We start from the raw sequence: 72,089 nt of genomic DNA, 5'->3' as shown, positions 1-72,089 counted from the left end.
TAAAACAGAGAATGCAAGAAAACAATTTTAAAGAGATGTGTGATCAACTTGTATAAATTATGCTCAGAATCACTAAAATGTAAAAAAAATAACTTCTTGGACTAAGACTCCGTTAGCCTCTCTCATCTGCAACGAAAATAACTCTGGCCAAGTCATGGTGAGATCATCATCTTCTTGTTCCTCATGTACAAACTCAGTTCTATTGAAAATCTCCACCTCCTTCATCCTCTTGTCTCCACAATCAACTTGGTTTCTTGGTTCGTGATGAATGTTTTCCAATGCACTAGTATTCCTATCGACCTAAAACAGAGAATGCAAGAAAACAGATGTGTGATCAACTTGTATAAATTATGTTCAGAATCACTAAAATGTAAAAAAAAATCACTTCTTATACTAAGACTCCGTTAGCCTCTCTCATCTGCAACGAAAATAACTCTGGCCAAGTCATGGTGAGATCATCATCTTCTTGTTCCTCGTGTACGAACTCAGTTCTATTGGAAATCTCCACCTTCTTCATCCTCTTGTCTCCACAATCAACTTGGTTTCTTGGTTCGTGATCAATGTCTTCCACTGAACTAGCATTCCTGTCGACCTAAAACGGAGAATGCTAGAAAACAATTTTAAAGAGATGTGTGATCAACTTGTATAAATTATGCTCAAAATCACTAAAATGTAAAAAAAAATCACTTCTTGGACTAAGACTCTGTTAGCCTCTCTCATCTGCAACGAAAATATCTCTAGCCAAGTCATGGTGAGATCATCATCTTCTTGTTCCTCATGTACGAACTCAGTTCTATTGGAAATCTCCACCTCCTTCATCCTCTTGTCTCCACAATCAACTTGGTTTCTTGTTTCGTCATGAATGTCTTCCACTGAACTAACATTCCTATCGACCTAAAACAGAGAATGCAAGAAAACAATTTTAAAGAGATGTGTGATCAACTTGTATAAATTATGCTCAAAATAACTAAAATGTAAAAAAAATACTTCTTGGACTAAGACTCTGTTAGCCTCTCTCATCTGCAACGAAAATAACTCTAGCCAAGTCATTGTGAGATCATCATCTTCTTGTTCCTCATGTACGAACTCAGTTCTATTGGAAATCCACAACTCCTTCATCCTCTTGTCACCACAATCAACTTGGTTTCTTGGTTCGTGATGAATGTCTTCCACTGAACTAGAATTCCTATCGACCTAAAACAAAGAATGCAAGAAAACAATTATAAAGAGATGTGTGATCAACTTGTATAAATTATGCTCAAAATCACTAAAACGTAAAAAAAATCACTTTTTGGACTAAGACTCTGTTAGCCTCTCTCATCTGCAACGAAAATAACTCTAGCCAAGTCATGGTGAGATCATCATCTTGTTCCTCATGTACGAACTCAGTTGTATTGAAAATCTCCACCTCCTTCATCCTCTTGTCTCCACAATCAACTTGATTTCTTGGTTCGTCATGAATGTCTTCCACTGAACTAACATTCCTATCGACCTAAAACAGAGAATGCAAGAAAACAATTTTAAAGAGATGTGTGATCAACTTGTATAAATTATGCTCAAAATCAGTAAAATGTAAAAAAAAAATCACTTCTTGGACTAAGACTCTGTTAGCCTCTATCATCTGCAACGAAAATAACTTTGGCCAAGTCATGGTGAGATCATCATCTTCTTGTTCCTCATGTACGAACTCAGTTCTAATGGAAATCTCCACCTCCTTCATCCTCTTGTCTCCACAATCAACTTGGTTTCTTGGTTCGTGATGAATGTCTTCCAATGAACTAGTATTCCTATCGACCTAAAACATAGAATGCAAGAAAACAATTTTAAAGAGATGTGTGATCAACTTGTATAAATTATGCTCAGAATCACTAAAATGTAAAAAAAATCACTTCTTGGACTAAGACTCCGTTAGCCTCTCTCATCTGCAACGAAAATAACTCTGGCCAAGTCATGGTGAGATCATCATCTTCTTGTTCCTCATGTACAAACTCAGTTCTATTGGAAATCTCCACCTCCTTCATCCTCTTGTCTCCACAATCAACTTGGTTTCTTTGTTCGTGATGAATGTCTTCCAATGCACTAGTATTCCTATCGACCTAAAACAGAGAATGCAAGAAAACAATTTTAAAGAGATGTGTGATCAACTTGTATAAATTATGTTCAGAATCACTAATATGTCAAAAGAATCACTTCTTAAACTAAGACTCCGTTAGCCTCTCTCATCTGCAACGAAAATAACTCTGGCCAAGTCATGGTGAGATCATCATCTTCTTGTTCCTCATGTACGAACTCAGTTCTATTGGAAATCTCCACCTTCTTCATCCTCTTGTCTCCACAATCAACTTGGTTTCTTGGTTCGTGATGAATGTCTTCCACTGAACTAGCATTCCTGTCGACCTAAAACGGAGAATGCAAGAAAACAATTTTAAAGAGATGTGTGATCAACTTGTATAAATTATGCTCAAAATCACTAAAATGTAAAAAAAATCACTTCTTGGACTAAGACTCTGTTAGCCTCTCTCATCTGCAACGAAAATAACTCTAACCAAGTCATGGTGAGATCATCATCTTCTTGTTCCTCATGTACGAACTCAGTTCTATTGGAAATCTCCACCTCCTTCATCCTCTTGTCTCCACAATCAACTTGGTTTCTTGGTTCGTGATGAATTTCTTCCACTGAACTAACATTCCTATCGACCAAAAACAGAGAATGCAAGAAAACAATTTTAAAGAGATGTGTGATCAACTTGTATAAATTATGCTCAGAATCACTAAAATGTAAAAAAAATCACTTTTTGGACGAAGACTCCGTTAGCCTCTCTCATCTGCAATGAAAATAACTGTGGCCAAGTCATGGGGAGATCATCATCTTCTTGTTCCTTATATACGAACCCAGTTCTATTGAAAATCTCCACCTCTAGCTTCATCCTCTTGTCTCCACAATCAACTTGGTTTCTTGGTTTGTGATGAATGTCTTCCACTGAACTAACATTCCTATCTTCCTAAAACAGAGAATGCAAGAAAACAAGTTTAAAGAGATGTGTGATCAACTTGTATAAATTATGATCAGAATCACTAAATTGTAAAAAAAAAAAAAAAAATCTAAATCCTGAAAAAGAATAACTCACCATTCTTAACTTTCTTTATAATTCTAAAATTTTCTCTTTTAATATATATTTTAAAATTTTATCTAAATTAAATATATAACACCCCTTAAACTTTCAAATATGTTTTTATCTAAATATTTTAAATTTTATTAAAATTTTCGTTTAATTTAACACAAATATAGCAAAATACTTACATATACGGTGGAAAGCTTCGAGTTCAAGAACAACTCTCTTCCTCGGTTGGGTTACAACGATGTCTTCTTGTCTAGTTCTTATCTAACCTTGTTTTTTGTGAAGATCATGTCTTAGATTTTTTCTAAATCTGCATAAAACATAATTGTCGTCCTACATACAAGATAGATATGATATTCAATTAACATTTATAAAACCGAAAAAGATCAAGATTCTTAAAAGAGAACAAGAAAAATTTTAATACAAAAAGATACAAATAACAACAATGGATGGAGTACGCAGAGCGCGCTTACTGATGGATTTTCTAACAAGGATGAATCAATTCTATATTCATGCAAGATCCAAGCACCATCATGGTTGGTGCCACTCTTTTCAAATCATAAACGTCTCATTGTTCCAATACATTGCATCGTGCCACTGGCCATAATATTTTTTCCACGGTCTTCAGCTTCCCATGAACCACATCCAATGGTGCGAACCAAGCGTGAGCCAGTGGAAAACTTTTTCTTTAAAGTGGTTAAGAAGTAAAGATCAGTTCCACCGTAAGAGTTGGAACTTCCAAAGGCTTCCCAAATCTCTCAAGGGTTCTTTTCACCATACAAGTCATATTCAAGAATTGAAACATCCGTTGGCAAAGGTTTCCCATTGACCTTATTGTAAAGAAACAATTCGATGAGTTCCTCATCGATGGGTTTGAACTCTTTCCTTGAACACGAAATAAGAGCCATCGAATCTTTGATAATTTGCATATAAAATTAGAAAGAATGTAAGAGAAACAGTGTAGATGAACAGAGGAAGAGAACCATAAGGAAGCTTTGTATATATAGTGAGTTTGATATAATTACGCGATCATAAATATTCTGAATCTTGTGGTTATTTTAGTTGACTAGTTTCCTTTTTTTGATTCGTCTCAAGGTATCCTTAACCACAGCCGAAGACTAGTTTCCTTTTTTATTTTATAATGATATCAATTTGGTAATTACATTTCAGTTACAGTTGATATCAATTTGATAGTTACCGTTGATATCATAGTTTCCGTTTTTTGATTGTAATGGACAATCAATTAATATCCTAGTTTCCAATTAGTTAATATTGTTGCAAGAGTTATTTGTTATATTTTTACCTAAGTTTGTTAAAAGGTAATATTATTAAATAAGTTGAAAAAATAAATAATTAAATAAATAAGTTATGAATGATTGAATTATGATTAAAAAAATTAAAAATGATCAAAAAATTTATTTCTTTACAATTTCAAATAGATTTGATGTATATCTGAATATGAATATATAATAAATAAATAAGACAAGAAGAATAAAATTTGAATTTAAAAATTAGTAATGAAGTAAATCTAAATGTGTTAAAATTTGATTTATTTTCTGGTCAATATTAAATATATTTATATGTATCTATATATCAATATCAGTATATAATATATAAAATTAATTTTATTTTATAGTCAATCCAATTGATTTGATACTTTATATTCTAATATAGTGTAATTTATGTAGTGTGATTTATATATTGTGAGAATCTTTATTTGATTGTACAATCTTTTATTTCAATTATGAATATTAAAACAAATATATTTCATTCCCTCACAAAAAATCCTAATTTTGTCATTGCTCTAAGCAGATACGTAGATTAACTATCAGCGCTCAACTGGTTCTACATTTGTTTTCTGTCTCACCCCTTTTTCTAAGTCGTTTTTGTAGACCCTGACCCTAACCCTTTCCAACAAAAGAAAACAAAGTTATAATCTGCCTACAATGATTATTAAATAATATTATCTGCATATTATAGTGGACACGAGTGTTATACTTGAAAATCTACTGTGGCTGTATCAGTCAAATATAAGTACATAAGCCTTTAATTTCTTACTTCCTTATATAAGCAACTCCATACCAAATTCAACTCCTTGGCCTCCATCTTCTCACATAATTTCTTTAAGACAGATTTTATAATTTTCAAAATGATCCTTGACTCTGAAATAAAGGCAGATAGAGATAAGAAACAAGGTAATCCAATACAATACAAATCCATCACAAAATTAATTATATTTTACAAACAGCCACATCAGGCAACAGACGACAGGCAAGGAAACATCATAAGCCCAAGTGAGAAAATATTAGAAACTGATATAAATAACAAAACTTAGTATTTATCTGTGCATAGGATAATGACCAACATTAAAATTATCACGTATTTTAGGATACTAAGACAAGAAATATCAGAAGCCAAAGTAGAATAATATGCTCCTCAAGCATACCTATGGATATATTCCTTTTTATTTTATTTTTTTAGGATTCCTTTTTATTTTATTTTTTTGGGAGAAGGGCAGAGGAGAAATATTGATGTCACACACACACATATTGATGTCACACACATACACACACAAACTGGTTGGGGTTTGACCATAAAAGAGAGTTAATTTTCCTTTAAATGAATCCTAGAATTAAAAACTATTTAGTCCATGTCAAATTGATCAAGTAAGAAAGGAGTATTAAAATTTGATGCAGTTTTTTGAGCTTCCCTTTTTTGTCATAGGTTGGACTTTGTAACTAGTTAATGTTAATTGGCAGCGGTAAAATGACTCACAAATCCAGGCTAGCTCCACTTCCAATTAAACCCTAACCAGGGAGGGTGAAATGAGAGCAATTCTTGTATGCAGCATTATTTTTCATTAAATATTTCATTGAACAAACAGATCATGGTTCTCATTAATTTAGTGAGTGGGCTTTTTGCCATTTGCACTACTAATAAAACTAAACTAGTTTTTATCATTCACATCGTGTGCTGGCTTTTCGTGAAGTTAGTTACTTGTTGGATTCTCTTTTATCAATGTGATATGTGTTACATAAAAGTATATGGAATGTATGTTTTTTTGTCCTTTTTTTATTATATGATCTCATATGGTTTTTATATATGTGATTTTTGGACTCAACTGAGTCCACCTTTTAAGATGGGCCTAGATCCTGAATTGGTTTATCATGCAGCCTAATCTCAAGACAGAGTCCAATTTCAGGTTTTTTATTATATTTTAAAAAGACATAAGTTTGTCATTTTAAATAAAACAATCAAAAATAGTATAATAATCATTTTAAATGGTTGACATGAGAAAATTATCTTTTAAGTTTTCACATATAGCTCTTGAATGGAAAATTGAGTTAAAATTTACAAAAAATAAAATTTACATAAACCTAGACTCTAACTTCACAGACACAATGCATTTAAAAAACAATTTTTAAAAAAAAATAAAAAAATCATCAACGTGAATTACAAAAGAAAGAAAATTAAAAAAACGTAACAACACTCACCGTTTTCGCCGGTTGGGGTTTATCAGGGGAAGACTTCGCTTGATTAGAAGGCTTGGAGCCACCAGCATTTTTTTCCTTGTCATGTGATTTCATGAACCATTTCCTTATATCACTCTGTAATTCGAACATTAAATTTAAAAAAATAATAATAATTAAAAAAGAAACAAAAAAATTAGATAAGGAATTTCAAAGTGTCAAAGAAGACAATCAATCCAAAACTGGAATAGTTGTTGTTGAAAAGCGACGAGGAGAAAAAGAAAGAGAAAGAGAATAAGCAAGAACCCTAACTTACCATTTTTCGCAGAGGCGGGAGAAAGAGAAATTTAAAAAATAAATTATTAACCTCTCTCTCTGGGGTTTCTCCATTAAAGAAGGACAAAGCAGCTCCTGTCAATGCAACGGCAAGCAGGGCACCAACAAGTCCAGCTCCTGCCCACAAAAGCCAACCCTTTTGAAGATTGAAAGGTTCCCTCAAATCTGAAACAATGTTTTTACCATTGAATGGGGAAAGCATCAGTGCATAGATATAAGCCAATTGGAAATTAAACATCTGACTAAAATCAGATTTAAACCAACTAGTTGCAACAACAGTTACACAGAGAAGATACATGTTCATCAAGGCACAAATGATAAAACAAACGAAAATAGTGAATTCTTCTTAGTTAAAAGAAAAATACTAAAATTATAAAAATGATAAAAATAAAAAATACATAAAAGTAGAAATTTATAAAAAAGAATCAAGAAAACATAAAAATGATGATATAATGATTTAAATTATTGATTTTTATGTGCTTTACCTTTTGAAGTAAACCGCGTATCTGACAGGATCCAAAGCTTGCACATTAATACCTGAAATGACTATGCTATAAAATAATCAAGCGTATAAGGGTCAAAATCATATATCTAATCAGGTATTAATTGCACATTAATACCTGAAATGATTATGCTATAAAATAATCAAGCGTACAAGAGTCAAAATCATATAGCTAATCAGGTATTAATTGCACATTAATACCTGAAATGATTATGCTTTACCTTTTCAAAATGACGTGAAAATACCGACTTTAATCACTGGTTTTGGTGTATGGTTCTCAAATATTTAAATATTTAGCAAGGAAGCCAGTCCACTTTTGAAAATTTGAAAAGGAAAGGGTTTCAGCATAAAAAATCCTGACATTCATTAACATGTACCCAATTTTGTTCTTTTAACAATCAAATATATCAATGTGTCCCTTATTTGAGATTTTCCCTCTAGCATGAATAATTATACACAATCATATGTTCAACTAAATCTAAATGGCCGAATTGGTAAGTTAATTTGACGATGATAGGAAAAGCATTTATTATTTTTAAAGTCAAGCGGCAAAACGACAATATTTCACTTTAAAAATCCTGGCCCCTTTCTTTCTCTTTAAAAATTCAAAGAAAGTTTACTATACTGTATAGAAAAATCCAATTGTATAGAAAAATTTAGCTATGAAAAATCCAAAGGTATCAAGGGGAGATGATGGATCAAACCTCTGAACAAGGTCTTCCTCCCCAGGTTGTAACCACTCCCTGTATAGAAAAAATAAATAAGATGATGTCGTGGTACCAGAAATTGGCACTGAAATCAATTTTATTTTATTTTTCGATTAAGAAAAATACCAGCAGCACATTGTTTGACACTTCTCAATATTGTCTCTTTTACGGAAGAAATCTCATACTGGCCCCACTAATAAAGAGTAGGCCCAGGTTATTTAGTGGGACTAGCATCAAATTTTACCTAATAATAGAGAGATTGTAGAAAAGAGTGTCAGAGTATGTTATATGAAAGCTATATCCTCAGAAACAACTACAAATATTTTGTAAGTTAAATCTCAAACAACGCAGCGTCACAGATGAGTTAGAGAAATAGATGCACAATCACGGACAAATGGATGAAAATACTTACTCTACATATCCATCAGGAAATTCACAGCTACCAACCAGACCAGGTCCTCCAATTCTTGGGTGCTGGAAATAATCAAGTAGCAAATCTGAGAACTACTAATTTATGTGAACTACTAATTCATAACAGGCAAGCTAAACATCAAAAACTTGTTTATACTCAATACTTTTCTATCTTATAAGAACGTTTAAGAATCAACATTCGCTTAATTACATATATCAATCCAATTTGAAAATAATAATAATTCAGCCTTAGGATTATTGAAGCCTAATCAATTGAAAGAATAAAATAGGAGACTGAGAAGGCAAAGAATTAGCATCAAACCTGAGGCGCCAATGACAGGTATTTGTATTTATCCAAAGCATATCGAACTAATACTTCATTCTCACCAGGATTAATCGTACAACTAGTAAAAGACAATAGCATCAACAGAGCAGTTTTACAAAAACATGAAAAATAAAATAGGTTAAAAAGAACTTCTGAAGACTCAATTCATATATAACATAATGGTTTGAACGCAACATATGGACACAACAAACTTCAAGATAATTCAAAAATAAATCTTTCTAAATCTTGTACGATGTTGAAATGTTGTACCTACGGTTTTGGCTGGAACAGAGTCCAAACAAGAAGCTTAGAGACTAAACAATAAAAGTATAAAACACACTTCAGACCATTACAAAATATTACACCAAGCAGCATTAGATATACACAGCAAATCAAAATTACCGACATTTGCTTGTGTAAGCTATTATGCTTAAGACAGATTCTTTATAATCACAACTTCTTAAGCAAAAGCCAAACATAAAAATGTTTACACCTATAAAGAAGAAACTCCATTCAACCAGGAATAAATTCAATTGCAGATTCTGAGAGTATAAAATGAAGAGGGCAAGAGAAGTCGATATTGTATGATTTTTTTCCTACATATTACACCTACTAAGAAACTAGAATTTATAAACCAAAACAAGGTACGGGACAGAAAACAAATTTTTCGTTTTTTCTTTATCCAAAACAAATTTTTGCTTAACAGGATCTGCTTACATTGTTGTCATAATACATACCCAAAACAAATTTGTTAATTTAAAAAATTGATAACAAATTTTTCTCGCAATCAAGATATACATAAGAGACCTTACGAATCTTCCAACAAAATCCTCGAGCTTACTTCAAGTAGCTCCTTGATTTACCAACATTATAATACCCATGCCATGCATTGTGCTGCAAAAATTTAATGAAAATGGAAAAAAAATTAAAAAAAAAAACTCACAACTCCAGTGGGTGAGTAGGTGGTGATGGTGAACTTCTGGTCACTGTGGTAGTCCTTGAACAGAAGATCTACAGCAAAAAAAAAAAAAACCATAAAAATTTATGTCAAGTTAAATAAAAGCACACAAAAAAAAATTAAATTAAAAAATCCAACACCACAAGCATACAGAGAGAGAGAGAGAGTACCCTTGGCTTTCTTGCCGATGTCAGAGTAGAGACCAGGACCCTTAGCCATTTGCTTGCTTCGGAGAAAATGGGGATCTCGAAAAAATAAAACAAACAAGCCAAATTTATTAAAGTATGATAGAACTATCCACAGATCCAAACCCTAGCAGGAAAGAAAGGTGAAGAAATGAAGAACTTAGAATGAAACATTAATTAGAATCCTAGGAGGAAAAAAAATGAAGAAATCAGAATTAAAAAAGGCTAATGCGTGCTATGAGAATTTGAGAATGAAGAAAGAAGAAAGAGGGCTGAGAATTTGAGAGAGGAAAGAGCGAGAGAATAATTGTTGTGTCGTTTAGCTATGCTATTCATTTTTAATTGCATAATAAAATTTATTATTTTTCAATTTTTTAAAACATATAAATTGACCGCTTTTTCTTGTAGTGTAATTAACCCACGTTGTCATCCTTTTATAAACTTAATCAGTGGCGTTATCTATAATCGACCTAGATCAACCGCCGTTAAATCACAAATTTCGCGTAGTGCGTCGTCTACACCTGAGAAAACAATCCCTTGTAAAATATCTTGGAAATCAAGGACATATCTTCCTCTTATATTAAAAATCAAGGTTTTGTTTTTTTTTTGCGATTACTGTAGATAAGTTATCTGCAGTAAATTTAATATGACATTGTTTTTGGACGGAAATCATGGTATTTTTGTAATTTTAATTTATTTCAGAATTATTATAATCTTTATAATTATAATTTTTCAATTCTAAAACGATGTCATTTTGAGAATAAATGCAGTAACTGCAGAAATATTTTTATGAAAAATCAATCAACATTTCGCAACTCCAATCAATTGGTCCCGATTTAATAGCCAAATAAGTATGACAATTTGAATCAAATTCTCTGACCAATCAATTGCTTATATCCATTATTATATTCTATTGAAATTCCTTCTTTAGCAAAATTCCAGCATACCGAAAGATAAAGTATGATAGTATAAGACTTAATAGTATAAGGTCTGATTGGTACATAATATAGGATAAGGCCTGATAGTATAAGACCTGATAGTATAAGGCCTGATTGAATTTTAATACTATCCAGCATTTGGCACGGTATTGTATAAAATAATATATTGTATAAGATAATATCATCTAGTACTTGGTAATGCACTGTATAATACTATATATGATAAAAATAAATATTTTTAATAAAAATATCCTTTAATAAAGAACTTATATAATTATTCAAAAAAATATCATATGATATTAATTTTTATAAAAATTTATTGATCAGTGTGTTCAAAATATAAATTAATTTTTATAAAAAAAAAATATTCAATATTTTAAAAATTAATATATTGAAAGATTAATTTTTATTTTAATAGATTAATATTAAAGTAATATATTAATTTTTGAGAATTACATTGGTCAACGATGTTAATACATCAATCTCTTATCAGGCCTTATCCCTCACCCTTAGGCCGGATTAAGTTATACATCGTTTTGATGTATTAAGGGATTATGCTGTATAAGCTTATACTATACGATAGTCACGCCAAACAACTGAAAATGTCATAACGTATAGTATAAACTTATATTATCATGCCTTATACGTCATACCAAGGGTAGTTGGCATGGTCAATAATAGTAATTAATAATACCTACAGTCCATAGAGTTGATAATAAATATTATGATTCTCGTATTATTATAGCATTTCTTTTAGTTGTAATCAATATTAATTTAATAATTAACTTTGATATCTTATTTTATTGCAGTTTCTTATTTTTTTCGTTATAATTAATATCAATATCAGAATCATATAAAATAAAAAGCTTAATTATTTTTTTATCAATTAATCAAATTCATAATTTGTTATATGACTAATTTAAAAACTAACTGGTGGGATTTTTAAAAGTATAATTGACATTGATCTTTTTCATTAGAATTTGAAAATAACTTATAACTTTGAATTGTGTAAACAATAAAATAAAATTGAAATACAAACTTTTTTTTTTGGTAAAAAATTGAAATACAAACTTTATAATAAAATAACAACTTTTGCTAAAAGAGACAATTACAATAATGATTCAATAAATAAAGAGTTAAGCCTCTCATATATACATATGAACTTCTAACTCTTTAACTTGTTATTGTGTACACATCACACGTTTTCTGTTATATATCAATATAATTATACAGAGTGATTCGTTATCCTTACAATATCTTTTCCATAGACTAAGGCGGGCGTACTAATCCACAATATAAAATACCAACGGTTGAACATTCTCGATTCTTGGATCAAACATAAACAAAGTTCATTACGAATCTTAGGACAAATTTAGATCTATAAAATTGTCGCCTTCGATTTTCAATAAAAATAAATGAAAAGCAAATTAGCAAATGTATTGGATTCAAATTAGTCTCAGAGAAGTAACAATATGTAAAAAGGTATTGAGGTCCAAGTCAAGAAAGTTACAACAATTAATGAGTGTAAAATGAAAAAGGAAAAAAAGGTAAGGGTTAATGGTTGCAAGATCGTGCAAATCAAAAGCAATAGCTGCAAGACATTTTAGAACTAAAACTGGTGGGTGTGAAACGCTTAACAATGAAAAGTAGTGTGGTACAACAAGACCTCAAAAAAGTTAAATTAAAGTAGCACGTGTCAAGCCCCGTAAAAACAAAAAGCAATTCGTATAAGACCTTTAAAAATATAATATATAACGGGCACAAGACCCTTGAATAATCATATGTAGAATGGCGGTAACCTCTCCAACAACAACTCATAGTAAAATGTATTGGGAAGCATTTGGATCTCTTTCTCTTGGACTAAGCCTCCATTAGCCTTTCTCAACTGCAACGAAAATAACTCTGGCCAAATCATGGTGAGATCATCATCTTCGTCTTCCTTATATACCAACTCAGTTCTTGCGGAAATCATAACCTCTTTGGTTCTCTTGTCTCCACATTCAACTTGTTTTCTTGGTTCTTGATGAATGTCTTCCCCCGAACAAACATTCCTATCGACCTACCAAAGAGAAAGCAAGAAAACAATATTAAAGAGTTGTGTGATCAAAGTATATAAATTATGTTCTGAATCACTAAACTGTGAAATCAAAACCCTTAAAAGAATAACGCACACCATTATTTACTTTATGATTTTAAAATTTTCTCTCTTTTTTTGTATTAAAATGTTCTCTTTTTATATATATTTTTAAATTTTATAAATTAACTAATGATGCCCCATTAACTTTCATATACTTTTACATCTAAATATTTAAATTTAATTCAAATTTCCTTCAATTTAACAAATATAGCGCAATTAATACTTACATATGCGGTGGGAGCTCGAAGTCCAAGAACAACTCTCTTCCTTTGTTGGGTCACCTTGATCTCTTCTTGCCTAGTTCTATTTAAATTCTTTTTGTTATAATCATCATGTCGTATATTCTTTCTTAACCTGCATAGAACATAATTGTTGGCCTACATGCAAGATATATACAATAATCAATTTAAACTTTATAGTTTATAATATCGAACAAGATCAAGATTCTTGAAAGAAAAATGTTAATATAGAATACAATGATACAAATAACAACAATGGAGTAAGTAGAGTGCTTACAGATGAATTGTTTAACAATGATGAATCAATGCTATATTCATGCAAGATCCAAGCACCATCATTGTCGGTGCCACTCTTTTCAAAACGTAAACGTCTCTTTACCCCAACACATTGCTTCGTGCCATTAGCCACAACAATTTTTCCACTGTCTTCACCTTCCCATGAACCACACTCAATGGTGCGAACCGAGCGTGACCAAGTGGAGAACTTTTTCTTTGGGGTGGTGAAGAAATAAAGGTCAGTTCCATGATAAGAATGTGAACCTGCAAAGTCTTCCCAAATCTCCCAAGGGTTCTTTATACCAAATAAGTCATATTCAAGAATAGTAACATCTTTAGGCAATGGGTTCCCATTGATCTTATTGTAAAGAAACAATTGAATGAGTTCATCATCGGTGGGGTTGAACTCATTCCTTGAGCAAGAAGTAGGAGCCATCGAATCTTTGATAATTTGCATATACAATAAGAAAGAACGAAAGAGAACCGAAGAACAATGTGGAAGAAAGCCACAAGAAAGCTAGCTACGTATATATATATTAGGTTTGATATAATCACGTGATGATAAATACTTTGATGGATATTTTCCTTTTTATAGTTATGATGGATATCAAATTGAGAATTACTTTTTTTTTTTGGATAAACCACGTGTATCTTCCACGGGAGACAGACAATCCTGTTCGGGGCGGGTCTAGGATTAAGGCTTTAAATATCCCTCAAATATAGTACTGGGAAGGATCAAACACTTACATGCTCAGCTCTCATGTGTCAACTGAGATACTATTATTTGGTAAATTGATGTGTCAACTGAGATACTATCATTTGGTAAATTGATAATTACTTTTTCCGTTATAATTGATATCAATTTGATAATTACGGGTAATATTCTAGTTTCCTGTTTTTGAGTTATAAATAATAACAATTTTATATTTGGTTAATTAATATCCTAGTTTCCAAATTTTGAGCTATAATTAATATATGTACCAACAAAATTGTATAAAATGGAATTTTTTTGAAGTATAATTAATATCAAATTATCAGCTCAGATAATTACACTCAATCTCCCGCGTGAATATAAACCACCTATGATGCACCGACACTGATACTTACATGGGACAGGCGATACAACATGACACGACTCGTCGACACGTAAATTCTAAAAAATGTCATATTTCGACACGTTGGGACACGTTTTGATATTAAATAATATTTTTAATATATATAATATAATTTATATTTGATACATATAACAGCTCATAATAAGTCATATAACCAATCAAATTTTCAAATTTTATAACATAAATATAAATATAAATAATTTTTTATACCTTGTTAATTTTTTATGTCAAATTTCATAACAGAAAAAAATTGATTTAGAAATTATTTTTTTATGTTTAGTTAATAAAATAAAATTTATCTCTAAAAAAACGTGTCGGATGCGTGTCGAAGCGTTGACCACGTGTCGAAAAAAGTTAACTCTGTGTCGAAAAAACGTGTCGAAACATTGACTGCGGGTCCTAAAATATTAACCGTGTGTCGGACGCGTGTCGGAACCTGTCGGAGCGTGTCCGACACGTATTTTTTTCAAAATACTGTGTGTCCGTGCATCGCAGTAAACCACTGCCGAAAAAACCGTGACATATAGTATGGGCCTTTTTAAGGTTTTTTTTACTTTTTTAATATAAGTAATTTTAATACGACGTCGTTTTGGGGTGAAAATATGATGCTTTTGTAATTTTAATTTATTTCAGGGTTATTATAGTCTTTATAATTATAATTTTCTAATCTTTCAATCCCAAAACGATGTCGTTTTAGAAGTAAATTCAGATAATTTATCTGCATTAAGTGCAGAAATATTTTTCTGTATAAATAAAGTCGAAAGTTCCTTATTTGCGAGAGTACAGGTAAGATTTAGACGATAACAAAGAGACTGTTTTCGAATTCGAATCCATAATTTTTCTTTCAAATAATTTTTTTTTCCTGAAAGTTTTCGGCTAAGATTTAATTTAAGATTTATTGGTCAAATTTTCTTGGAAGTTAGAGCGTTCATATCATTACAAGAAAAGGAAGTATTCCAATAGAAGATTACGACCAAATATCCTTGCCACATATAATAAGAGTCTAACAGAGCAATGTTGTTAAAATCGAGATCTTAAGTAAAATCGGAAGGGGATTAAAAATTCATAAAACATAAAATCGTAATGTAAAATAATCGTAAAAACGTAAAAGCGTTTAGAATATTAGTAAAATTGTTTGGATAAAAAAAATCGTAAAAACGTAAAATCGTAATGATAAATCGAGATTTTAACAATAATGTACCAGATGTTTCCGTTTCAAATCTTCAGAATGGAGAAAAAGATTTGAGGAACTGCCCCCTTTAATAAGGTCTGACAAATTCTCAAATCAAATATAGTCCGAAAAATGAATAAGTTAGAAAACTAAAAAAAAAAAAACATTAGAAGATTACAAAATAAAATTTATGTCGTAAAACATCTGTAATGAATTAATTGGATATTATCTGTCGTGTGAAACATTCTCATGCATTTTGACTTTTATATTGTTTAATTGACTTGAGTCACAGGTCATTAAATTAAAGAAGAAATTGTTACTAAATTCTTTTTCATAAAAAATTGAATCAACATGACTAAAAAATAAAACTGTCTTCACTATGGTTTCAACCGAATGCCTGTTCTTCAAAAAAATTTAAAACAACAAATCTAGTAAAAATTATAATTATGAAAGATATATAATATTCCTTAGTAGAAATACCTCTATTTCGTAAATAAATTAGTGTACATTGAATAAAAAATTATTACAATACAATTCTTGGTGGAAATTTTTTCATTGATTTTATTAATTAAACTCTTTCTTGAAAGGTATTTAATTTGAACTTGATTAAAAAAACAAACATGAGACCAATTATATTTAAAAACAAACAAATGAACAAGTATTCAAATAAAATATACAATTAAATATTATTATTGAAAAGAAGTTTTTGTATATTGATATTGAATAAATTACATGAGTGAGTATTTATACAAGAAAGAATCGCTAAGAATGACTAAGCGATGACTAATCAATCTTATCACAATCCTAATCACAATCAATTCTAATCAATCACAATTAATCCTAATCAATCATAATCAATCCTAATCAATCATAATCAATCCTAATTAATAGGAAATAAAAACGGAAACATGTTTGAATTCTAATTTTCTACACTCCCCCTCAAGTTGGGAGGTAAATATTGATCATTCCCAACTTGCCAATCAAGTCTTCGAATGCTGGACGGTGTAGGCCCTTGGTAAGGACATCTGCCGTTTGCTCTTTGGTTGGAACATATATCAAATGCACACTTCCATCATCTAATTTTTCTTTGATGAAGTGACGATCAACTTCCACGTGCTTTGTTCGATCATGATGCACAGGATTTTGAGCAATGCTAACAGCTGCCTTGTTGTCACAATATAGTTTTATTGGTAGGGAATATGAAATCTTCAACTCTTGAAGAAGTCTTCTCAACCAGATTCCTTCACAAACTCCATGAGCTAAAGCTCGAAATTCTGCTTCAGCACTACTTCTTGCAACCACTGTTTGCTTTTTGCTTCTCCAAGTAACAAGATTTCCCCACACATAGGTGCAATAGCCTGAGGTAGATCTTCTGTCTACTGATGAGCCTGCCCAATCTGCATCAGTGTAGATTTCAATTGTCCTTTTATACCCCTTTTTAAAGAATAATCCTCTTCCTGGAGTATTCTTGAGGTATCTAAGCACCCTATAGACTGCACTAAGATGCTTCTCCTTGGGTGAGTGCATGAATTGACTAATCATACTCACCGCAAAGGCAATGTCAGGACGCGTATGAGATAAGTAGATTAGTTTACCAACCAATCGCTGATATTGTTCTTTATCCACCTCATTCCCATCTTCAATACCTAACTTGGTATTAGGTTCCACAGGTGTCTCAGCAGGTTTACACCCTAACATTCTTGTTTCCAACAAAAGATCTAGAACATATTTCTTTTGTGTTAGAGTGATGCCTGTTTTGCTCCTAGCAACTTCCATACCAAGGAAATATTTGAGAGTGCCAAGGTCTTTGAGTTCAAATTGAGCTGCTAGAAATTTCTTCAAGGTGTTCAATTCCTCAATATCATCACCTGTAAGAATTATATCATCCACATATACAATAAGAATAGCAATTTTACCATCCTTAGAGTGTTTGTGGAAGAGAGTATGATCAGTCTGTGCTTGAATGAAGCCTCTTCTTTTGACTGCTTGTGTGAATTTGTCGAACCATTCTCTAGGAGACTGTTTCAATCCATATAGAGACTTTTTTAGTTTACACACTGATTCATTTCCCCTTTCAAAACCAGGTGGAGGATCCATATAGACTTCTTCATGTAAGTCACCATTTAGGAATGCATTCTTCACATCTAACTGTTGCAGAGGCCAATCTAGATTGGCAGCAAGAGATAAGAGAACTCGGATGGTATTGACTTTAGCAACCGGAGCAAAAGTCTCATGATAATCTATCCCATGAGTCTGAGTGAAACCCTTTGCAACCAATCTTGCCTTGTATCTGTTGATGCTATTATCTGCATTGAATTTTATTGTAAACACCCATTTGCATCCTACTGCCTTTTTTCCTTTGGGTAGGGTCACTATCTCCCAAGTTCCATTTCTTTCTAAAGCATTCATTTCTTCAAAGACAGCATCCCTCCATTTTTTATCATTGAGAGCCTCATGTATATTTCTCGGTATCTTTGTACTATCCAACATAGTATTGAAAGCACGAAACCCTGGGGACAACTTTCCATATGAAATATGATTAGAAATAGGATGAGTAGTACAAGATCGAGTACCTTTTCTGAGAGCAATGGGCAAGTGTAGATCATTTTCACCATGACACTCAAGTATTGGGGTGCTGGAACTAGAACATGGTTCAGAATCCTGGCAGTGTAGAGGCTCTGGGTTATTCACACTTTGAGGAGGCTTTCGCCTGCTATAATCTTGTCCCCATTTTGAGGAGGCTCCTGATGGTGAGGATTCTGTAGCTCCCCCTGTTTCCAAAAGTAGAGGTAATACTGTGGCATTAATAGGTTCCCATGACTGATCTTCATCTACTCCTATAGACTCCCCCTGAAGAGAAGTCGAGGGGAAGAAAGGGTCATTCTCAGAAAAAGTGACATCCATAGAGACAAAGACCTTACGAAGAGAGGGTGAATAACACTTATAGCCACGTTGAGTAGGAGAATAACCAATAAAGACACACTGGAGAGACTTAGGATCAAGCTTAGACCGTTGATGGGAGGGAATATGGACAAATACAACACAACCAAATAACTTGAGAGGTAAGGAGGAGACACCTCGGAAGGAAGGGAAGATACGAACAAGACTAGAAAGAGGAGACTGAAATTTCAGAATGCGAGATGGCATTCGATTTATCAGATACGAGGCAGTGAGAACTGCCTCTCCCCAAAGATATTTAGGAACACTCGTGGTAAACATAAGAGCCCGAGCAACTTCAAGGAGATGTCGGTTTTTTCTTTCCGCAACTCCGTTTTGTTGGGGTGTGTCAGGACACGAGCTTTGGTGAAGGATGCCATGTTGGGAAAGATATTCTCCAAGAATAGAGTTAAAATACTCTTTGCCATTATCTGTACGAAGAATTTGTATAGCAACTTGGAATTGGGTTTGAACCATGGCATGAAATTTTTTAAACACGGATGCAGCATCGGACTTATCCTTTAGAAGATACACCCAACAAACTCGAGAATGGTCATCAATGAAGGTAATGAACCATCGAGTACCTGAAATATTTTTAACACGGGCTGGACCCCATATGTTGCTATGAATTAAGGAAAATGGGGAAGAGTCATGGTGAACTTTAGAAGGATAATGAGCACGAGTATGCTTGGCAAGTTGACAAATATCACAAGAAAACAAACTTGGACTTTTATTAATAAATAAGTTTGGCAACAACTTCTGAAGATAAATAAAATTTGGATGGCCTAGCCTACGATGCCACAGCATAACATCATTACATGAATCAAAAGGAAACATAGAGTTTTTTTCTACGAAAACAGCTTCATGAGTCACATCCTCCTCAAAGTAGTAAAGTCCACCATCCTCTCTAGCACTGCCAATCATCCTCTCCGAGTCCTGTTCCTGAAAAACACAACCATGTGGAAAGAATTTAGCAAAGCAATGCAACTCAGAGGTGAGCTTGCTAATGGAAATGAGATTACAAGTCAGAGAAGGAACATAAAGAACTGATGTCAAAGTAATCAGCTCAGAAAGTTTAATGGTTCCGTGTCCCGCAATCTGGGAAAAACTGCCATCGGCGATCTTGACCCGAGAAGGTTCAGAATATGGAGTGTATGAACAAAACAAGCCAAGATTACCTGTCATATGATCAGAGGCTCCAGAATCAAGGATCCAATGATTTTGACTATCAACATGGAAAGTTGTACCTTGCTGGACCACATGACTAGTGGCCTTAGGAGGTTGCTCGTGGTAATAAAAAGAGTGTTTTGAGGAAGCCATGAATAAAAAGAGAAGGGTTGACCGTTGATGAAAAATCAAGTTTTGTAAACTTTTGATCTGACCTCTGGAACAGGAAGGGGAGAAGCCGGCGAGAAGGTCTGTGCAAGTCGCGACGGAAAAAAAAACGTCTGGAAGGCGGCGCGTGGTGGCGCGTGCAGCGGCTGACAGCGATGGGTCCAGCGGCGGTCGACTCGTCGGATCCTTCTGAGTCGAATGGTCACCTCACTTTTTTTGATCGGAGGTCAGTAAACTAGGTTTCTGTGTTGGACAGATTCAAGGCGGTGTTTAGGAGGTGTTTGACGGTGATGGAAGTGTTTGGATGGTTATTTCAGATTTGAATTAGGGTAGGAACGAACCCGCTCTGATACCATATTGAAAAGAAGTTTTTGTATATTGATATTGAATAAATTACATGAGTGAGTATTTATACAAGAAAGAATCGCTAAGAATGACTAAGCGATGACTAATCAATCCTATCACAATCCTAATCACAATCAATTCTAATCAATCACAATTAATCCTAATCAATCATAATCAATCCTAATCAATCATAATCAATCCTAATTAATAGGAAATAAAAACGGAAACATGTTTGAATTCTAATTTTCTACAATTATTGACACTAGTTATACTTTTGCATATTAATTTTATGGGAGTTATTAATCTCATGTTACTTGAGATAGTTCTCTCATATGTGTGAGATAAATATGTGGGGTCCACACTTTAAAACAAAAGGAAAAAGAAATGGAAAAAGCTGGTACAAAATTCGATGAATGTATAAAATGAGATAACTATCTCCAATGATATGAGAAAAATATTTCCCTAATTTTATTGTTAACTTGCTGGATAATATTCTTAGCCATTATGATAGTTGTTTTGAATCAATTCATTTATGAATAAAATTAGATCTATTTAAAATATTCCAAAAATAGTGGATAGTTCTTTGTATAGAGGGAGAACTCATTTCCGGTTCTGCGGTGTTATTAAATTATTTCATTTTTTTGCTCCAAAAAAAAAAAACTATTTCATTTTCTTTATGGTTGTTGTACCGTTTGAGGTCTACAAGCCCACTATGTTCCTTTCTGGGATAGAGTCACTGTATGGGTTATAACTCTAGCACAGGTAGAGACCAAGCTAGGAGATATAGTCCCAAGTATGAAGCTTACACATGATAATGGGGATCGGGTGTGTGTGTATATGACTCAAGATAAATGGGCAGAATAACGATACATAAGATGTCTCTCCTTGTGTGTGGAGAGGGGTATTTATAGGGGAAGGTGATGTTGATCCTGTGTGGGTTGGTGAGGAGAGGGTCAACCCTCCTTGGGATTAGCTAAGGGTGGCAGGCACTGCTATGGTAGCAGTGATGCACCCCCTGTGCCTGGCGATGTCAGCATGTGACAAAGGACAGTTTCCACTTATAGTATCTGGGGAGGTCTCCCTGGGAGTTATAATCCCAAGATGAGACATTTTGTTGCCTCACCTAGGGAGCATCGTCGCCTTGGGGGCAGGGAAGCTGAGGGTTAGTAGGGCTGACGTGAATAAGGGGTTTGGGCTTAGGCCAGTGGGCCACTATATCGTTGGGCCATCCGTAACAGGAGCCCCCCAGCTTGGTAGCGAGCGTAGGTTGGTGCCAAGATAAATGGTTTTGGGTGATACTCTCTAGCTGGCGATCTGAGTGGTTGGTATTGGTGGGGTGAGGGAGTCTCTTAGTGATTTGGTGAACCTTTAGGAGTCTTGGCGGTTTAAATGGGGTTCCGTGCCTGGCAATTTGGCTTCTTGGCTGGTCATGTGGCTCGCGGGGGGACTTCCTAGGTTGTCCACCTGTCTCTGGCAGGAAATTTGGCTTTTCCATTTTCGAGGGATAGTAATGATGGATGCCTCCATCATTGCTATTAACTGCAAGCACTCAAACGTCACGAAGCACGGCGCATTAATGCGATGTGATAGGTGTCTTGTCCCCCTGTAATTACCATATGGTCCTTAATCACGACCACTTATTATCTGACGATTGTGTTATCCTACGGTCAGCTTTTGTGGGGCGCTACACGTGTACACCATCCTTATCCCTTTGGCCCTATTTAAAGGGGGGTTTCCCCTCTATGAAACCTTCTTCGCTGATCTCTGGCTCTTCGTGCTCTTGTCTTCTCCCTTCTGGTTTTCCCTCTTTTGTGTGAGTGGTCGCATTGGTCCTCTTTTCTTCCATTCTTCCTACCTCTACAGTCTTCGTTACCTCAGGTATAGTGTTTCTAGCTTGTAACTTTTCTTATTTCTTTTCTTTTCTTTGGCTTTGTTTTCGTTCTCTTCTTTCTCGTGATGGTCGAGTTAAAGGACTTGACTGGTTTGGTTTTGCCTGAGCTGGGGGTGGTTGTTAAAGAAGAGGAGTTTGATGAAGCTTTTGATACGTTTGATGGCTGTGAAGTGGGGCCGGCTATGTGAGCATTTCTCGCTGGTCGCGGTGGGGAAGGTAATAGCGTTCCCCCTCGCCGCTTTTTTATTCCTGGGGTTGTGTCATTACCTCATGGTAGAATACCAGAGCTTCTGGGTTTCAGCGAAGAGAAGATCCAAAACCTCTTGCCACAGAGGGATTTGGGACTTGTGGTGCCGTATTCTGGTGAGGCGTCTGGTTCTGGTCTTCTGGTGGGCGTCAGGCCGTAATTGGTGGGAGGGATTCCAGATCTGGTAGACGTCGGATTGCAAGATCTGGAAGGCAACGGTCTAGTGGGTCTGGTAGTGGTGTTGGGCCTCGTCATCAACGGTGGAGGCGCTCTGGTTCTCCTGGTGGTTCTTTTCCTGACCATGGGGCGGGCATTCGTCGTCGTTCTTCACGGCGCTCAGCCTTTGGAGTGGGGCGACTTATTCGCCCTTTATCCTCTATCAACCGTGAACCGCATAACCTCCCTTTAGAGCTATACTATCAGCCTCGTCCTTTGCAAGTGATTCATCCGACTGTCGAATCGTCTGTCGCCTTGTGTACATCTTGTAGCCGTATCCCCCCAATTCCCAAGTCTTTCCATCGCCGAAATACGACGAGTCATCCGACAACCGGTTGAGAAGGTATCACCCGGAGGATGCTCGAGTCATACGTTATGGCGTGTGGGATGCGATCTTTGATGATCTGGGGCTTTACAAGGTGCTGCCCCCGTGGTGGTCTTCTCCCCTTAGCTATTCTGACTTCTACACCTCTAGCTCTTTGGAGGCCTCTGATTCTTCAGGTGAGTTGATTTCGAGTCTGTATCATATTTGACTTGCGTTTGTATGGAGGGGTGGTGATGGTGGTTTAGAAGGTAAGCGTTGGTCGGTGTGAAGGTTTGGAGTTTGGTGGCTTTGAGTCCTCACTTGATGCCGGTTGAAATGATTGGCGTTTGACTGTATGTTTGTCACTCCTCCCAGGTTTGTCGGTGGGCGATTTCTTAGTAACAGATGGCGGTTGTTGAAACTCATGAACGTTTCCTGGCGAGAAATTGGGTAGATGAAGATGTGGCTACCACTTCCTCTTGCTAAACAAGTAGTACCATTTTAGGCGAGGATTACCGGCTTAAAGGTAACTTTGACTTCACTGAGGGTGCCGCTGATAAGCACAAATGGCAGAGTTGGTCAGTTCGAGAGTTTAACCGAGTTTGTGACAAACCACGGCGTGAGGGGGTTGTTCGCTGGCAATTCATGGTCTACAAGACCCACTTTACTTACCAAAAAGTTAGATTCCCCTTCTCTGATTTTGAAATGGGGGTGTTAGCTCATCTGCGAGTTGCGCCGTCTCAATTACACCCTAACGCTTGGGCGTTCGTTCAGGTGTTTGAGAAGATATGCCGATACTTTGGGTGGGCGTGCTCTATAAGGTTGTTCTTCTATTGTTTCCAGGTGTCCTCGTCTTTAAAAAAGTTGGGCTGGGTTTCTTTGAAGGGGGCTGCGAAATTAGGGGCAGTATTTACAACTTATGCTGATTCGAATAAGAAATGGCGAACAACTTTGTTTTGGGTGGAGCCTGTGCTGGATGAGGGAAAAGTACCCTTCTTTATTGACCGGGAGAGTAGGACAAGCCGTTTTGAGCTATATTGGTCGAAGGCTCATTACGAGGTTCCCGCAAATCATTATTCATTCGGGTATGAAACACTGTCTCGAGAGTAAAAATGGGTGGCCGATTGGTTTGTGGAGCTTAAGAAATCTTCGTGGCGATGTTGTACAAAGAAGGTGTTATGCTATGGAGGTGTGGCGATGACTGTGATGTTTACTACACTTTTGTAAATTTTTATCCTCTGTCTTTGCTAACATTTACCTTTCCTTTATCTTTTTGCAGTCGAAAGCTTGCCGATGGACGCGCTGAAGGTTGCACGTGAGGCGGCTGTAAAGATCCGGGTTGTGGGTGGTGGTATCCCACCGGCCATTGATGTTTCTGCTGGCCGGGGCAAGGAGACTGACAAAAGGAAAAAGAAAGTTATTCATTCTTCAAAGAAGAAGAAAATTCGTTCTGCTGCGGATATTCCCGCCGAAGAGTTGGCGAGGAGGGCAACAGGGCCAATCATAAAGAATGTGCTGGGTACTGGAGTGACCTCGCCTGGACGTGTGAGTTCGGGACAGAAAAGGCCCGCTAACGAGAGCTTATGCCCGCCAATGGGAGCTAAGGTGATGAGGACCGAGGTGGTCGAGTCTGGGCAATCAAGCGGCAGTGACTTCTGTGCCATCGATACCTTCGCGGATGGTCCTGGCAATGACGGAGTGATAGTGGTTGATACTCCAGCAGAGATGAGAGTAATGGTAACGGCGGGCGCCGGAGAGCCGTCAATACCTACTGCGATCTCGCTAGCCAGGGTCTTGAAGTTGACAGAAAGGGATCTTAACTCAAGTTTCCCTACGTCGACGCTGACCGTGGCGGTGCCAGAGCGGATTAATCGCCAGGAGGTTGTGGACTGCATGCGAGTTATAATCGATAGGATGTTGGCAGTCCAAGAGGCTGCCCTTGCTGCTGACCTTTGTTGCTCTGCTCAAGACGACCGTCTCGCCGAAATGGGGCGGAAGGTGGGAGACTTGACTGCAAGGGTTGGGCGCCTTGGAAAGGAGGTTCGTGATTTGAAGTCCGCCAATAAGTCACGGCGTAACGATAATGAATTGCTGAAGAAGGATAGTGAAGAAGTTAAACATCTGACGCTGGAGAAGGACAATCTGTCAAAGTTGCTGGATGAATCTGTAGCGAAGAAGGATAATTTGTCAAAGTTGTTAGACGAGTCTGTGGCGGAGAAGGATAGACTTCACCAAAAGGGAAATGAATTATCTGCCGAGTTGGCCACAGTGTATGGGAACCTTCATGCCGCCCAAGAAGATTTCAAAAAGTCTGCTGGGCGAGTGCAAGAATTGGAAACTGCGCTGGCCCAGGTTTTTTATGACTCTTTCAGCAACCCCCTTCGACAAGTCTTGCTTCGGTATCCTGAGGTGGATGCTACCGGATTGAGCCTAGAGTATGTGGTAGAGGGTAAACGACTGGTTCATCGGATCTCGGACAACGAGGTTACAGTGATCGAAGAGGGCCCCGAGACTGAGGGGGAGGAGGATGATGTAGAGGAGGACCACACTTCTGGCGATGTCACTGGAAATGACTTGTCGTCAGAGCTTGTCGGGGCTACTTTGCCGGGAGTAGATGTGGGAGGTAATGTGGGTGGTGTGGTCGCTACTGGTACACCTGGACAAGCTGCGGAGAATGAAAGTGAGGCGTCCATCGGGGGGGGGGTCGCCAAGTTTAGTTTGCTATTAGCTCTTTCCTTTTATATTGCTTCTTTCCGTGGTTGGTATGCCGACCATGATCTTGTAACTTGTCTTTGCATTAATAAAATTTTCTTTATGTTGCCATCTCTTACTTTCTCGGGTAAAGTAATCATCACGCATCTGTAAAATTGAATATCATCAGTTACCTTGTATGCTTGGCGGGGGTGAGGACCATCCCGTCACTTGGACGTTGGCTGGGGGTGAGAACTGTCCCAATCCAACGCATGGCGGGGGTGAGAACCATCCTAAAACTTGGACGTTGGCTGGGGGTGAGAACCGTCCCAATCTAACGCATGCCGGGGGTGAGAACCATCCCGAAACTTGGACGTTAGCTGGGGGTGAGAACTGTCTGAATCCAACGCAGGGCGGGGGTGAGAACCATCCCGTAACTTAGACGTTGGCTGGGGGTGAGAACCGTCCCAATCCAACGCATTGCGGGGGTGAGAACCATCCTATAACTTGGACGTTGGCTGGGGTTGAGAACCGTCCCAATCCAATGCACGACGCGGGTGAGAACCATCCCGAAACTTGGACGTTGGCTGGGGGTGAGAACCGTCCCAATCCAACGCACGGTGGATGAGAGAACCATCCCGAAACTTGATTTTAAAAGGAGTGCCAATAAAATTACACTTAAAAGTAGTGGAGAATTGACAAAGGCATTTATTAATTCAAAAAGTAGGGTCCTGCCTCGTTAAAAACCTTTCCAAGTAAAACCCATTGGGATAAAAACTTGGGAGAGGAAAAGAGTGCAGGGAGTGTTACATGATGGTTTAGCTGTAGTATCTTTTGATCTTGTCAGCATTCCACGCTCTAGGGATTGCTTTCCCTTCTAATGTTTGAAGGGAATATGCTCTTCCTCCCAGCTTGCTGACTACCCGGTACGGTCCTTCCCAATTTGGGGCGAGCTTTCCTTCTCGGGCGTTCTTGTTTCCAACGTCTGCGCGCCTGAGAACTAAGTCTTTTTCAGCAAACTTCCTAGGGACGACTTTTTTGTTGTACCGATTTGCTGACCTTTCTTTGGATTAGCGCTCTGACTGGGCTGCGTGCTCTTGGAGTTCGTCTAACAGGTCCAAAGTTTCTCTGAGGTTTTGGCTGTTGGTCACCTCGGTTACGTGCTCTCTTCTCCAAGAGGGTTCTCCAACTTCGACGGGAATCATCGCTTCAGCGCCGTAGGTTAATCTGAAGGGCGTCTCTCTGGTGCTGGATTGGGTGGTTGTCCTATATCCCCACAGGACATTTTCCAAGTTGTCAACCCACGCCCCTTTATGTGCCTCTAATTTCTTCTTGATTCCTTTGGCGAGCATTTTATTGGCTGACTCGACCAGCTTGTTGGATTGAGGGTAGGGGCGCTAAACAAGCCAGGGGCTTTTCAGGGGCCTTTGGCTCGGCTCGTGAAGGCCTGAGCTTACATGACTAAAATTGGTTATTAGCACAGGCTTGAACTTGTATAAAAGTCTGTTTAATAAAAAAGCCTCAGGCTCCAATTCAAAAGCTCGGCCTTAGAGCCTCTCAGGCCGACCTAATATATTATTTTTATTTTTATTTTATATTTTTTATACTACTTGCAATAGCCCTCTCTTTTTTCTCAATCCATTTCATCCCATTTTATTTGTTAAATAGAGTTTTTGAATGATTTTGTTTTATATTATGCTGTTTGGATATACCTTGAATTTATGAATATTTATGGAATTACTAATGTTATTGATTATATAATCTGTTTGGATAAATTTTTATTGTCTTATTTTTTTAAAATAGGCTAACATGCTAAATCAAGCTTTTATTTTTTGTAAATAAGACAGGCCACAAGCCAATAATTATATTTATAACAGGTGACAGGCTTGGTCAGGCTAACCCATTTAAATACAGGCTTAGCCTTTTAAGAGTAAAGTTCGGCTCGGCTCGGCTCGGCTCGTTAACACTCCTAATTGAGGGTGTTCTACTACGGTGAAGTGATGCCGGATCTGCAAATTGTTCATTAACTCTCGGAACTTGGCGTCAGTGAACTGAGTATCGTTGTCTTTAATGACTTCACCGGAGATGCCGAAGCGGTAGACAATACTTCTCTAGAAGAACTTCCTCGCCTTTTGGGATGTGATAGTGGCTAAAGGTTCAGCTTCTACCCACTTGGTAAAATAATCAATGGCGACAATCAGCCATTGGACCCGGCCAGCTGCCATGGGGAAAGGGCCTAATTTGTCTATTCCCCACTTGTAGAAAGGCCAAGGGGAAGTGATTGACGTCAATTCTTCTGTCGGGGCTTTATGTATGTCGACAAACCTCTGGCACTTCTCACATTTTTTAACATGCTCGTGGGCGTCTCGCTCCATGGTTGGCCAATAAAAGCCAGCTCTAAGTGCTTTCCTCGCCAATGAGTGCCCGCCCATATGATGGTCGTTGATCCCTTCGTGGATTTCTTGTAGGACGTACTCAACGTCGTTGGGGTTTAAGCACTTTAGGAGTGGAGTTGAGCATCCTCTTTTATAGAGGTGTCCTTATACCACGCAGAAATGGGCACTTCTTCGTACTACCTTCTTGGCTTCATTTTGGTCAAGTGAGAGGGTGCCTTCTGACAGGTAATTGTTGATGGGTGTGGCCCACGTTTCTTCGGTGATTTGCGCTGTCGTGTCTGAAATACTCATGACGATGCATGGGTTAGGTAAATTGTGCTGAATCACGGAACGATTGTTACTTGGGCTTTTAGTGCTTGCTAATTTGGCGAGGATGTCTGCCCGGGTATTCTCTGATCGCCTAATGTGCTCAACTTCAACCGCCTTGAAGGTTTGCATCAACTCCTTAACTTTCTCCAGGTACCTGCACATTAACGGGCCTTTGGCCTGATACTCTCCAAATATTTGGAAAGTCACTAACTGGGAGTCGCTGAAGACTTTAAGGCGTTGAGCTCCCAACTCTTTGGCTTGAACCAATTCGGCAATCATGGCCTTATACTCGGCTTGATTATTGGTAGTTGAGAAATTGAAAGTTAAGGAATGTTCCATCACCAACCCCTATGAGTTTTCTATTATCATGCTGGCGCCAGAGCCCTTGGCGTTGGAGGAACCATCAACATATAGCTTCCATACTGCTAGCGGCGAGGCTTCAGAGGCTTGATCATCAGGCTGCAGACCTTGCGTCATCTCAGCTATGAAGTCGGCGAGAGCCTGAGCTTTAATGGCGGTTCTACGCTTGTAACATATTTGTTACTCTGACAGCTCATTCGCCCAAGACATCATTCGTCCGGCGAGATCTGGCTTGTGTAAGACCTGGCAGATGGGTCGGTTGATCCTGACGACAACTGGGTGGCCCTGAAAGTACGATCTTAACCTTCTGGCGGCGAAGATGAGGGTAAGTGCGACCTTCTCCACTTCCTGGTACCGAAGTTCAGCTCCTTGCAAAACTTTGCTGACGAAGTACACTGGTCTCTGTCCTTCTTCCTTGCGTTCTCTGACTAAAGTTGTGCTTATGGCTTCTGAGCCTACGGCGAGATGCAGGAAGAGGGTCTCGTCGTTGTCTGTCTTAGTGAGGACTGGCGGGCATGACAAGGCCCTTTTAAATTCTTGGAAAGCTTTTTCACAGTCTTCAGTCCATTGGAAAGTTGTTCCTTTTTTTGAGTAGGTTGAACAGAGGGAGGGATTTATGTGCTGAATTTGCCAGAAAACAGGTGAGAGCTACTATCCGACCGGTTAGCTGCTGCACTTCTTTGACTGTTTGGGGACTTTTCATTTCTATTACTGCCTTGCACTTGTCAGGATTTACTTCAATGCCTCTCTCGGTGAGCATGAATCCTAAAACTTTTCCAGCTGGTACTCCAAATGCGCACTTGCTGGGATTCAACCTCATGTTGTATTCCCTTAGCCTGTCAAATACACTTTGGAGGTGTAGTAGGTGTTGTTCAGGTGACTGTGACTTGGTGATCATGTCATCAATGTAAACGTCAATAATGTCGCCAATTAGTTCTTTGAACACCTTGTTCATCATCCTCTGATAAGTGGCTCTAGCATTCTTTAGCCCGAAGGGCATCATGGTGTAACAATAGTTGGCGTTCTGGGCGATGAACTCCGTTTTGTCCTGGTCCTCCTCCAATAAAGGAATTTGATTGTAATCGGAGTACGCATCCATGAAGGATAGCATTTTGAATTCGGATGCCTTGTCTACCAGCTGGTCGATACTGGGGAAAGGGTAGGCGTCCTTAAGGCATACTTTGCTCAGGTCAGTGTAGTCTACGCACATCCTCCACGCCCCGCTGTGCTTTTTAACCAACACTGGATTAGACAACCAGGTTGTGTACTTGACTTCCATGATGAAACCTGCGTCTAGGAGTCTCTTAACTTCTTCATCAATGACATTTTGGCGATCAGGGCCAAACTTCTTTTTTTTCTGGGCGACAGGTTTCGCCTTAGGGTCAACGGACAGTCTATGACAGCATACTTCGGGATCAATTCCAGGCATGTCAGATGGCTTCCATGCAAATAGGTCTCTCTTATCTCGTAGCTGCTTAATCAACTTGCCTTTCACCTCCGGGTCGATGGTCGCCCCGATGGTTGTTGTTTGGCAGTCAGCATCGCTTAGAACAACATGTTCTAATGCTCCGTCAGGGGTGGGTCTGGCGTGTTCCAGCCAGGGGTCATCTCTTGCGTCAAACTCCACCAGGAAACATTGCTCTTGCTCTTTATCCTTCCTGCTAGAGCTTTCATCCATTAGCTGTGTTGTTACCTGTTGGGATGCCAGTTGGTCTCTGAAGGTGACCTTGGATATCGGTTTGAGGGAGATGTTATAGCAGCTTCTGACCACTGTTTGGTCCCCTCTTACTGTTGCGATCTTGTTATCCCTTGCCACAAATTTCAATGCGAGGTGGGGGTGAGAGATGCTGGCCTCAAAGGCGGCAAACATACTTCTACGAGGATGGCGTTATACGCTGAAGGAGTGTTGTTGGGTCAAAAACTGTTGGGTGAAAAATATATTATGATGGAGAACGTTCTAGTTCAGTAAGAGAAAACACTTGTGTTCTATTACTTTCAACCCAAGTGCGCAAGTGCACGCATCAAGTAATAAAGGGACTATTAGTGCCCAGATTATCGTTCCCACGAGGATAGAACTCTAAGTAATGCCTTAAACTATTTTAGAAAGAATGAAAATGAAAAGAAAAGTTAGTAATTGACCTGTTTGGTCAAACGTTCCCTACTGTCTTGACAACATTCCTCAAGGACAGTAGGTTCAATCTGACAGAAAACAATTCATCGCTTCGTTATGTATGATACCCTTCTTGTTAAGAGAAGGAAAAACAATATTCATGGGGGATTTATAGATACAAGATTGAATAAATAAAGAAAAAATAAAAATAGTATTAACAATAATTAAGAGACAACAGCATGGACGATGTAAAACAGTTTTAACATAAGGAACAGAATCGTTGTTCCATTCTTAAATAGTTATTCTCTCTACTCAAGACTTAACACTTTTGTCTTTGTTCCAGTCTCTTCACTGCCAACGTCTGATTCCTCAGCTTATGGACTAAATGTCACAAGTTTCCATATTCCTATGGCTCTCTTGACTCCAACAGTTACTTAGCACGGAACCTTAAAGTGAACAAGGTGGCCCCTTATTCTTAAGGCAACCAGCAGTGTTGTTTCCACAACACTACCTTCCCCCTCTGGTTAAGCTGTCTGAAATCCCTTCCTCATGGAAGTTCCTTTCTCAGTATGTGTTCAATTTCCATTGATACACAATGAATATAGCTTACTTAACCAGAGAAATACAAAAACTCAGTACAAAAGTTTTTAAAATAAGTCTTTAAGAACTTTGCAGTTTTTCCGTTCCACAGATAGTTTAGCCCATGGCTACTACTTTAAACATAATTATTCTGGACTGAAATCCCATAGACCCGAGATTCAGTTTAGAGATAACGAGTGGAAAGGAGAGAAATAACACTTATATTTAAATGGAAACAACTTAGGTTACAAGAAAATAGAAAGTGGAGAATATGGCTGTTGCTCGTGAGGAGTCTCAAGTGGGTGATACAGAATAGAGAAGAAGTGTTGTCACTTAACTACATCTAAAACTATACAAAAGAAAAACTAAAAAATAAAGTAAATGATCTCTTCTTAAGGAATTCGATGATGTTCTTCGTGCTAGAACGTCTTATTTATAGGCAGAAGAGTGAATGGCAAAGTGAGTAATTCCCTTGGAGTTGTTTTCTTGAATGCATGAAAGGGGCGGTGCGAACAGTGCTTTGAGGGGCGCAAGTGGCTGGATGGGACAGTTATTGTTAAGATTTGTCTTTCCTTCTTATCATCCCCATGCCTTGCTTTCCTCTTTAGCCAATAGGAACCGTTTATTCCCTGGTGCGCACGTTTCCTCTTGCTTGATTGTTGCACCCCTTATGCTTTATGGAAACTTCTTTTCAACGTTTCCTGCAAAGTGGTAAGAAATATTAAATGAGTGGAGCAGGTGTATTTAATGTTCCCAATCCGTTCCCCTTTTTATATATTTTTCAATGGATTACGTCACCATCCATTCTCCACTGTGTTTTTGTCATAAAGATATTAAACATGTGCTTTTAGTGCTAAAGTTGCTCATCAGATGAGGGAACAGACAGTATTTTGCCATCAAAATTGGCTTAGATGGGAACGAATTTTCGTCCCATCAAACACCCCAAAACTTAAATTGTTGGTTGTCCTCAAACAACTCAGAAATAGTGGCTTAGGCTACTCAATTTCAAAGAATAGCTCAACTTCAGAAACTTGAGCCAGTAAGTAATCATAATCTTTTCAAAGAATGAACTACTCTCCATAGGTGACAAGTAAAAAGAATTTGTTCCCAAGTAAGTGAAGGCTGCTGATCTTCTGTCTCACTATCACTCAGGGCTTGGTGTTTCTCTGTCCATTTCTGGATGTGATTATTCAAACTTGCTTATTTGCTGCTTTCCTAAGAAGTGCATGTGTCTTTCATATCAAGGATCTTTGTGAAAAGGATTGATGTGGTTTTTTTTTAGAAATGGAATGATCACAGGTCTTGGGTCAAGGAACATTTTTCAGTTTTTTTCTGTTTCAGAGATGGGCTTTTCTGGGTGAGGGAACACCTTGTCTTTTTGTACCTTCTTTTCTTCCTTTAGAGGAATCTTTTCTGGTATTTTATTCTGAATTCTTTTGAATGGTTGTTCCCTTTTTTTCTTTGTTTTCTCTTCTTCTTATCCTCTTTGCTCATTTTGGATTTGTTCCTTGTTCCTTTTAGTTGACCATGGGATGAGTATGAGTATGAGTGTGTGGGGTTATGTTGCGGTATGAATGGGAATGGAAGTGTTTGTTTGATTGTGAAAGGGTGAGTGTTTGAAGGTTGATCCTTGTTAGTGAAATTCACCTGTTCTTCAGCAGTACTTACAGCATCAAGGCAAGTTTAGAAGTTTCATTGTGCTGACACCTTAGGAACGCTCTCATGAGTAAGTGTTTGGCATTTTTAATTCCTTACCAGCTTTAGTTCACACAGATCAGTTTCCTTCAAAAATATGAAGATTAAATTCATTTCATCTTTTCTATTTCAAGCATTCAGAGTAAGAACAAGAATGATTACTTATTGACTTTGTGCTTCATGCCATTGGTTATTCAAATTTTCACAGCCACAATACTATAACTGAACTATTTGCTCCAAACAGTTTGAACAAAAAAGATTTTTCTATTTCAAAAAGAAGTTAAAATTACACTAGGGAACGGAAAAGAAAACAAAAGCAAAATAACAGAAAAACAATAATTGGGTGTATGTGGTTTTTGAACCACCCCAAAACTACGTTCCTGCTACGGAACGTAGGTCAATAATTTGGATTAGAGGTGAACATCAGATGCTTCCTCCCTGTTGGGAGCCTTGTGGTTAAGTGTAACCACCCCAAAACTTTGCTCCTTGTGAGAGAGCAAAGGTATCCACTGGGTTGCCTCCCAGTCATGCTTAGTTCAATGTCTTTAGCTAGACATGTTACTCTCTTCTTAATTGGAATCAGAAAGAGGCATACTTTCCTCTTTTTCATTGAACGTTTCATCATAATACAACTTTAACCTGTGCCTGTTGACTTTAAAAGAGCGGCCATGTTCAGTTCCTTGGATCTCAAAAGCTCTGTTTCCTGTTTCTTTCACTATTTGATATGGACCAGTTCATCTTGATTTGAGCTTTCCTGGGAACAGTCAGAGTCTGGAGTTGAATCACAATACTTTTTGACCAACCTTGAGCTCTCTGTTCCTGATTCTTTTATCGTGCCACTTTTTCATCTTTTCTTTGTACAGCTTGTGATTTTCATAGGTGTTTCCTCTGAATTCTTCCAGTTCCTCAAGTTGTAGCATTCTCTTTTCCCCTGTCGCCTTCTCATCTATGTTGAGAGCATAAACTACCTAGTATGCTTTGTGTTTTAATTCTAGAGGAAGGTGGCACGCTTTGCCAAATATCAATCTGTAGGGGAACATCCTAGGGGTGTTCTGTAAGCTGTTCTATAAGCCCATAATGCCTCCTCTAGTTTGAGAGATCAGTCTTTCTGAGAAGGGTTCACAATCTTCTCTAAAATCCTCTTAACCTCTCGGTTAGAGACTTCGATAAGTCCGCTGGTCTGTGGATGATATGGAGTTGCAACTTTGTGTTTGACTCCATATTTTTCCAACAACCTTTCAAACTGGTGGTTAATGAAATGTTTCCCACCGTCACTGATGATACAGCGGGGGGGTCCCATATCTTGTCACAATGTTTTTCTTTAAAAATTTTATAACCACCATGGCATCATTAGTCGGTAAGGCAACAGCTTCCACCTACTTGCTTACATAATCAACAACCATAATATAAATTTGTGACCACAAGAAGGGGGAAAAGGCCCCATGAAATCAATGCCCCACACATCAAACAATTCAATTTCTAATATGGGATTAAGGGGCATCTCATTCTGTTTAGTTAAATTACCCTCCCTTTGACATTTATCACATTGTTTAGCATATTGAAGAGCATCTTTAAAAAAGGAGGGCCAATAAAAACCTGATTGAAGTATCTTGGATGCAGTTCTGATTCTGCCCAAATGGCCTCCATAGGGGGATGAATGACATGAAAAAAGGATTTGAGGTTGCTCTTCTTCTGGGACACACCTCCTTATCATTTGGTCCGCACATCTTTTGAATAATAAAGGTTCATCCCAGAGATAGCTCCTGCAATCATGAAAAAATTTCTTTTTCTGCATCCAGCTTGCTTCATATGGTTCCAGCCCTGCTGCAAGCAAGTTAGCTATATCAGCAAACCAAGGAACGTCAGCTTCTTTGTCAGTGATAACAAACAATTGTTCGTCAGGGAACGTCTCCTTGATAGGTAGTCCAACTTCCATATGTTCCAATCTGGACAAGTGATCTGCAATTTGGTTTTCACAACCTTTCCTTTCTTTGATCTCCAGATTGAATTCTTGCAATAGTAGGATCCATCTTATTAATCGTGGTTTTGCTTCTTTCTTGGAAAATAGGTATCTGAGAGCTGCATGGTCATTGTGAATAATGACTTTGGATCCCAGAATGTATGGCCTAAACTTTTTGCAGGCATATACTACAGCCAACATCTCTTTTTCAGTGACTGTGTAGTTCTCCTGAGCTTCATTCAAGGTTTTGCTGGCATAATATATGCTAAGAAAGAGTTTATCCTTCCTCTGGCCTAGAACCACCCTTATAGCTTAGTCACTTGCATCACACATTAATTTAAAGGGTAAATTCCAGCCCGGAGGTTGAATAACAGGCGTAGTGACTAATTGACTTTTCAAATCCTCAAAGGCTTTCAAACAATCAGAACTGAATTCAAAGTTCACATCCTTTTCTAACAATCGGCACAGAGGTCTGGCTATCTTGGAAAAGTCTTTAATGAACCGTCTGTAGAAATCTACATGCCCCAGAAATGATCTCAGTGTTTTAACACTCACCGGAGGTGGCATCTTTGCTATGGATTCTACTTTGGCTTGATCTACTTCTAACCCGTTCCTGGAGATTTTATGTCCTAAGACAATCCCTTCTTTTACCATGAAAAGGCATTTCTCCCAAGATCACACAAAGCTTTGCCAACATTTGTGTTACCAATGGCAATAGGAATATTAAAACTCCCTGGATCATGAAGTTTGGGAGGAAACTTCTTCTGTATTATGGCACTACACTCCTCAGTGAGTGTTACTGTCTGGCATTCCTGCAGCTTGTGTTTTCTTGATAACAAGTCCTTCATAAACTTGGCATAATTAGGCATATTAGCCAAGGCTTCAGCAAAGGGTATATTAACATGCAACTTTTTGAAGATAACAAGAAATCTGGCATATTGCTGCTTCTGAGCATCTTTCTTGAATCTTTCAGGATAAGGTGCCATGGCTCTCATATATTCAGGACTCAACTCAAATTTCTTCTTTTCAGCAATAATCGGTTGCTTTTCTTCTTCACCTTTCTGAAGAGGCTTCTGCACTAGTCATACAAGTAATAAAATGATGAGTAAAGATCGTTCCCACGAGGAATTGTGTTCAAACACCAATATACCATAGAAAACTAATTTGAATCAAATAAGAGTTTGTAAAAATCATGAATAATTTGTCACCAGAAAATTGATTTTGAGTAAATTGACACAAGTAAATATGGATTAGGAATTAATAAAAATAACAAGTAGTCAGAAAACAACTTTCCTCCATGATAAACCATATAAGAATTGATCATATGATGAATTCCTTTCCATGTGGTGTTAATCAATCTTTTACTTATCATCAAGATGTAATCCCTTACTACCCTGATAGAAACATTAATCAGAAACCCCAATCCCTTGGTGATTTCTTTCTTAATACGTGCATGAAATACTAAGGTTTTAAGATTACATCAGAACTCTAGCATCAATCCCTTGAGTACTAGAATTCTGATGTTGAGATTATCAAATACAGAAGTCATATAAACATCCCTGTTCTATACTACTTCATTGATAGAAATAATTAACTCAGAAAATCTCAAATCAGCACATGAAAAATACTTCATCATATTAATCAAATCAACATAATATTATCATGGAGTTCCATTGCATTCAGACTACAAAGACTCTACTCAGACATGACTAAGGAATAAATAAGAGAAGAAGAAGCAAACTTCATTTCCATGTTGAAAGTCTTCAATCTCCAAACTATTACAAGGAAATCCTAATACAAAAACTAAAAGAATTTAGAGAGAAGTCAGACTAAGTTTAAGAGAGAGAGAGAGTTCAGATCCCCCAAGATTCTCCTCTAAGTGTCAAGGCTTTGCCTTATATAGTGTTACAATTAAAAACAGAAAACTGATGTGGGCGCTAAAACGTCCATAAGTGGCCGTTTTAGCGTCCATGCTTTACGTATGCTCAACTGCTTTTAACTGATTTCAACGCTAAAACGTTAAGGAATGACCGTTTTAGCGTCCAAACTTGGTGAATGCTTAACTAACTTTAACTGACTCCAACGCTAAAACGTTTGATTTGGACGTTTTAGCGGTGAAGACCATAATCTTTTTTCCACTTTAGGGCGCTAAAACGCATATTGCAGGCCGTTTTAGCGTCCAAGACCAGCAATTTTCCATCTTCTTAGTGTAGCAGCGCGCTAAAACGCTCTGTGTGGACGTTTTAGCGCTCATCACCAGCAAGTTTTGGCCTCTTCCTGTAACAGGGCGCTAAAACGCTCAGTGTGGACGTTTTAGCGCTCAACACTTAGGCAATTTTTCTCCTCTTGAGCTCCAGAATCTTCTTCCTTCTCCAGTTGTCTTTCAAGCTTGCTTTTCCTACAAGAATCATACAAATTTCCAATAAAGCTCTTGAACTTGTAATTGAGGACATCTTAGGACATTAACCTTGTTTTTCATCATTTAATCACACAATTTGATCCTAATTCCTGCTAAAAACCATGATGAACTAAGGGTTCATCACAATTCCCAGATTTGAATATTGCTGTCCTCAGCAATAACTTTAAAGACAGAGAAAGACTTGAGATTCTTTACACATGAAATTTATGAGGTTGGATTGAAATATGACAGATCAACTTTCCAAGATACAATCTAACAACCCAGCAATCTATCTTTTACTATGACTTGCTTAACCTCATTACAATGACTTTCAACAGATCAGTAAGATGAAATGCAGAGACCTTGAACACAAAATACCCCCTCACTTGGAACTTCTCAAAAATTGTGAGAATAAACTCTCTTGCACTCTAGTGTCTAAGGGTGTACTCATCACTCAATCTCCACTGCACTCAAACTACTATAAGCTTGCCCATCTTCTCACTTCCCATAGTTACAGTGATTCATAAGCAGAGCAAAAGAGGCTTTGGTAGTATGACTTGACTAAGAATAGGATTCTGTATAGAAGAAGGAAAAATGGCTTGACATGTAGTTGGCTAAAGGTAGGATTTGATGTTGCAGAAGGTTAGATAAATGGATCAGATTCAGATAAGAGGAGGATCACTACTGAATTTATCTATGTACTCCTTAATCCTTCTCATTCTCTTCTTCCTTTTCATTTGCTCTTTTCACCACCTTTTCTACAACTTTTCTTTTTCTTAAACTTCCTTCCTCCTTTTCTTCCAACTTTCAACACTTTGTGTTGTTTTGATTTCCCTTTTTCCTCATTTCCTTTTTCTTTTCCTTTTCCAAACCAAGCACTTTGTGCCTTTACTTCCTTTTCTCCAAATTTCCAACACTTAACACTTAATATTTTTGTTCATTGCAGAAACACCTTTCTTACAGAGCCTTCCTCCTTACCCCTTATCTGAACACATAATCTGAAAATTTAGGATCTGGAATAAGTGCAGGGCTCTTAGTTTTATCACAAAAATTCTGGCTTAAGGCTTCCATGCAATAAGAAAATTTGGTTCAAAAGAAAAATGCCTCAATGAGCTCTACTTTACAAACCATGAACTATTTCAAGTTAGAAACAGGGCAAGTTCTAGAGTTACTCATACAGTGAAGTGCTCTCTGAACAAAAAATTTTCTGTATAGGCTCAATGTCTTACAGTTCAGAGTGCATGCTTGAATTCCTCTATATACATCAACCTGATCTCTCTACTCCTCACATAACATGAGTCATGCAAACATATCATTTAACACATATGCAGGGATTTCAAATTGCATCAACAAATGTTTAATCCATCATGTAAAACTTTGATCATCCTATCCTCATAAAATTCACATCATCTCAACTCTAAATCCAACCTTTGTACATATAAAACACTTCCTAAACTACCTAAAACTATATTCACAAGAATTTTAAAAGAAAGGATTGAGATGTTTCCCTGTTTGTGGCTCATCAACTGTGTGTCATCATCAACTGTGTGATTCCACCATAATCATGTCATTCATTCACACCCCATTCCCAGATTTAAACGTTGCTGTCCCCAACAACTAATTTAAATCTAAAAAGCAGTTGACAAATTCTGAAACACATTCACATATCAACAAATAGCATCAGTACTATTTAAAAGTGCATCATTCAAACAGAGAATCTCAATGTACTAACAAATATACAAAATGAAAATAATACCACAATCAACTAAAAATATCCAAAATAAAACCATAAAACAGAAAATGTATAAAAACAAAATGAGAAGTCTAATCAGTGGACTCGTCATCATCACTAAACACCAAATATGATCCTGGATCAACAGTAGGCAAGGGGTTGTACTCAGGATCAACACCCCTGTCTTCATCCATAGCACCAGCATCAGCAGCAGCAGCAGCAGTGGTCTCTGTGGTAGTAGCATCAACACCAGGCTGTCTCTCTGGAGTGGGTGCAGCATGAGAAGATGTAGCACCATCAGTAGGCGCAGCTCCATCCACATGATCAGCATAGTGAGTCCGGGCCATTGCCTCAAAGGCTTCTTCCTCATCAGAATGAGGGTATACAGCAGGCTGATAATCAATAACATCCAAGCCCTGAGCCTCACATATAGATTTCAACATCGTCACCATGTATATCTGAAATGAGTGCTGGCTGGACTGCATAAACCGGAGACGCCTGCGCAAATGTCTCATTCGGAAGTCAGTGTTCACCATCCATTGCTCCCCTGTCCTTAGCCTTTCTTCAAATTCATCATCACTCTGAGTTGTAGATTTCCTACCAGGAGTCAATCCTGTGACCTCCCCTCCTCCTATCTTCAATTGCTTTGTAATCATGGCGGCATCAATTGTAGGGTGCAATTTAGTTGGTGCCCCATTATCAGTAACATCTACACCAGCTTTCTGACAAAGCAACTGAATCAAGGAACAGTGACCCAAAGCAGCAGAGTCACTGTCAGAGTGAGCCATATCATAAATGCTGTTCTGAAGGAGAATAGGAAGTTCCACCTTCGCCCTTGTCATGATAGTGTGAATCAGGACAGCTCTCTTCAGGATAACCTCTGCCTGGTTGGAAGAGGGCATGACATTTGAGATTACAAAGTGAAACCAGACTCTAGCCTCACCATTTAAATGCCTCAACCAAATCAACTTAGGAGCAACCTTATCCTTGGTTAACTCCCAAGTTTCACCAGGTTTGGCTATAGTCTGCAAAATAGGCTCAGCTGCCCCCATCTTGGTCCAGGTGTCAAAGTTTGGGTCACTCCTCCTTGGTGGAATTTCAATATTCTGCCAGTTTCTCCTGAACTCACAACTGGCATTGTGGATATAGTCACAGAACCTTATCTTCAGCAGCTTTTGGATAGTGTGAGCATCATACTTCACTTTCTTTCCCCTCACCCAGCTAGTGAAAGTCCTCTGGCCTCCTTGATCTCCATTAAATGCATTAGCAAAGAATTCCCTTGCTATGTTAGGACTGCTATCACCCAGTATTCTTCCAAAAGTTGCCCAATCCCTGGTCTTCAGCTGAGACTGAAACTGGGGATATTCATCCTGTTCTAGAACAAATTTTCTTTCTCTAACAAATGGCGTCTTGGAAGTCTTGTCAGTATACCTTTTCTCATGTTCCTCACTTTTCCAAAAGTGAGCATCAAACTGTGGGGTAAGCTCAGCTTCAGTATCTCCTCCTTGATTCACTCGTGCTCGCTTCTTAAATCTTTTTTTTTCCTTTTGTAGCAGGAGCTGGTTGAGAAGGAGAAGACATTGTGCCTACACAACAAGAGAAAATCAGTCCAAATGTCAAATAATTACATATCATGAATCCAATTCCACAATGGTCGCATTGAGCGTTTTAGCGTCCTGGCCTTAAACGTGTGTAAAAACTGGACGGGCGCTAAAACGGTCACACTGAGCGTTTTAGCGCTAGACCTTAATGTGTGTAAAAATGGACGGGCGCTAAAACGGTCACACTGAGCGTTTTAGCGCCAGACCAATTTTTGGGTCAGGCATTTCCACGAACACCTTGTGTATGTGTATGCTGGGTTGTTGTTTGAAAACAACGGAGAACCAACACTCACTGGATTTGTTGTCTCATTGAAGTCTCTAGGTGTGATCTTCCTATCATGCCATAGCTTTGTCTTCTCCTTATACAAACTGGCACTTTCATAAGCAGACAAACGAAACTCATCCAATTCATCCAGTTGTAATAATCTTTTCTGTCCCGCTGCTTTGGAAATCCAACTGGCAAATGGCATGCTTTTCCAAACAGCAACTGAAATGGAGACATCCCAATAGGAGTTTTGAAAGCGGTCCTGTATGCCCATAAGGTGTCATCAAGTTTCTTGGACCACTGGGTCCTAGCATTCCCAACAGTCTTCTCCAATATTCTCTTCAATTCCCTGTTGGAAATCTCAACCTGACCACAAGTCTGTGGGTGATATGGAGTGCTTATTTTGTGCCTCACTCCATACTTAGCCAAAGCATACTCCACCATCCTATTATCAAAATGAGTGCCCCCATCACTAATGATAGCTCTAGGGACTCCAAATCTTGAAAATATATTCTTTCTCAGAAAAGCAATCACCACCCTGGAATCATTGGTTGGTGTAGTTATAGCCTCAACCCATTTGGAAACATAATCAACTGCCACCAATATATACTTGTTAGAGTAGGAAGAAGGGAAAGGTCCCATAAAATCCATACCCCAAACATCAAAGATCTCCACTTCCTGGATATTGTTCAACGGCATTTCATGTCGCCTAGAAATATTCCCAGTTCTCTGACAGTTGTCACATGCCTCCACAAACTTCTTTGCATCCTTGTACAAAGTGGGCCAGTAGAAGCCACTCATCAAAACTTTTGCTGCAGTTCTCTCACCTGCAAAATGTCCACCATACGCAGAACCATGACAATGCCACAACACATCCTTCTGTTCTTCCTCTGGAATACACCGTCGGATCACACTATCTGAACATCTATAGAAAAGATATGGCTCATCCCAAATATACCTCTTAACATCATGCAGAAATTTCTTCCTCTGTTGCCATGTTAAATCCTTAGGCATCAATCCAGCAGCTTTATTGTTGGCAAAATCAGCAAACCATGGTGGTGTACTGATAGATAAGACTTTATCCCCAACCATCTCTGTTACAGCACATATTGCCAAAACATGTTCATCAGGAAACTCTTCTCTGATCACTACTTCCGGCCCTTCTTGAAGCTCTTTTTCTGTAATCCTGGATAAGTGATCAGCCACCAAATTTTCAACTCCCTTTTTGTCCTTGATTTCTACCTCAAACTCTTGCAACAGTAACAACCAGCGGAGCAACCTGGGTTTAGCATCCTGCTTGCTCAACAAATACTTTAAAGCTGCATGGTCAGTGTAAACAATAACTTTTGATCCTAACAGATATGGCCTGAATTTGTCAAATGCATACACAATAGCCAGTAATTCTTTTTCTGTAGTAGCATAATTCTTTTGTGCATCATTTAAGATCTTACTGGCATAGTAAATGACCTGAAACAATTTATTCACTCTTTGGCCCAATACCACTCCTACGGCATAGTCACTGGCATCACACATTAATTCAAATGGTAATGAAAAATCAGGTGCCATCATGATAGGTGCAGTGGTCAACTTTTCTTTTAAAACATGAAATGCATGCAAACATTCATCATCAAACAGGAATTCTTGATCCTTAACTAATAACTTGCATAAGGGCTTAGCAATTTTTGAAAAATCTTTTATAAACCGCCTGTAAAATCCTGCATGACCAAGAAAACTCCTCACACCCTTAACATTTACAGGTGTTGGAAGTTTCTCTATCACAGAAATTTTTGCCCTATCCACCTCAATTCCATTCCTAGACACCTTGTGTCCAAGAACTATACCTTATGTCACCATAAAGTGGCACTTCTCCCAGTTCAAAACCAAATTACAGTCTTGACATCTTTTCAACACAGAATCTAAATTCCCTAGACATACATCAAAATCAGAACCAAATACAGAAAAATCATCCATAAAAATTTCAATACATTCTTCTATCATATCGGAAAAAATGGAAAGCATGCACCTTTGAAATGTGGCAGGAGCATTGCATAAACCGAAAGGCATCCTCCGGTATGCGAATATTCCATATGGACATGTAAAAGCAGTCTTCTCCTGATCCTCTGGTGCCACAGCTATCTGATTGTACCCTGAATAACCGTCCAAGAAGCAATAGAAAGCATGTCCTGCCAACCTCTCTAGCATCTGATCCAAGAAGGGAAGTGGAAAATGATCCTTCCTGGTTGCCTTATTCAGCCTCCGGTAATCAATGCACATTCTCCAGCCAGTGATTGTCCTTGTGGGAATCAACTCATTGTTCTCATTTTTCACCACAGTCATCCCCCCTTTCTTGGGCACGGTCTGCACAGGACTCACCCAAGCACTGTCTGAAATTGGGTAAATCATCCCAGCATCAAGCAACTTCACCACCTCCTTCCTCACTACTTCCTTCATAGTGGGGTTGAGTCTCCTCTGTGGTTGCCTTACTGGTTTGACCTCTTCTTCCATCAATATTTTGTGAGTGCAAAATGAAGGATTAATACCCTCGAGATCTGAAAACTGCCATCCAATAGCCATTTTATTCTTCTTGAGTACCTTAATCAACTTCCCTTCTTCCTCATCAGACAACATTGCATTAATGATTGCTGGATATGTTTGATCATCCCCAAGGAACACATACTTCAAATGTGAAGGTAATTCCTTAAGTTCTACCTTAGGTGCTCCTTTTGGAATGTCATCAATCTTCTTCTCAAGCTCTTCCACTTCTGGCTCTTCTTGGTAATCCTCTGTACCTATCTCTTCTTCTGATCTTTGTTCCTCAACTGGGAATTCTTGTTTTTTATTCACTTCTTCCACAACCTCCTGTATCACATCCAATCTAAAACAATCCTCCACATCAACAGGATGCTTGATGGTTTCGAATACATCAATTGTAACTGTTTCCTCATCCACCCTTAGCAACAACTTTCCTTGTTCAACATCTATCAAAGATCTTGTAGTTGCTAAAAAGGGTCTTCCTAACAATAAAGGACTTTCTGTATCCTCTTCCTCCATGTCAAGAATCACAAAATCCACTGGAAAAATAAACTTGTCTACCTTGACCAAGACATCTTCAACCACACCTTCAGGCCTCTTGATAGATCTATCTGCAAGATGCAGAATAAGATTGGTCTCCTTTAAAGTGTTAATTCTCAAAGCTCTACATACTGTCAATGGCATCAAGTTTATACTGGCTCCCAAATCACACAATGCCTTTCCCACCTTCACATCTCCTATAGCAATAGAGATACTGAAGCTTCCTGGATCTTTCATTTTTGTAGGAAGCTTCTTCTGGAATAGGGCACTACATTCTGCTGTTAGGGCCACTGTCTCACCATCAGTTAATTTCCTCTTCTTAGTAAGAAGATCCTTCATGAATTTTGCATAGTGAGGCATATTTTCCAGTGCTTCAGAAAATGGAATGTTAATTTGTAAATTTTTGAAGATATCCAGAAATCTTGCATAGTGCTGCTTCTGAATCTCTTTCTTCAACCTCTGAGGGTAAGGAACTTTAGCATAGGGAGATAAACTAACTGGCTGTTCTTTCTTGTTAGCCATCTTCTTCTTTTCCCACTTTATCATCTTTTGTGGGGAAGCATTTTTACCAACTTCTACCTCTCCTTCATTCTTATTGTCCTTCCCTTCCTCTTCTTTGTCAACTCCAACTATAACATCTCTAACAACTACTTCCTTCTCACTTTTCTCATTTCTTATTTTCTCTCCTTCATCATCAGAGACTACATCTTCAACCACAACCTCTTCTTCATTCTTTTTATTTTCCACCTTCTTTTTCCCTGGTTGAAGTACCAACCCACTTCTTGTCATAATTGCTTTACAGTGCTCCTTAGGATTCACCAGTGTATCACTTGGAAATTTCCCTTGTGGTCTCTCTGATATCTGTCTTGATAATTGACCAATCTGGGTCTCCAAATTTCTGATTGATGCTTCCTGATTTCTGAAATAAGTTCTGGTCTCCTGCATGAATGCAGTTGTCTCTTCCCTGAATGAAGTAGAACCCTGAATATAATCCTGAGTTGTCTTAGATAACTGAGCAAACGCTTTCTCCCATGCAGTAGGATCACTTGACTGCTCCTTCATATGTGGTGGTGGAGGATGTAATGGTGGATTCAATTGGTGGTTGGAACTATAGCTGAATCCTGGGTGTTGATTCTTGTTTTTCCATGGTGGCATATGAACATTCTTTCCCTGATTGTTGTAGTTCCTTTGATTATTCTGATCATACCACACTCTATTCACCTCTGCTTGTTCTGATGATCCCCCATAATCACACTCCTCTGTCACATGGCCCTTACCACAGATAGCACATACACTCTTTGTTTCCACAGAAGCTACCTTTTGTGAAGAGAGTTGCTTAATAAGGGTATCTAATTGTTGCTGCTGTTGTCTCTGTGTCTGCATCAGTTGATCATTCCTTGCCAACAAAGCATCATACCCATCCAACCTGATAATTCCTGTCCTTCTGTCAGCCACTGGAGCATTATCAAATTCTTGAGATGCTAATGACTCAAAGATATCTAAAGCTTCTTGAGGGGTCTTGGTAGTCAATGATCCACCAGCAGTGGCATGCACCAAGGTTCTAGTGTTAGTGGTCATTCCTTGCAGGAAGATTGCTGCTTGTTGCCATGCCTCAATTCCATGCTGTGGACATTTCCTCAACAAAGTCTTGAATCTCTCCCAAGCCTCATAAATAGATTCTGACTCTTTCTGCTTAAAGCTTGTAATTTCATCCTTCAACTTGGCCCTCTTGGATGCTGAGAAAAACCTTTGCAAGAACTTGGTTTGCAAATCATCCCAAGTTGTTATACTTCCTTGTGGCAATGATTGCAGCCATCTCCTTGCATCATCCGTCAGTGAATGAGTGAATAGTCTCAACAGAATTGCATCTCTTGTGACACTGTTTATCTTCACAGTATCACTTAACAATAGGAAGTTCTCTATGTGCAAGTAAGGGTCCTCCGCACTGGTTCCAGCAAACTGATCCTTCTGCACCAAATGTATCAAAGCAGGCTTCAATTCAAAGTTGTTGGGCTCCACTGTTGGGCGCACAACACTCCCAATTGGAGGAACCACTGCAGGAGTCATGTACTCTCCCAGTGTCCTCTGTGGTGGTGGTGGTCTGTGATTCTCTGCCATTATATCTTCCTGATTAACCGTACTTGATTCACCAATTTCTTACAACTGTCTCCTTTGCCTGGCTGCCCTTTTGTGCTTCCTCAATGTCCTTTCTAATTCTGGATCATACAACAACAAATTTGGATCAAGTGTACCTCGCATGTACCAGAATCAAAATTGACCAGAATTTTAACATAAACTAAAATACTGAAAATAAAAGGATTCAATCTCAGAATTCTATAGTATCAGTTAGTGTTGAAAAACAAATTTCCCGGCAACGACGCCAAAAACTTGTTGCGGATCTAGCAAGTGCACTAGTCGTACAAGTAATAAAATGATGAGTAAAGATCGTTCCCACGAGGAATTGTGTTCAAACACCAATATACCATAGAAAACTAATTTGAATCAAATAAGAGTTTGTAAAAATCATGAATAATTTGTCACCAGAAAATTGATTTTGAGTAAATTGACACAAGTAAATATGGATTAGGAATTAATAAAAATAACAAGTAGTCAGAAAACAACTTTCCTCCATGATAAACCATATAAGAATTGATCATATGATGAATTCCTTTCCATGTGGTGTTAATCAACCTTTTACTTATCATCAAGATGTAATCCCTTACTACCCTGATAGAAACATTAATCTGAAACCCCAATCCCTTGGTGATTTCTTTCTTAATACGTGCATGAAATACTAAGGTTTTAAGATTACATCAGAACTCTAGCATCAATCCCTTGAGTACTAGAGTTCTGATGTTGAGATTATCAAATACAGAAGTCATATAAACATCCCTGTTCTATACTACTTCATTGATAGAAATAATTAACTCAGAAAATCTCAAATCAGCACATGAAAAATACTTCATCATATTAATCAAATCAACATAATATTATCATGGAGTTCCATTGCATTCAGACTACAAAGTCTCTACTCAGACATGACTAAAGAATAAAGAAGAAGCAAACTTCATTTCCATGTTGAAAGTCTTCAATCTCCAAACTATTACAAGGAAATCCTAATACAAAAACTAAAAGAATTTAGAGAGAAGTCAGACTAAGTTTAAGAGAGAGAGAGAGAGTCAGATCCCCCAAGATTCTCCTCTAAGTGTCAAGGCTTTGCCTTATATAGTGTTACAATTAAAAACAGAAAACTGATGTGGGCGCTAAAACGTCCATAAGTGGCCGTTTTAGCGTCCATGCTTTACGAATGCTCAACTAACTTTAACTGACTCCAACGCTAAAACGTTTGATTTGGACGTTTTAGCGGTGAAGACCAGAATCTTTTTTCCACTTTAGGGCGCTAAAACGCATATTGCAGGCCGTTTTAGCGTCCAAGACCAGCAATTTTCCATCTTCTTAGTGTAGCAGCGCGCTAAAACGCTCTGTGTGGATGTTTTAGCGCTCATCACCAGCAAGTTTTGGCCTCTTCCTGTAACAGGGCGCTAAAACGCTCAGTGTGGACGTTTTAGCGCTCAACAGTTAGGCAATTTTTCTCCTCTTGAGCTCCAGAATCTTCTTCCTTCTCCAGTTGTCTTTCAAGCTTGCTTTTCCTACAAGAATCATACAAATTTCCAATAAAGCTCTTGAACTTGTAATTGAGGACATCTTAGGACATTAACCTTATTTTTCATCATTTAATCACACAATTTGATCCTAATTCCTGCTAAAAACCATGATGAACTAAGGGTTCATCAACTTCTCAACAGTAGAAGGAATTACCAATTCTTTTTCTGGCTCCTTAACCTCCTGAAATTTCTCATCAGCTCCTACATTTATGTTTGGCTTTTCTGGAGCTGCCACCACTTTACCACTTCGAATTGTGATAGCCTACAATCTTCCTTTGGATTAGTAATTGTATTACTAGCGAAGGTACCTGGAGTTCTATCAGTAATTTACTTAGCCAGTTGGCCAATCTGATTCTCCAAATTTCTGATAGATGAATTTGTATTTTTGGTATTGGCCCTAGTCTCTTCCATGAAGGCGTTGGAATGTTGAGCCATTTGTCCAACTAACCTCTCCAAATTAGAAGGTTCCTTGGTTTGGATTGGTGGAGGTTGCAGATAGTTGTTTGATGTGAAATCAAGACCAGTGCCTTGAATCCTCCGTTGATAATTACTACCTCCAGCAGAAAAATTCTGACCTCGTTGAACATTTTGCTACTGAGGTCTCTGATCATACCAGATGCCATTCACTTGCATTTGTTGCGGAGAATCAGAAGCCATAAAAGAAGGACATTCATTAGACTCATGATTGTCCTTGCAATATTCACATACAACAGCAGCAGCTTGAGCCTGAATACCAGAAAGCTGCATCTTGTCAAGCCTTGAGGACAAGTTTGCTATTTGCTGAGATAATAATTTGTTTTCAGCTAGCACCACATCATTACCTTCCAGCTGAAGGATACCTCTCTTAGGCTTGGATGACAAACCTTCATTTTCATTTGCAGCCATTCTTTCAATCAGCTAAAGAGTCTCATTTTCCCTCAACGATTTAATAGTGCCACCTGCTGCACCATTCAACACCATCCGAACCTCAGGTTTACAACCATTAAAGAAGATTATCACCTGATTACCAGCAGACAAGTTATAATGAGGATACCTCCTCATTAAATCATTGAATATGTTCCATGCTTCACACATAGATTCACCCTCTGATTGAATGAAATTGGTGATATCAGTCATAATCTGATTGTATATCTCCATCAAGAAGAACTCAGCAAAGAACTTTTGAGACAAATCATCCCATGTAGGAATGCTTCTTGCAGGATGCCTTTCCAACCAACCAAAAGCCTTTCTCTTAACAGCAAAAAGGAACAACCTCAACCGGATTGCATCATTAGACACCTGAGGGTGTTTGATTGAGTCACAGATCATCAAGAATCTGTCAATAAATCTGTGAGGATCTTCACTCTCCTCTCCTCCAAACTGAGCTCTCTCCACTAATTGAATATAGGAATATTTGAGCTCCCAATTGTTGTTGGCAACATTAGGCTGAACAATGCTCGAGTTGGGCCAGTTAAAAGAGGGAGTTAGAATGGTATCCATGAGTGGATTGTCTGCATCATTATTTTCAGCCATGATTTACGGTTCTTCATAAAGAGTCTCTAACTCGTTGAATGCAAGCTTCTTCCGAGCGAGTTTTCTGTTCCTCTTTTCAGTCTTTGTAATCTCCGAATCAAATGGAAATTCTGCAGTTTTGCGTCGCATACAACTCAGAAAGGAGATTAGTAGCAGTTTTCAAATAAAAATAAAAATAAAAATAAACAAAATAAAATAAAATAAAAGTATTCACACAATCCAATCTTAAGAATCAAGTTTATATGATATCAGAAACCTCAATCCCCGGCAACGGCGCCAAAAACTTGATACTCACCGGCAAGTATTCCGATCGCACAAGTAATACAGTGATAAGAAAAGTATCGTCTCCATAGGGATTGTGATCGAATATCAAATAATTGTCCTTTTAAGATGGGAGGAATTCAAATAGGTGTGTGAAAATTGTTGTTGATTTAAGTAAAAATAAGAACTAAAAGTAAAGACTTATTTTTGGCTTTTTGTTTATGAGAAATAAAACAGAGAGTGGTTTTGTAAAAATATGAGATGGCATTGTAGCTAGAGTGCACTCACCAAATGATTCCTGCTTCTTACTATGGATTGATTTACAATATTCATTTATATAATTACTCAAATAAATTATTATCTAAAATTATTCAGTAGTTAACCCTCAATTCCTTGCAAGATTAACCCTTTAACCCCAATTGGAACCCCAATTCCTTGCAATGTTCCTCATGGCATTAAGAATTGAACCCAATAATTTAAGCATCTGCAGTTAAATATACATCTATTCCTAGCATGCATATAAATTGTTATCCTACCCCCTTTCAAGATCAAAACCCCAATATTCCTATCTAGGGTTCTAACCCTCAAACTATCATCAACTATTAGATTGATCAATTCTAATAAAGAAGATATAAATTACGCACAGGGTAGAGATAAAGATAATTATATAAACAAAGAATTATAAATCAATCTGTTGTAACAAGGGTTCACATAAGGTTCGTGACCCTAACTACAGTAAAAAGAACTTAGCCAACCATTGTCATGGCTGAAAATTCAATATTCAACATAAACTGATAAATGAAAAGGGGAAGAAGAAGATGAAATAGATTCTTGTAAGACTCTCTCTCTCTGAGCACCACCGTCGTCTCTCTTCAATAGAATAGGGCTCTCCAACTCTGTCATGAGCATCCTATATATATACCTTGCTTCTTTCTTCCAAAAATACCCTTCAGACAACACGGTTTGTTTTCTCGCAAACCGGCGCGGGTCTGCGCCAGTGTGGCGCCAGTCCGCGCCATAGTTCTGTCATTTGTAAAATCACGGTCTTGTGAAATCGTAAACCGGCGCGGGTTGGCACTAGTATGGCGCCAACTTGCGCCGATTCTCTGGAAATTGTACTGAGGAGCACGACGCCATCTTGCGCTAGAGTTGCGCCAGTTTGCGCCAACTTTCTGGAATTTGGCCCAAGGTTCACCCGTGTGGAGTCACGTCAACAAGCTTTTTACAATTTTGTAGTTTTCACTTCTTCTACCTATATAAACACAACCAACAGGTGAGAAATATCATTGACATGGAAAGAATCAATATAGTAAGCAAATATATATATAAATTGCTCTTTTATGACTCAATTCTTATAAATTTCAGCTTAGAAATCTACATCTGCCAGAGGCATATCAAACCATTCCCAGATTTAAATGTTACTGTCCCCAGCAACAGACAAAATTCAAACATAGAAGAACCAAAAACAACCAGCTAGCACAACATCACACAGATAATCGATAGATCACTATGCTAAGCATGACTGAATCAATGCAAGGAGTTCTTAACAATGCCTTCTATTCTCATGAAAATGTCAGCATCTAACTTGAACACCCCTCACCAAGATAAACATACAACACTCAGCACTCAAGTGTTTGGGAAAATAACAATCACTCGATCCACCACAGCAATAGCACTACCATAAGCTTGATCATATTCTCAAGTTCCTAAAGATGAGAAACATTAACACATGCACAATTGATCAAAAGGACTTCACATGGATGTAACTTGGCCTGGCTTAGGGGTAGGAATTTATGGAAAGTGGCTAAAATTATAAGTTGAGATTGAAACACTAATATACACTTGCAAAATAATCAAGTCTCAAACAAATTTAAGCTCCATTATTCTTTAAGATCAGGGTTCCATTCCTTTTATTTTCCACCTTTTTCACATTGTTATACACACTTTCTTTCTTCTTCTTCTTTTTTTAAAGTTATATTACTTAGCTTCAGTGGAGTTTACCTCAATTGATTTTCTTTTCTTGTCAAACATTTCAATCTCAACAAAGGTAAGACAATAGGAGCATGGCTAAGCAATCAGCAGGCATCATGAACAAATAGGCTCAGGCTCAAAGGGGCTAACAATGGAAAAATCAAACAGGTGGACTATCTGGCCATGGCTAACAAGAATAAGATTGCCTTAATCATTTCAATCAATGCATGTATCACAGAGAAACAGAGCAAGTTCTAGAGTGCTACCACAGTGAGGTCACTCAAGAATAAAATAAGTGTTTAAGCACAAGACCTCACCAGCTATGGTATCAAGCTAGACTCTCAAAAGAAACATCAGGCATCATTAATCATTCAAGCATAAAATTCAGACAAACGAGCAATCATGAATTCTACTCATGCCTATGCAATATCATGCTAGAAGTTCATACAATACATGCTTTCTATGATGAAATCAGTCAAATTAACTAGGGGAAAGCATATCTAAACCTGGGAATTGCTTGAGAAACAGATCAATATATATATATATATATATATATATATATATTTATATATATTTAGAAATAAAGATAAAAAAAAATGACACAAAATACTAACTAAAATAAAATAAAGCAAATAAACGAGTTTAGAATATCTCCCCTGATAAAAGAATTGCAGTTCCAAGATGCTTTCTTAAAGCCTACCATTCCCAGATTTAAAGAATTGTTGTCCCCAGCAATAATCAAACCAAAAGATGGATGAATAACCTGCATCATAGAACAACCAGCGGCATATAGGATAAACTATAATGCACACAATAAAGCATCAGAGTGTTTGGGAAATTTACCAACTCAAAACAGCTAAATGACCCTAACATCAACCTATGGTCATAATAAAACAGCAAAAGTACTAAAAAGAAAAATAAACTAATATACACGAAATCTCCGTCAGCAAGGAGATATAATCAATCCTCCATGTCATCCCCCTCAACAGCATGGGATGACTCAGCAAATGGAGGATCTGGTGGTACTGGATGCATCGGTGCATGAGACCACCATTCCCAGATTTGATTCCAACCATGAAGCCATGTGAAGAACTCTTTGAAGTATTGTTTTCTCTGAGAGATAGAGTCTCGGTGTCTCTTCTCACAGATTCTCTTTTTGGCGGCCTTCAACCTCCGGTAATCCGCACACATCCTCCAACCAGTATCAAAGAGTTTCACCACTTCCTTTCTCATTACCTTCTTCATTGTAGGATTATGCCTCCTTTGAGGTTTCCTCACATGTTTGACATCATCCTCCATGTCAATTTTGTGGGTACCAAAAGAAGGATCTATACCTTTCAAATCAGAGATAGACCACCCTATGGCAGTCTTATGTTCCTTCAGCACTTCAATCAACCTTCTTTCATGCTCAGAAGACAATCCCTTATTAATGATAACAGGGTAAGTCTCCTCATCACCCAAGAAGGTGTATTTAAAAGTTTCAAGAAGCTCCTTCAACTCCACTTTAGAGGCATCATCTTCTTTGTCATCATCTTTTTTTCAAGAACCTCAAACGCCACATTCTTTTCTTCCTTAAAAGGAACAATATCACGCGCTTCAAATTCTTCATCAAGCTCTTGACTAGAAGATATTTCTTCTTTCACCGCTTGCTCTAGAACATCAAGTCTAAAACAATCGCCTTTGTCAGAAGATTGTTTCATAGAGTCAAAGACGTTGATGGTAATGGTCTCATCATTCATCCTTAACTCAAGCTTTCTGTTTTCAACATCAATCATGGCCCGAGCAGTGGCCAAGAAAGGTCTACCCAGCAAAAGAAGCATTTCAGTTCCCCCTTCCATGTCCAAAACTACAAAATCTGCTGGAAAGATGAACTTGTCCACTTTCACAAGGACATCTTCAATTATACCACTGGGTTTTCTTAAAGATTTGTCAGCAAGTTGCAAGGAAACCATAGTATGTTTGAGCTCAGATATCCCCAAAGATTTATACACGGACAAGGGCATCAAATTTATACTTTCCCCAAGATCACACAAAGCTTTGCCAACATTTGTGTTACCAATGGCAATAGGAATATTAAAACTCCCTGGATCATGAAGTTTGGGAGGAAACTTCTTCTGTATTATGGCACTACACTCCTCAGTGAGTGTTACTGTCTGGCATTCCTGCAGCTTGTGTTTTCTTGATAACAAGTCCTTCATAAACTTGGCATAATTAGGCATATTAGCCAAGGCTTCAGCAAAGGGTATATTAACATGCAACTTTTTGAAGATATCAAGAAATCTGGCATATTGCTGATTCTGAGCATATTTCTTGAATCTTTCAGGATAAGGTGCCATGGCTCTCATATATTCAGGACTCAACTCAAATTTCTTCTTTTCAGCAATAATCGGTTGCTCTTCTTCTTCACCTTTCTGAAGAGGCTTCTCAACAGTAGAAGGAATTACCAATTCTTTTTCTGGCTCCTTAACCTCCTCAAACTTCTCATCAGCTCCTACATTTATGTTTGGCTTTTCTGGAGCTGCCACCACTTTACCACTTCGAATTGTGATAGCCATACAATCTTCCTTTGGATTAGTAATTGTATTACTAGGGAAGGTACCTGGAGTTCTATCAGCAATTTGCTTAGCCAGTTGGCCAATCTGATTCTCCAAATTTTTTATAGATGCATTTGTATTTTTGGTATTGGCCCTAGTCTCTTCCATGAAGGCGTTGGAATGTTGAGCCATTTGTCCAACTAACCTCTACAAATCAGAAGGTTCCTTGGTTTGGATTTGTGGAGGTTGCAGATAGTTGTTTGATGTGAAATCAAGACTAGTGCCTTGAATCCTCGGTTGATAATTACTACCTCCAGCAGAAAAATTCTGACCTCGTTGAACATTTTGCTGCTGAGGTCTCTGATCATACCAGATGCCATTCACTTGTATTTGTTGCGGAGAATCAGAAGCCATCAAAGAAGGACATTCATTAGACTCATGATTGTCCTTGCAATATTCACATACAACAGCAACAGCTTGAGCCTGAATACGAGAAAGCTGCATCTTGTCAAGCCTTGAAGACAAGTTTGCTATTTGCTGAGATAATAATTTGTTTTCAGCTAGCACCAAATCATTACCTTCCAGCTGAAGGATACCTCTCTTAGGCTTGGATGACAAACCTTCATTTTCATTTGCAGCCATTCTTTCAATCAGCTGAAGAGTCTCATTTGCCCTCAACGATTTAATAGTGCCACCGACTGCACCATTCAACACCATCCGAACCTCAGGTTTACAACCATTAAAGAAGATTCTCACCTGATTACCAGCAGACAAGTTATAATGAGGACACCTCCTCATTAAATCCTTTAATTTGTTCCATGCTGCACACATAGATTCACCCTCTGATTGAGTGAAATTGGTGATATCATTCACAATCTGATTGTATATCTCCATCGAGAAGAACTCAGCAAAGAACTTTTGAGACAAATCATCCCATGTAGGAATGCTTCTTGCAGGCTGCCTTTCCAACCAACTAAGAGCCTTTCCCTTAACAGCAAAAGGGAACAACCTCAACCGGATTGCATCATTAGACACCTGAGGGTGTTTGGTTAAGTCACAGATCATTAAGAATCTGTCAATAAATCTGTGAGGATCTTCACTCTCCTCTCCTTTAAACTGAGCTCTCTCCACTAATTGAATGTGGGAAGATTTGAGCTCCCAATTGTTGTTGGCAACATTAGCCTGAACAATGCTCGAGTTGGGGTGTTAAAAGAGGGAGTCAGAATGGTATCCATGAGTGGATTGTCTGGATCATTATTTTCAGCCATGATTTGCGGTTCTTCAGAAAGAGTCTCTAACTCGTTGAATGCAAGATTCTTCCGAGCGAGTTTTCTGTTCCTCTTTTCAGTCTTTGTAATCTCCGAATCAAAAGGAAATTCTGCAGTTTTGCCTCGCAGACAACTCAGAAAGGAGATTAGTAGCAGTTTTCAAATAAAAATAAAAATAAAAATAAACAAAATAATATAAAATAAAAGTATTCACAAAATCCAATCTTAAGAATCAAGATTATATCATATCAGAAACTCCAATCCCCGGCAACGGCGCCAAAAACTTGATGCTCACCGGCAAGTATACCGATCGCACAAGTAATACAGTGATAAGAAAAGTATCGTCTCCACAGGGATTGGGATCGAATATCAAATAATTGTCCTTTTAAGATGGGAGGAATTCAAATAGGTGTGTGAAAATTGTTGTTGATTTGAGTAAAAATAAGAACTAAAAGTAAAGACTTATTTTTGGCTTTTTGTTTATGAAAAATAAAACAGAGAGTGGTTTTGTAAAAATATGAGAAGGCATTGTAGCTAGAGTGCACTCACCAAATGATTCTCGCTTCTTACTCTGGATTGATTTACAATATTCATTTATATAATTACTCAGATAAATTATTATCTACAATTATCAGTAGTTAACCCTAAATTCCTTGCAAGATTAACCCTTTAACCCCAATTGGAACCCCAATTCCTTGCAATGTTCCTCATGGCATTAAGCAATGAACCCAATAATTTAAGCATTTGCAATTAAATATACATCTATTCCTAGCATGCATATAAATTGTTATCCTACCCCCTTTCAAGATCAAAACCTCAATATTCCTATCTAGGGTTCTAACCCTCAAACTATCATCAACTATTAGATTGATCAATTCTAATAAAGAAGATATAAATTACGCACAAGGTAGAGATAAAGATAATTATATAAACGAAGAATTATAAACCAATCTGTTGTAACAAGGGTTCACATAAGGTTCGTGACCCTAACTACAATAAAAAGAACTTAGCCAACCATTGTCATGGCTGAAAATTCAATATTCAACATAAACTGATAAATGAAAAGGGGAAGAAGAAGATGAAATGGATTCTTGTAAGACTCTCTCTGAGCACCACCGTCGTGTCTCTTCAATAGAATAGGGCTCTCCAACTCTGTCATGCGCATCCTATATATATACCTTACTTCTTTCTTCCAAAAATACCCTTCAAACAACACGGTCTATTTTCTCGCAAACCGGCGCGGGTCTGCGCCACTGTGGCGCCAGTCCGCGCCATAGTTCTGTCATTTGTAAAAACACGGTCTTGTGAAATCGTAAAACGGCGCGGGTTGGCGCCAGTGTGGCGCGAACTTGCGCCAATTTTCTGGAAATTGTACTGAGGAGCACGACGCCATCTTGCGCCAGAGTGGCGCCAGTTTGCGCCAACTTTCTGGAATTTGGGCCAAGGTTCACCCGTGTGGAGTCACGTCAACATGCTTTTTACAATTTTGTAGTTTTCACTTCTTCTACCTATATAAACGCAACCAATAGGTGAGAAATATCATTGACATGAAAAGAATCAATATAGTAAGCAAATATGTATATAAATTGCTCTTTTATGACTTAATTCTTATCAATTTCAGCTTAGAAATCTACATCTGCCAGAGGCATATCACATGTTCTGAAAAGTAAATGAGGAGAGAGAAAAAAAAAAGCAACTTTTAATGTTATAACTATGTTCTCCCGGGAGAACATAGTTATAAAGGGTAGCTGTAGATAAGGTTATCTAAAGTGGCTGCAGAAATGTTTACCCCATATAGGGCTTATCATTTCTCAAGCTGCTTGAGATAATTTTATCTCCGTCGGCTAAATCATAATCGTACATAGTTGGATCAATGGTGATAAAGGAAGAGATAGAAAAAGGAAATCATAATCATTCAAAAGTGAATCAATTAATATAAGGAAATAAATAAACAAAACGACGTAGTTTTAGAGCTATTTTGGAGTTTTATCGACAATTTGCTTGGTGGCCGGAGATAAACTTATCTCAAGTTACCGGAAAAATATTTTTCCCAAATATATATTGAAAGTAGAATTGGCCTTGAAGGCCGAAAAATGCGTGAGGGAAAAACAAAATTTTTCGCAAGCGGAACACACATGCATATCAAGATACATACTTTAAGACGTATGTCATACCTTGTTCGTGAAAACTCAAGATGATCAAGGTAGGTCTGAATGGTTCAGACCCTCTAACGTTGATCCACACCACCCGCGTCTAGATACAGGAACTCCTTCCAGTAAGGCCGCCGATTGATCACCACAATAAAGCTTGCTATGCGCTCAGTGTGTGATGCAGGAGGCTAGGTAAAAGTGTTTAGAAGAGTGTTCTAAGAGAAAACCTCACAAGGGGGGCGCATAGATGAGTAGAGAAAGGCTTGGCTTTTCACAAAAACCTAAGGAGGAACTAACTACCCATTAAGCACACAAGAGGAGCCTTTTAAGTTTCAAAAACAAATCAGATTTTTCTCCCAAAAATCTGATCAAAGTGGCGCCCTATGGGGAGAGAATAATTTGAGTTGTTGCATTTCAAAAATTGCCAACAACATCCCAGAATATTCTCATGAGACTAAGTTCAAAACCTAGTCAGAAATCTGATCATGAATCATCATATAATCAGCTATATGGTGCGCCCCATATAGCCTAAAAGGTGACCAGATACATTTGAGTTAGTTGCATTTCAAACTTAAATCAACTCACTGAAATATTCTCCCAACAGACCGTATATTCTGGAGCTGATTTTGATGATCAAATCTAGCCAAAATCAGCGCCCCATTATCCTTGGATCTGATATGTTCCAACAAGATTTCATCTTATCCTTTTGTTATGAAACAACTTTTCATAGCCAATTCAAATTCGAATTTCAAACATTTGAATTCAAACTTTCAAACACTTAAATTTTAAATTCAAATTCAAATTTCAAAATTCAAAATTCAAAATTCAAATTTCAAATTTCAAATTCAAAATTCAAAATTCAAAATTCGAATTTCAAAATTCAAATTCAAAATTCAAAATTCAAAATTAAAATTTCAAATTTCAAATTCAAAATTCAAAATTTAAACATTTGATAATTAATTTAACTAATTAAATTATTTAGTAATGTCTTGGACTATCCAAGCCCATTACTTTGATCCATGCGCCCTCCACCCTATATGTGGAGTTCCAAACTACTTCTTGGGCTAATAACAATTGTTAGGCCCAATACCTTTAATGCTAGAGCATCTAGACAATTAGGTGTTAGTGTGTGACCCATTAGGTCCAACATAGCCACTGACATAAATGGGCTTGGGTCCAATAAGCCCACAACCCATCTAATGACAACACAGAGCACTAGCAATGCTTTGTTGCCCCAGAACTAGTTAGATTAATGACTTGATCATCCTATTACACATATTTGGTTGCCGTATATATTTCCTTTCGTCTCGGTTACCTTCCCAAAAAACTTAGGGTAAGGAAGCGTATCAACCCCTGCGGTTTAGGGTAAGCTCTATTCGAAATAGGGAATCTTTAATTTACAGACTCTAAAGGCAGATCATCTCATGATCTCTTTTACTATGCATACATTCCCGAGTCCCTGTAAATGTCATCCCGATTTCTCCGGTTTACAGATAACCTAATCTCTCACAGAGATTTGACGAATTCCTTCAGCTTATCACCCTAGCCCTGTGTTCTTTCAGGACAAGCCCAACAGTATACCTATGAGTCTCCATGTTTCAGGCAGACAAGGTGCACAATCAAAGCATGCATTCTAGAACACAGTCTAGGTAATAACTTCTGGTCTTAGGAAAGACATACCCAAATATAAAGAGACTACTCTAATGATACTCTCTGTGAGAGTTCCTCATAGAGTCTCTTTGTGGGTCTGTTCAGTACAACTATACCCTTATAGGTCCACCCACGACTTTAGCTAAGACATCTCCATATATGTAGCTCATGAGGTCTTTACCTTGCATCCAAATACAAGTAGATAAGTCGTCCTAGTCTTACCCGAGATCACTGATCTCCATTCTCAGTGTCTCTAGACTAGGAACATAAAATTAGGAATAAACATGTAGTATCCTTGAATCCTCATGATCGTGATCTCATCACAGATACTCAAGAGATACCTATTTTATTCCAAGGGGTTTATCCAGTTACTCATATAAATATTAATAGTAATATTGAGACAAAATATGAAATAGGATAAATAGTGCTTTTATTTGCGACAATATAAAAGGTCTACATATGTCCTAATCTAATCAAAAGATTGTCTCTAGGACATCCATATACTAACAAGCTCCCACTTGGCCTAGAGCCAATCAGACCTAAGTCGTATACCCAAAGCCTCATAATGTCTATCATGTTTTCTCTGAGAAACAACCTTTGTCAGAGAATCGGCCAGGTTATCATCTGTGGGAACATAATGCATCTTTACAGCACCACTAGGGATAGCCTAGTGGTGTTGGGTGTGTTTAGAGTGTATTAGGTTTGCGGTTCGATTCCCTGTAATGTCCAAAAAAATAATGCATCTTTACATCCATCCTATCAATGATTTCTCTAATCAGGTGATATCTGCGGAGCACGTGCTTAGATCTTTGATGAGACCTAGGTTCCTTTGACTGCGCAATGGCTCCAGTGTTGTCGCACAACAACTGTATGTACTCATTCACGCTTGGAACCACCCTAAGTTCATATATGAACTTCTCTATCCACACGGCCTCCTTAGCCGCTTCTGAAGCAGCTATATATTCAGCTTCTGTCGTTGAATCTGCTGTTGTCTCCTACTTGGAACTCTTCCAAGATACTGCCCCACCATTTAAGGTGAATACAAACCCTGACTGTGACTTGCAGTCATCTTTGTCACTCTCAAAGCTGGCATCTGTGAACCCTTTCACTGTTAGCTCATCAACCCCACCATAGACCAGAAACACATCCTTAGTTCTTCTTAAGTACTTAAGGATGGTCTTGACTGCCGTCCAGTGACCCTCTCCAGGGTCCGACTGGTATCTGCTCGTAATGCTTAAAGCATATGAGACATCTGGTCTCGTACATATCATGGCATACATGATGGATCCAATAGCCGAAGCGTATGGAATTCCACTCATGCGATCTTTTTCAGCCTGTGACTTAGGACACATGGCCTTTGAAAGATGTACCCCATGACTGACGGGAAGAAAACCCCTTTTCGACCCTTCCATGCTAAACCTCTTTAGCATCTTGTCAATATACGTGGATTGAGATAAACCCAGCAGCCTGTTTGATCTATCTCTATAGATTTTTATACCAAGTATAAAGGTCGCCTTTCCCAAATCCTTCATGGTGAAGCTTTTTGAAAGCCACTCTTTCGTTGTTTGTAATGTGGGGATGTCATTTCCTATTAACAATATGTCATCTACATAAAGTACTAGGAAGACGACATTACTCCCACTAACCTTCTTGTAAACATAAGGTTCATCCTCGTTCTTGATAAAACCGTTACTCTTAACGACTTCATCAAAACGAATATTCCAACTCCTTGATGCTTGCTTTAGCCCATATATCGACCTTTGAAGTTTGCATACCATATGCTCCTGATCTTTGATTTCAAAGCCTTCAGGTTGTGTCATGTACACATCCTCCTTCAAGAACCCATTCAAGAAGGCGGTCTTGACATCCATTTGCCAAATTTCATAGTCGTGATATGCCGCTATTGCAAGCATGATCCTAATAGATTTGATCATGGCAACAGGTGAGAAAGTCTCATCATAGTCAACTCCTTGTCTTTGACGATACCCTTTCGCAACCAACCTAGCTTTATAGGTCTGAACGTTGCCATCTGCATCAGTCTTTCTTTTAAAGACCCATTTGTTACCAATAGGAACTATTCCTTGCGGTTTAGGAACCAAGGTCCATACCTTGTTTTGATACATCGAATCCATTTCAGATTCCATGGCTTCAAGCCATCTAGAAGAGTCAACATCCTTAACTGCCTCTTCGTAGTTACTTGGTTCATCATCCTCGATGGTTTGCTGATTCTCAATCACAAACCCATACCTCTCAGGTGGATGGATGCCCCTCGTTGACCTACGGAGTTGTGTGTTTACTTCTCCATTGGAGAACGTCGCCTGCAGAGCAGACTTGGGTTCCTCAATCTGTTCATGTGGTTCTTGAACTTCTTCAAGATCAATCTTACTCCCACTGGCTCCTTGAGAGATCAAATCCTTCTCAAGGAACTCAGCATTCTTTGACACAAACACTTTGTGTTCATCCATGGAGTAAAAGTAGTATCCCTTAGTACCTTTGGGATACCCCACAAATAGATATTTAGTACTCTTAGAACTAAGCTTGTCTGATGCCAACGCTTTGACATAAGCTGGCGATCCCCATACCCTGAGGTAACTCAGGTTGGGTCTCTTACCATTCCATATCTCATATGGTGTGGTCTAAACAGATTTAGACGGTACCCTATTTAGAAGGTATGCCGCTGTGTCTAGGGCATATCCCCAAAACGATTTTGGAAGTTCAGTCTCACTCATCATAGACCTGACCATGTCTAACAAGGTCCAGTTTCTCCTTTCGGAGACACCATTTTGGTGTGGTGTGTAAGGTGCAGTAAACTGCGAGAGAATTCCTTTTTCTCTCAGATAATCCTAAAACTCATGGCTCAGATATTCAGCACCACGATCTGATCGTAATGTCTTAATCATCTTGCCACGCTGTTTCTCTACTTCATTCCTAAACTCCTTGAACTTTTCAAAGGCTTCGAATTTATATCTCATTAGGTACACGTACCCAAATCTTGATTTGTCATCAGTAAAGGTAATGAAATAGGAGTATCCTCCTCTAGCCTCTATAGACATTGGCCCACAAACATCAGTGCGAATGAGTTCTAATAACTCACTAGCCCTATGACTCTCAAGCCCCTTGGGCTTGTGACAAGTCATTTTCCCAGCTAGACAAGATTCACATTGTCCATAGGATTTCAAATCCATGGAATCTAGGTATCCATATGCATGCATCCTAGACAATCTTGTTTCGTTTATGTGCCCTAGTCTACAATGCCAAAGATAAGATTGATTATCTATCCTAGGTCGTTTCACAGCTACATTGAGCACTTCAGTTCCCATTTCCAGAACATACAATCCATTTATTAATGAAGCAGTACCATAACCAATATCATTCAAAATGATAGAAAATGTACCATTCTTAATACTAAAAGTAAAACCATTTTGTTCTAAACAAGAAATAGAAATAATGTTTCTAGAAATGTTCGGAACATAAAGACAATTATTCAAATGCAATAAAAGGCCCGTAGGCAAAATAAGGTCGGCATCTCCAACAGAATGAGCAGCAACCCTTGCTCCATTGCCAACGCGAAGATCCACCTCGTTTCTCTCCAATCTCCTTGGGCTCCTAAGCACCTGCAACATATTGCAGATATGAGAACCATAACCGGTATCCAATACCCATGAAGTCGGATTAGCACAAGAATAATTTATCTCAATCATGAAAGTACCTGAGGCAGAAGCATCACCATGCTTCTTGTCCTTCACACTCTTCAGGTAGTCTGGACAATTCCTCTTCCAATAGCCTTTCTTGCCACAATGGAAGCACTCAGCATCGCCTTTGTCCTTGGATGCTTTCTTACCCTTCTTGTTGCCCTTCTTCTTCTTGGATTTTCCTTTTGGCTTAAGGGAGTCACCTTTAGCAGGCTCCTTACCCTTAACCTTACCCTTACCCTTGGCCTTGCTAGGCCCAACAATCAGAAGAGCTTGTATAACAACCCTAAATATTGTATCATGATTAATGAAGAATTATGATAATTAATAAACGAGACATTTCAGATGAAATAGTTTATGATTAAGTAAATTAGAAGTATGGGTCCAATGGACCAAAGACATAAGCATTAGGGATCCAATGAATTCATGGATCAAAGTATAACCCAACAAAGGAAGTTTTAATTCCATTTAATGTGGACAAGTCCAAGTGATACAAAGAAAGCTCTATATGATAAAGTAAAGTCCAATAAGGTAAATGAAACCCAAATCAAGTTAAAGCCCAAAGTAAGGCCATGACATAATAAACCTAAAGAAGTACTATATGACTAGGAATTAAATAAGAATTCTTTCCCTACAAGCAAGAAGCCCACGGTTTTACTAGAGAAAACAAGCTCTAAGAAGTCAATTTAAAGTGTCATAAGATCATGGAAAAATAGGCACAAATTAGGTCAGGTTAATAGGTTAAAGGTCCATAATCTTAAGGAATAAATCATGGTCCAAAATTAAAGGAAATCTTTTCCTTCCAAGCATTTAAAATCCGCGGCCTAGGTGTAGGAAATGAATTTGATTTTATTTGATTTTCAAGCCATTAAATGCAAATCGAATTTCCTTAAGTCAAGCCAATCAAATTCCTTTAAACAAGGAAGTTAGGATTATGATGATTTATAACAACCCTAAATATTGTATCACGATTAATGAAGAATTATGATAATTAATAAACGAGACATTTCAGATGAAATAGTTTATGATTAAGTAAATTAGAAGTATGGGTCCAATGGACCAAAGACATAAGCATTAGGGATCCAATGAATTCATGGACCAAAGTATAACCCAACAAAGGAAGTTTTAATTCCATTTAATGTGGACAAGTCCAAGTGATACAAAGAAAGCTCTATATGATAAAGTAAAGTCCAATAAGGTAAATGAAACCCAAATCAAGTTAAAGCCCAAAGTAAGGCCATGACATAATAAACCTAAAGAAGTACTATATGACTAGGAATTAAATTAGAATTCTTTCCCTACAAGCAAGAAGCCCACAGTTTTACTAGAGAAAACAAGCTCTAAGAAGTCAATTTAAAGTGTCATAAAATCATGGAAAAATAGGCACAAATTAGGTCAGGTTAATAGGTTAAAGGTCCATAATCTTAAGGAATAAATCATGGTCCAAAATTAAAGGAAATCTTTTCCTTCCAAGCATTTAAAATCCGCGGCCTAGGTGTAGGAAATGAATTTGATTTTATTTGATTTTCAAGCCATTAAATGCAAATCGAATTTCCTTAAGTCAAGCCAGTCAAATTCCTTTAAACAAGGAAGTCAGGATTATGATGATTAGTAGTCAATCACTTTCCCTAAATCAAGCAAATTGATGACAATATGTCAATCAATCAAATAATTCTGTTTCTTAAATCAAGGAAGCAACCTTAATGACGATTAGTCACACATCATCAATTCCTTAAATCAAGCAATCACTAAATTTCCTTAATCAAGGAAATTGACATCATGTTCTTGTCCCTAAATTAAGCAATCTAACCTATGACAACAAATCACCACCTTACTCTCATTTAATGTGATCGAAACCTACCAGCAATCAAGAAATGGCAAGGCTTCTAGGTTGCCTATTTGAACAAGCTTTAGTCTCTCCTTTTTCCCTCTATAGCCGCGGCACTACCAAAGGAAATAACAAAGAGTTTAGTTCATTTTGTGAAGTCCATGAATGCTTCGAAATGGTGAGTGTGTTAGTGAGAAATACCTAATTGTTCCAAGATCAAATACAAGCCTGGATCTTAGTCCTTCTTCCTAATAATTCCACCAAAGAACCCTTCATCTCTAAGCAAGAAAATCCCTCTTCTCCTCTCTTTAAGCTTGCGGCCTTGTATGTTCAAGGAGGAAGGAAGTTCATTCAAGAAGATTCAAAGTAGTCAAAGGTCAAGAAGTGTTTCCTTAAGTCGTTGATCATCATCAAAGGTAAGCCTATGAACCTTCTTGGTTAGGAATGACATGTAAAAGCATGAAAGTGATATCCTAAGTATATGATCCCTAGAAGGCCGAACCATGTATGATAATTATAAGCATGAAGAGATGTTTAAATGATATGAAAGATGATGAAATGATGATGTTAGATTAGCATGTTTAGTAGCCTAGGTTCTAAATCAATTTTGCATGATCATAACCTTAGTTGGCCGAATATATAAGATGATGTTTTGAATGATGCTCTAGGATTTAAATATGATAAATTATCAATAATGTTAGAAGCATGTTTTAGAAGTAATCCCTTAGGTATTTTAGGGCAATAAGGCCGAATGGTATGTAGCTAAAAGAGGTTTTATTTGATTAATGTTGAAAGGATCTAACCATGTTAAGTTAATAATATAGATGAAAGCATGTTTTAAAAATTATATTCCTAGATGTTTATCTATGGTGGCCGAACCTATACATGCCTAGAATGAAATCTTTAATAATTCTATTAAGTGTTATGATGACCTAATAATATCCTAAAACCTACACAAGTGGGTAAGTAAGCAAAACAACTCCTCTAGGTAATTAAACCTGCAAAGCCGAGACCTATACATGGATAAAACACAAATGTTGAATGTTATATAAGTTACTAAAAGATGAAATGATGATGTTAGGGAGTCAAGGGAGCAAACAGGCAAGTAAAGAGATCAAAAGTTGAAAGTATACAAGTAAAGAACGACAAGTACTGTAAGTGTTTACAGTTGTTGAAGTAATCTCTCTATGTATGCCACCATTATGAAACTATGATAAGTTATGGTCTGACTGTAATATGTTTATAGTCCTTTACATTATGTGATTATGATATTTTTGAAACTTAAAACCATGCTATTAAATGTTGGCCTGTGCACTGATACTCCAGTTGCAACCTGACGAGGACTCTGGGTATCTCCGTAAGTCCGTAAAAGCCGGCAGGAATATGATGATGATGATGATGGCATGATATTTTTATATGATGATGTTAAATGTTCCATTTTGTATTGTTATTATAAACTGTTGCAGGAGTAAGCGTCATAGTTGGAGAATGCTCCAGCTGTGAACCTTACTGAGATTTTCCCCAAAATCTCACCCCCCTTGACCTCCCATTTCAGGAAAAGATGAAAGAAAGTTATGTGGGAAAGAAAGGGTAAGAGACTGGTACGTAAAGAAGAAGAAACTCCACCTACCTGGGAAGAGAAACTAAAGGATCTAACAGATAGAGGCCTATGGACTGAGGCTATGAAATTATTAATAGAAGCTTTTCCACATTATGATTTCGATGAAGCACTAAGTACACAATGGCTAGAGGAACCACAACCACATTATGACTGGGCTTATGATGCGGCATAAATTATGTTTTTATTGATGATTAGTTAATCTTTTTGGGATTACATTAAATAATGTTTAGTGTTATTTATTTTGTATTGACGTTTTAACGCTTTTAATTTTATATGGAATAAGTATGGTTATGTGTTTCCATTCCGCACTCTGATATTTGCATTCGTAAAGTTTAAATTTAGACTTCCGCGCGTTGAATGCATGATGAAGGTGCACCCTATATGTATTTACATTTGGGGTGTTACATTTATGGTATCAGAGCAAAATTTCGGATTAGGATGGAACACTAACCATTTGCTGTATCTATGTACAGCAAGATGCCTCCACGAAGAACCCCTACGCAAGATATACAAGGACAAATTAACACGTTGCGGGACACCATCACCCAATTACAAACCAACACGGGAGATATGTTTCAGAATATAATGAATGAGATCAGAAGGAACCCAAATGCTAATGTAAACAATAACGGAGCAAGCGGCTCGGGAACAGGAGCCGGGGGTCATGGTGAAGGACCCCGACCTCCTCCAGGAAACGGTGCGGCAGGTCAAGATAACCAAGGACTACTGTTGACGTTTAGAAAGCACAAACCACCCTCCTTTCAAGGAAGTCCTGACTCAATGGCAGCTGTACAATGGCTGCAAGCAATGGACAAGATTTTTCGAGTTATCCAATGCACCGATGATCAGAAGGTGCTATTCTCGACGTACATGCTGGAAGGAGATGCTCACCACTGGTGGGCGAATGCGTCCCAACCGTTGGAAATGCAGAATGCGGTTATAACTTGGGCCGTGTTCGAGGAAATGTTCTTGGAGAAATACTTTCTGATGTCAATCCGGGATAGTAAACAAGGAGAATTTGACAAACTGGTTCAAGGAACGATGACGGTGGACCAGTATCATGCTAAGTTTAATGAGTTACTAAGATTGGCAACATACAGAGGAGCAATGCCTTTACCAGACTTTCTGATGGCGAAGTTTCAAAGGGGTCTGAATCCCAGAATTGCTGAGCTAGTAGCCGGCAACGACCCATGTGACTTTGCAACCCTAATCAATCGATGCAGAAGAGTGGAAGCTATTGGCCAACAGAAGAAACCCGTGGAAGCTAGCGGGAATGGTTATAAAGGAAAGACTGGACTATGGCGAGGAAACAACGGAGGAAAGCCCTGGCAGCCCAGGCGAGATGACAACAAGTTCAAGAGACCCGGAAACTACCGGGGAAACAACAGCCACAACAACAAACCTCCGAACTGTCCAAAATGCAAGAAGCCCCATTACGGTAACTGTCTAAGTGGAACCCCAAACTGCTACAAGTGTGGAAAAGAAGGACACTATGTCAAGAACTGTCCACTATGGGGAAACCAACAAGCAACAGAAGAAGCACCAAGGATGGGCAGAGTTTACACCCTCGATCAACACACGGCAGACCAGGCAGCTGAACTGGTCAAAGGTACGATCTATATTTGCCATGAAAATTTAGATGTACTATTTGATTCTGGTGCTACGAATTCTTTTGTCGCCGATTATGTGGCGAAAGCGTACGATTTATTTACTGATAGACTGCAAGTACCTATGCGGATCATGACCGCGACGAGAAAAGTTGCTAAGGCGTACCTACTATGTAGAGACGTCGCATTTATCTATGAAGGAAAGAAGTACAAACAGGACTTCATAGTCCTCCCACTAGAGAAGATCAATGTGATTCTAGGGATGGACTGGCTCGCCAAGCAGCGAGTGGTGATTGACTGCAACAATCGCAGTTTGATTATCGGCAAAGAAGGAGCGGAAGAAAACTCAGCGCCTGAAACAGGAGAATGCTCCATGATGATGATGGGAACTCTTGTAGGAGAAGAAGAGATACCACTGTCCAACATTCTAGTGGTTAAGGAGTTTGAGGATGTTTTTCGCGATGATATCACCAATTTCCCTCCAGAACGAGAGGTACAATTTTCAATTGAGCTAATACCGGGAACTGGGCCAATTTCAATTGCGCCCTACCGTATGTCACCACTTGAACTTGTGGAATTAAAGAAGCAATTGGAAGACTTAATAAAGAAAAATTTTATCGGACCCAGTGTGTCTCCATGGGGAGCGCCAATATTATTTGTGAAGAAGAAGGACGGGTCAATGAGACTATGCACGGATTACCGACAGCTCAACAAGGTTACTGTGAAGAACAAGTACCCACTGCCTCGTATTGAGGACTTAATTGATCAGCTGAGAGGTGCAAGAGTATTTTCAAAGATCGATCTCCGATCAGGATATCATCAGATCCGGATCAAGCCGGAAGACGTTCCGAAGACAGAATTCAAATCAAGATATGGGCACTACGAGTACCTGGTCATTCCTTTCGGACTGACAAATGCCCCAGCAGTGTTCATGGGGTATATGAATCAAATATTCAAACCTTATCTGGATCAATTTGTTGTCGTGTTTATCGATGACATATTGATATACTCAAAGAGCAAGGAGGAGCATGAGGAGCATCTGAGAATCGTGCTGCAAATATTACGGGAGAAACAGCTATACGCCAAACCATCCAAATGTGAATTTTGGCTGCCCGAGATTCAATTCCTTGGGCATGTGATATCAGATAAAGGAGTAGCGGTGGACCCCAGTAAAATCAAAGCAGTAGTTGACTGGGAGCGACCCAAGACGGTCACAGAGATAAGAAGCTTTCTTGGATTGGCAGGGTATTATAGAAGATTTATTGAAGGATTCTCGAAGCGGGTGTTACCACTCACCCGATTGACAAGGAAGGAAGTCCCTTTTGTGTGGACTGATGAATGCGGAGTTTGCTTTCAGGAGTTAAAGAAGATGCTGACGACAGCCCCAGTGCTGACATTATCAAACCCTGAAGAACCATTTGAAGTTTATTGTGATGCCTCAAAGATTGGTTTGGGATGTGTGCTTATGCAAAATGGCAGACCAGTCGCGTACGCATCTCGACAGTTGAAGTCACATGAAGAGAATTATCCCACTCATGATCTTGAGTTGGCAGCAATCGTATTTGCTTTGAAGATATGGCGTCATCACTTATACGGTGCTACTACGACAGTATATAGTGACCACAAAAGCCTCAAGTACTTATTTGATCAGAAGGAGCTGAACATGAGACAGCGCCGATGGATGGAATTCCTGAAAGATTATGACTTTGAACTAAAGTATCATCCCGGCAAGGCGAATGTAGTTGCTGATGCCTTGAGCAGAAAAGTCAGAGGAATTGCAAGTATGATGATAGCCGAACAACAATTGATTGAAGATTTCCGAGATTTAAATCTCGCAATGGTAAACAGTGAATGCGGACAGGAATATTACGCAGTACAAATCCAAGATGAACTCTTAGAGAGGATCAAGGAAGCCCAACAAGCCGTAGATTGTTTGAAACGGTTAAGAAATCAACCTGGAGTTAGTTTAAATCAACAAGGTATAATTACCTTTCAAGGGAAAATTGTCGTCCCTACACGACTCTTAAGAGATGAAGTGATGGAAATAGCCCACAAGAGTAAGTACTCGATTCACCCAGGAGCCACCAAAATGTACGCAGACATGAAGAATAATTTCTGGTGGAAAGGAATGAAGAGAGATGTTGGAAGATTCGTAAGCAAATGTATGGTGTGCCAGAAAGTAAAGATAGAGCATCAACGACCAGCGGGCACCCTACAGCCCTTGCATATTCCCGAATGGAAATGGCAAAGTATTTCTATGGACTTTGTAACCAGTCTACCCAGAACTCAAGCAGGCTACGATGCCATCTGGGTTGTGGTCGACAGATTGACCAAGTCAGCACACTTTATACCGGTGAAAGGAACGTACACGACAGAGAAGCTGGCTCAAATTTATGTGAAGGAGATTGTAAGACTGCACGGAGTACCAAAAAGTATAATCAGTGATCGGGATCCTAAGTTTACATCCCGATTCTGATATTCATTACAGCAGGCGTTCGGAACTCAATTACGATTGAGTACGGCGTACCATCCGCAGACAGACGGACAGACTGAAAGAACAATACAGACACTGGAAGACATGTTAAGAGCTTGCGCTTTAGAAAGAGAAGGTTGTTGGGATCAGTATTTTTCTTTGGCAGAATTTTCTTACAACAACAGTCATCATGCAAGTATAGGAATGGCCCCGTATGAAGCTCTGTATGGAAGAAGGTGTCGAACACCTGTATGCTGGGAAGAAGTGGGCGATAAAGAAATGTTTGGGCCAGATATGGTGAACGAAACAACTAAGCAGATAAAGATGATTCGTGACAGGATGCAGAAGGCTCAGGACAGACAAAAGAGTTATTATGATTTGAAGCACCGACCCCTAGACTTTGAAGTAGGGGAACATGTATTTGTTAAGCTCTCTCCTATTACAGGTATTGGAAGAGCACTCGGTGTAAGAAAGTTAAGTCCGCGTTATATCGGTCCTTATCAGATTCTGAAAAGGGTGGGGCCGGTAGCTTATCAGTTGGCATTACCTCCAAATTTGGCAAATCTTCACGATGTATTTCATGTTAGCCAATTGAAGAAATATGTAGCCGATCCCTCACATGTTGTATTACCGGATGAAGTGGAAGTACGACCTAATTTGAAGATCCCGGTGGTACCAATCAAGATTCTGGATAGAGAAGAGAAGCAGCTTCGCAGCAAGGTGATACCCATGGTAAAAGTGCAATGGCAAGGAAGGACTCCCGAAGAAGCAACTTGGGAGCGAGAAGATGAGATTAGACAGAAGTACCCCGGGTTATAGTAATTTTCAGGACGAAAATTTTATTAGTGGGGGAGGATATAACAACCCTAAATATTGTATCACGATTAATGAAGAATTATGATAATTAATAAACGAGACATTTCAGATGAAATAGTTTATGATTAAGTAAATTAGAAGTATGGGTCCAATGGACCAAAGACATAAGCATTAGGGATCCAATGAATTCATGGACCAAAGTATAACCCAACAAAGGAAGTTTTAATTCCATTTAATGTGGACAAGTCCAAGTGATACAAAGAAAGCTCTATATGATAAAGTAAAGTCCAATAAGGTAAATGAAACCCAAATCAAGTTAAAGCCCAAAGTAAGGCCATGACATAATAAACCTAAAGAAGTACTATATGACTAGGAATTAAATTAGAATTCTTTCCCTACAAGCAAGAAGCCCACAGTTTTACTAGAGAAAACAAGCTCTAAGAAGTCAATTTAAAGTGTCATAAAATCATGGAAAAATAGGCACAAATTAGGTCAGGTTAATAGGTTAAAGGTCCATAATCTTAAGGAATAAATCATGGTCCAAAATTAAAGGAAATCTTTTCCTTCCAAGCATTTAAAATCCGCGGCCTAGGTGTAGGAAATGAATTTGATTTTATTTGATTTTCAAGCCATTAAATGCAAATCGAATTTCCTTAAGTCAAGCCAGTCAAATTCCTTTAAACAAGGAAGTTAGGATTATGATGATTAG

At 38.2% G+C, this 72,089-nt stretch overlaps 1 protein-coding gene, 1 long non-coding RNA gene and 3 other non-coding genes across 10 annotated transcripts; 3 read left to right on the top strand and 2 right to left on the bottom strand.

Moving 5' to 3' along the window:
• Positions 1–3,571: 3,571 nt before the first annotated feature.
• Positions 3,572–10,303, bottom strand: LOC133302236 (uncharacterized). Of its 6 annotated transcripts, none has more exons than XR_009750317.1 (10): positions 9,999–10,303; positions 9,814–9,881; positions 8,868–8,949; positions 8,547–8,608; positions 8,261–8,378; positions 8,132–8,170; positions 7,411–7,462; positions 6,614–7,090; positions 5,178–5,281; positions 3,572–3,949 (listed from the first exon to the last, which is right to left on the bottom strand). It is a non-coding gene; the product is annotated as an uncharacterized LOC133302236 (long non-coding RNA). The 6 variants fall into 6 exon arrangements; XR_009750318.1 differs by lacking the exon at positions 3,572–3,949 and having other exon boundaries at positions 4,936–5,281; positions 6,614–6,727; positions 6,906–7,090; XR_009750321.1 differs by lacking the exon at positions 3,572–3,949 and having other exon boundaries at positions 4,936–5,281; positions 6,614–6,727; positions 6,957–7,090.
• A 2,425-nt stretch (positions 10,304–12,728) lies between these two features.
• LOC133302237 (NAC domain-containing protein 83-like) lies at positions 12,729–14,039 on the bottom strand. Its single transcript, XM_061501993.1, has 3 exons — positions 13,605–14,039; positions 13,316–13,465; positions 12,729–13,010 (listed from the first exon to the last, which is right to left on the bottom strand). Exons 1-3 carry the CDS (start codon positions 14,037–14,039, stop codon positions 12,729–12,731), a joined length of 867 nt encoding a protein of 288 aa, XP_061357977.1.
• A 31,908-nt stretch (positions 14,040–45,947) lies between these two features.
• On the top strand, positions 45,948–46,054 carry LOC133302239 (small nucleolar RNA R71). The gene has a single exon (XR_009750322.1). It is a non-coding gene; the product is annotated as a small nucleolar RNA R71 (small nucleolar RNA).
• A 2,958-nt stretch (positions 46,055–49,012) lies between these two features.
• LOC133302240 (small nucleolar RNA R71) lies at positions 49,013–49,118 on the top strand. The gene has a single exon (XR_009750323.1). It is a non-coding gene; the product is annotated as a small nucleolar RNA R71 (small nucleolar RNA).
• Positions 49,119–55,047: 5,929 nt separating this feature from the next.
• Positions 55,048–55,153, top strand: LOC133302241 (small nucleolar RNA R71). Its single transcript, XR_009750324.1, has one exon. It is a non-coding gene; the product is annotated as a small nucleolar RNA R71 (small nucleolar RNA).
• Positions 55,154–72,089: the final 16,936 nt, after the last annotated feature.

Source organism: Gastrolobium bilobum, unplaced genomic scaffold (assembly GCF_033153095.1).
Source record: "Gastrolobium bilobum isolate Gb01-03AN ecotype WA unplaced genomic scaffold, APGP_CSIRO_Gbil_v1 utg12049, whole genome shotgun sequence".
NCBI classification, from domain to species: domain Eukaryota; kingdom Viridiplantae; phylum Streptophyta; class Magnoliopsida; order Fabales; family Fabaceae; genus Gastrolobium; species Gastrolobium bilobum.
The sequence above is the reverse complement of the archived record's forward strand: the minus strand, read 5'-3'. Positions and strand labels throughout refer to the sequence as shown.

Bases quoted from the DNA above. Each gene is read 5' to 3' on its own strand.
- LOC133302237 (XM_061501993.1), bottom strand. From the start codon at position 14,039: ATGGCTCCTACTTCTTGCTCAAGGAATGAGTTCAACCCCACCGATGAT. The intron at 13,466-13,604 runs GTAAGCACTCTA...TCTTGCATGTAG, and splicing joins CATTGTTAAACAATTCATCT to GCCAACAATTATGTTCTATG. The intron at 13,011-13,315 runs GTAAGTATTAAT...TCTCTTTGGTAG, and splicing joins TTCGAGCTCCCACCGCATAT to GTCGATAGGAATGTTTGTTC.